The 62896-nt window shown below is 48.3% G+C and overlaps 1 protein-coding gene across 3 annotated transcripts; it reads left to right on the forward strand.

The window, feature by feature from the left end:
- Nucleotides 1-29437: 29437 nt before the first annotated feature.
- Nucleotides 29438-44146, forward strand: PITX2 (paired like homeodomain 2). 3 transcript variants are annotated; one of them, XM_062199120.1, is made up of 4 exons: nt 29438-29483; nt 29958-30095; nt 40839-41044; nt 43583-44146. In XM_062199120.1, exons 1-4 carry the CDS (start codon nt 29438-29440, stop codon nt 44144-44146), a joined length of 954 nt encoding a protein of 317 aa, XP_062055104.1. The 3 variants fall into 3 exon arrangements, with proteins under 3 accessions (XP_062055104.1, XP_062055105.1, XP_062055103.1); XM_062199121.1 differs by having other exon boundaries at nt 29997-30095; XM_062199119.1 differs by lacking the exons at nt 29438-29483; nt 29958-30095 and adding an exon at nt 39748-39955.
- Nucleotides 44147-62896: the final 18750 nt, after the last annotated feature.

Consider the following 62896-nt stretch of genomic DNA (forward strand, 5'->3'; position numbering starts at 1 on the left):
GACTCGTGTGTTTCCAAAGTGGTAGATAATAAAATGTATTTTTCAATGTCATCATTTGGAACCCAGATCTATAGTATGCAAAACATTAAAAAGGGAAAAAGAAAAATTAGCTCAAGTATCATTCCCACCACTACCAAAGATGGTAGGCCCAGATGTATGTAAAAGGTAGTATTCTTCTAATATTGGATCAGACACCAGTCATCTGATCAGCCATCACTGTCAGAAATTTAGATGACCTCTTGTAGCCTCCTTTCTATCACATCTATAATAAGGAGAGCAAAATCTCTTAGCAACACCTTTGGGTTGGCATAAAAACCATCTGAGGAAACAGATGTGAAAGCATTTTGCACAGTCCAAAGTAACACAGCAATGCAAATGCTAGGATTTCTATGGGCAGGAACATTTTCCTCTTTCCTCCAGGAGCATTTTGCTCACTCTGACTCACCACAGGACCAGCGTAATTGCCAGGTGTTGAGAGGATTTTGTTTTATGTTCATTGTTATATGGTTCGTGTTCCCATTTCATCTTTCAGGTCTTTATCTTGATTCTTCGATTTGTTTGCTGAATTTTCATTTTGCTTGCTCAGGAATAAAAATCTTCTGTTTATGATCCCTCACTGCACAGTTTTTCCTCACTCCACAGCATGGAATTGTTGCTGTATCCCTAAAGGCTTCTTCCAGGGGAGGCTGTGAGCTCCTAAGAGGAGTGACTGCAGGTGTTCCCTCATTGCTGATGGACTTAAAAAGTGAGACGTGGGAACAAGTTAGCTTAACTGGCGCATTGGAGCTGGCGGGGAGTGTGAATCTGCAGCCTTGCCCCTCACCTTCAAACACGGCAAAGCATTTGGAGTATCTCCTTAGGGACAAGTTCCTGTCCTCAAACAAGACTCCACCTACCGAGGGTGACGTTCTCTAGAACAGTAATAATAATCTCGGTATTTCTGAGTAAGAATTAAGACAAAAGTTTACAAGTGGATGGAAGTATCAGCTGTATTACTGATCCGGACTAGGTCCGCGGACTCCGCGGTGAGAACAAAGCTCTTCCTGTTCTTTTCCAATTCTTGGTCCCCCAGACTCCCAGCCCTCCTTGGGGGAAAGCCGGGGACCACGGAACAGACTCGTGTACGCAGGGCATTGTCCCCACTGCTCTGAGGGGAGAATGACAAAGAAGGGCAGCCAGGTCTCCTCGAGCTCACGACTTCTACTAGCCACCATGAAGGGAATTAGGATCATGGCTGCACTAGCCACGCAGGCCAACCAGGAGGCGGAGCAGGGAACCAACCAAAAGGTGTGGAGTGCTTGGAGATGGCTCCGCCCCGTGGAAACCAGGAAGCAGAAGCGGGCTTTTGCCCTAAGAAATAATAGACTTGACATGGATTGCCTTCTCGCTGTGTGTCTTTCAAAGCTTCACCTGGATTAACACAGTGATCCTCACAGGGAGCCTGTGAGGTCGGGGCCGTTAGTTTCTCTATTTTGCAGATGAGCAGACTGAAGCATAGAAAGGTTTAGAAACTGGCCGGCGCGTGGCTTAACAGGCGAATCCTCCGCCTTGCGGCGCCGGCACACGGGGTTCTAGTCCCGGTCGAGGCACCGGATTCTGTCCTGGTTGCTCCTCTTCCAGGCCAGCTCTCTGCTGTGGCCCGGGAGTGCAGTGGAGGATGGCCCAAGTGCTTGGGCCCTGCACCCCATGGGAGACCAGGAGAAGCACCTGGCTCCTGGCTTCGGATCAGCACGGTGCGCCGGATGCAGCGCTCCAGCTGCGGCGGCCATTGGAGGGTGAACAAACGGCAAAGGAAGACCTTTCTCTCTGTCTCTCTCTCTCTCTCACTGTCCACTCTGCCTGTCCAAAAAAAAAAAAATTCCCTAAATACTCATGTTTCATTTTTATTTGAAAGACAGCTTGGCGTGTGCACACATACACATGAGAGAGAAAAAAAAAAACAGAGACAGATAGACAAAGAGACAGACAGACAGATCCTCTATCAGCTGGTTCACTTCCCAAATACCCACAACAGCTGAGGCTGGGTCAAACCAAGGTCAGAAGTGCAGAACTCAAACTGGGTCTCCCACATGGGTGACAGGGACCCAGCTACTCGTGTCATCATCTGTTGTCTACCAGGATGTATATTAGCAGGAAGCTGGAATCAAAAGCAGAGCCAGAACTCAAACTGGGAACTCTGATATAGGATGCAAACATCCCAAGCAATATCTTAACCACTGCACCACATGCCCACCCCAAAAGAGATTTTCCTATACATCTTTTTTAGTTCCTGTTCCCAGTATGTTTAGGGCCATAAGAAAATAGCTACATGAAGTGCTTCTCCAGAGCTGGGCTAGGGGTCAGCATTGTGGCACAATGGGTTAAGTCACTGCTCACAATGCTGGCATCCCACATCAGAGGGCCGGTTTGAAACCCTGCTGCTCCGCTTCCAATCCAGCTCCCTGCTAATGTGCTTGGGAAAACAATGAGATGTCTCAAGTACTTGAGCCCCTGCCACCTATGTGGGAGACCAGGATGTAGTACTAGGCTCTGGCTTTTGGCTGTCCAGGTCCTGGCTATTACAATCAACTGGGGAGTAAATCAGTGGATAGATCTTCCTCTCTCTTTCCCCATCTCTTGTCTCTCTATCTCCCCTCCCTCCATATGTAACTCTGCCTTTCAAATAAACAAATCTTTAAAAAGAAGGGTGGGACTGGCATTGTGGCCTAGTGGGTTGAGCTGCTGTCTGTGCATCTCATGGGGATGCCAGTTTATGTCCAGGCTGCTCCATTTCCAATCCAACTCCCTATTAATGTATCCAGGAAAGCAGCAGAGAATGACCCAAGTGCTTGGGCCTTATGTGTGAGACATAGAAGAAGATTCTGACTCTTGGCTTCAACCCTACCAAATCCTAGCCATTGCAGTCATTGGGGGAGTGAACCAGCAGATGGAAGATGTGTGTGTGTGTGTGTGATCTCTCTGTAACTCTGCCCTTGAAGTAAATAAATAAATCTTTTAAAAAGAACTGGGCTGACCTCCTTGGGACCTGACAGAAAGGAGAGTAGGTATGTTCATCTCTTCAAGGCCAGCTGGAAAACTTTTCAGTGTTATTCATACAGGGTAACAATGAGTTACAATCAGCCTTTATCTCCTTGTAGTACATTAATTTGGAGGTGGGAGTTGGCACCCTGGGGAAGTGAGTGAGAGGCTAGGGAAGGTTATGGGGTTCTCAGGGTGTGTGGCTGGATGCAAAGGGCTCACAAGCTTTCCCAGAGCAGTGTGAGAGCACTGAGGACTATAAGGGGGTGAGCACGAAACAGGGCAAGTCTGCCCCTCCCTCACTCCTTCACTTCATTTGATGTGATATTCTCAAGTCTGTTTGTGGGATTTCCTTACACAAGCTCTGTCATTTGCCAAAAGGTCAGCATTTCCTGATGCTATCACAACAAAAACACTCCTGTGTCCCCATAGCCCTTCAACCACCCACTTCCAAGATGAGAAACCACCTCTGCCTCTGAGTCAGTAAAGTCAGAGACCAGAGCAAGAGCACTAATGCTGTACTCTCCTCCTCCATGTATGAGTTTCCTGTGGTGCTGGAAGAAATCATCACAGACTGGTGGCTTCAGACAGCCGGAATTCCTTCTCTCCCAGTCTGGGAGTCCAGACGCCAGAAATCAAGGCGTGGGCAGGAGCACACTCCCTGTGGAGGCTCCAGGAGGGAATCCTTCCTTGCCGCTCCAAGCTTTTGGTGGCTGGACACACTCCTAAGCTTCCTTGGCTTGTGGCCACATCACCCTGGTTCTGACTCTGTTTTCATACTGCCTTCTCCTCTGTTGGTTTCATGTCAACATGTGAACTTACCTACATGTATGAAGATCTTTTTTTCCAAATAAGCTAACACTCACAGCTTCCAGGGGGTAGGATGCTGACAGGTCTTTTGGGGTAGGGGAAAAGGAGTATTCACCCCACTACACCATGCCAGAAACTCAAGTGCTAAAAATGGGAAATTATAACAGAGTACCAGGACTGTATTTTATAGCCCCTGACCTCTGGCCTCGTTGAGAAAGATACTAAAGTGAGAAATTGTTTGGTGATCCCTTAAAGAGAAAGCCAGAAAAGAGCATCGGGTTCCAGCCGCAACCGTGTTGTCAACCAGGCATGTGATCTTGGATGATTCATTTATCCTACCAGGGCTTCAGCTTTCTTATCTATAAATGAGGGCTTGCTCAGATGTTCTTTGAGTACCCTTCCAGCTTCAACATCTTCTGGTTCTACAGAAAATTCCAAGCATATTTTAAAGCCCAGCACAAACAGTTAGAAAACAGACAAAAGTAGTGTTATCACAGCTAGTCTTTAGTCCAGTAAATGCTATTGATGTCTTCTTATGTCCAGGAAAAGAAGGTCCTAGTACATTGATAAATAAGCCACTGCATTAATTAAAACAATATTTCCCAGAATCTTTCAGTGATTCTAAAAATCAACAAGCATCAACAAATTGAACTGTTTTACAAAAAGTCTATTTCTATCACAAAAAAAAAAAAAAAAAAAAGATCAGAACAGAGGAGGGAAAGAAGGGGAAAAAAACCTGGCATAACTAATCTGAAGCAGAACTGCCTAGTTGCAGCTCATAACTGCCTGATACACACCCGATTTGTACTGTGCTAGGAAGGCACTGTGGAAGAAGGAAAAATGTGTGACTTCTGGATTCAGTTTGATCTGAGATCAGTCCGTACTCTATAATACCTTGAACAAATCCCTTAAGTTTCCAGAACCTGTATGCTTACGTGAAAAATGGGAAAAATATAAGAATGTGTATTCCATGGGGAAACAGTGAGGACCCAACTCAGGAAGGTATGGAAGGCATTTTACAGCAGCTGCCTGGCATGTGTGGTTTCCTTCTGTTTGCCCTGCCCAGGCGAAAGCAAACAGATCTGACCTTAAACAAAGTTGTAAAGTGTTTGAAGTTTACTTTTCACCTGCTTTCCTGTACTTTTCTTTTCCCTGTTAATGGCAACCCTTCCAGGCAAAGGACTTGTCATTTCCAAGTGCTTCTTGATTAAACTGAAATTATTCATAGCAAGATGTTACTTGAAGCAGCCATCCAATCACTCAGCTCTACTGGTAGGAAGTATGTCGAAGGAAATTTGGGTATGAGCAAAAAGACGACTGGGGATGAAACAGTGGAAGTGGAGAAGTCTCACGAAATGAAACGAGCTAAGGACTGAATGCAGAGCCAATGGACTCTCCTGTTTCTTACTGAAGCCAGACTGAAGGCTAGACTCTCTCTCAAATTTGCAACTAGAGGTGATTAAGTAAAATAATGACAGAGGAGTGCATATTCTTAAGAACTGAAAACTATTCCACTGCAACATTTGCCTTCCCCAAATTTACACATTGTGCCCACTTCTTCTACAATATCTAGATATAGAATGATTTTTTGGAGGGCAACAATTTGTGTTTTGTCCATATTTGGTGATTTTTTTATTCCAAAGTATTTTCCATAGTTGTTATCCAAGAAAACACCCTTATAACTCCTAACTACAAAGGTCCCCAAAAGTACATGTGCCAGATTTAGATTATTCTTTTTTTTTTTTCTTTTTTTTTTTGACAGGCAGAGTGGATAGTGAGAGAGAGAGACAGAGAGAAAGGTCTTCCTTTTTGCCTTTGGTTCACCCTCCAATGGCTGCTGCGGCCAGCACATCGCGCTGATCCGAAGCCAGGAGCCAGGTGCTTCTCCTGGTCTCCCATGCAGGTGCAGGGCCCAAGCACTTGGGCCATCCTCCACTGCCTTCCCGGGCCATAGCAGAGAGCTGGCCTGGAAGAGGGGCAACCGGGATAGAATCCGGCACCCCAACCGGGACTAGAACCCCGTGTGCCAGCGCCGCAAGGTGGAGGATTAGCCTGTTAAGCCACGGCGCCGGCCCAGATTTAGACTATTCATTGATACCTGTAGAGGCAGTTAAAAGTGAGTTTGGGCTCTAGGGTCTGACTTGAGCCCACATTTGCATCCCAACTTGTGGTTATTTTGCTCACTCTCCATTATATGACATCTTTGGAAAGTTATTGTCCCTCTTTATTTCTTAATTTTCTATAAATGTAGTCAACTTTCATGCAAAACAAAGATAATCATAGTACCTACATGGTAAAGTGGTTAGTATAGGACACTCATTAGAAATGAGCTATCATCTTCCTCCAAAACACAAATATATGAAAATAAACCTTACTAGTTTAGTCTTGGGAATGGGAGAAGCAATAAACTGAATGCATGAAATATTTAACTGAAAAATGTTTTCAAAATTGTTTTCATTTTATTTGAAAGCAGAGAGAGAGAGACAGAGATCTTTTATCCACTGTTTACTCCCAAATACAACAGCTAAAGCTAGGCCAAGCCAAAGACAGGAGCCAGGAACTTCATCCTGGGCTTTCATATGGGTAGCAGGGGCCAAGCACTTGAGTCATCACTGCTGTCTCTTAGGGTAAGAATTAGTAGGAAGCTGGAATTGTGGGGAGGGAGTCACAACTCAAACCCAGGCATGATGCAGGTGTCTCAAAGTCGGTTCCTAACCACTGCACCAAACACTTGCCCCTAAAAAATAATTTTAAAGAGAAGACCGGGAAAGAATTCCAATCCCTGGTAAGAAGCCTGCATGTTTGATTAACCAATTCTCATAGATAAGACTTATTTGTTGGGGCCAGCATGTGGTTTAGCAGGTTAAGCCACTACCCGCAATGCTGGCATCCCATATGAGTGCCAGTTCAAGTCTTGTCCACTCTACTTCTGATCCAACTTCCAGCTAATACACCTGGGAAAGCAACAGAGGATGGCCCAAGTGCTTGGGCCCCTGCCACCCGTGTGGGAGACTTGGAGGTAGTTTCAGTCTCCTGGCTTTGACCTGGCCCATTGGTCATTGTTGCCATTTGGGGACTGAACCAGATAGAAGATCTCTCTCTCTCTCTCTCTCTCTCTCTCTCTCTCTCTCTCTCTCTTTCCCTCTCTCTCTCTGTGAGTGTGTGTGTGTGTGTCTCCCTCTGAAACTGCGTTTCAGAACTGCATTTTTATTTGAAAGAGTTACAGAGAGAGGTAGAGACAGAGAGAGAGGTCTTCCATCCACTGGTTCACTCCCCAGATGGCCACAATGGCTGGAGCTGCCCTGATCTGAAAGCAGGAGCCAGGAGCTTCTTCTGGGTCTTCCCACGTGGGTGCAGGGGCCCAAGGACTTGGGCCATCTTCTACTGCTTTCCCAGGCCATAGCAGAGAGCTGGAGTGGAAGAAGAGCAGCTGGGACTAGAACCAGCGCCCCATATGGGACGCCAGCACTGCAGGCTGTGGCTTTAACCCACTGTGCTTTTAAAAAAAATAAGAAAAAACATATTGTGGACCTATATAAGGTAACTCTCACGGGTAATTTGACTTCAGTGAACCTTACACACACACACACATACTGCCCACAAGTCAGTCCCATTGCAATTCTTTTTTTTTTTTTTTTTTTTTTTTTGGACAGGCAGAGTGGATAGTGAGAGAGAGAGAGACAGAGAGAAAGGTCTTCCTTTTGCCGTTGGTTCACCCTCCAATGGCCGCCGCCGGTGCACTGTGCTGATCCGAAGGCAGGAGCCAGGTGCTTCTCCTGGTCTCCCATGCGGGTGCAGGGCCCAAGCACTTGGGCCATCCTCCACTGCACTCCCGGGCCACAGCAGAGAGCTGGCCTGGAAGAGGGGCAACCGGGACAGAATCTGGCGCCCCGACCGGGACTAGAACCCGGTGTGCCAGCACCGCTAGGCGGAGGATTAGCCTGTTGAGCCACGGCGCCAGCCCCCATTGTAATTTTTATCAAAATTGCCAGATTTTGATAAATTCTTATCAAAAAAGCCATTTATAGTTTTGTTTTCACCACATGAACAGTTTGTCAGTTTGATCCATTTATCCCTGCATTTAACAACTTGCAGTTATTGATATCAAGGTACTGTGATAGGAACACAAAGGCAACATCGAGCCACCCCTCCTAAAAGTTTAAATATATGGACAACATACATGCAAGCAAATGTAAAGTTTCCATCCTCCTAGATCTAAGTAGTCTACATAACCATTGAGAAGTTTAGCTAGCCCTATTTTCTATAGTTATAGTGGAAATAATTACATTCACTCCTTATTTCTCACAGTTCACTGGAGGGACTCCCACCGTGGCTGCGTGGTGAGCCACGCGGGACTGCTGAGGGCCCAGGAGAACGTGCCAACGGCACCGGCGCAGTCGCTGAAGAAGGCACTGAAGGTTACCACTTCCCAATCAGATGTCCATGCAGCTGCGGTGGTTTCTGGTGCAGGAAGGAGCAACTCTGTTGGTGTTCTACCTCTAGGCATGGTTGGTGGACGCGATCCCATAGCCAAGTAGGAAGCCCAGTCCTCTCAGGAAGCAACCTAGCAGAAGCAAGAGAGGAGTATGCACATCAGTCTGGCATCAGTGCATAGCGAATCACGGACCCCACCAGAGATGATGACTTGGAGAGTTCTGGAAGGCCGGTGCATCCGGTCCTCGCGTTCCGCAGCGTCCTGTTGCTGTAAGACAGCCTGAGTACTGCGAACAGACCTGCTGCTTCTAACACCACAGTTAAGAGAAGCAAGTATCCTTAAGTCAAGGCCTTCCTTTTGCCTGTGCCTCGGTGGATAATGGTTTATTCTGATAAATGCATCAGTTTAGGGAACTAGACTTCCTTGCGTTTTAATGTCTCAAAGATCTTGGCTCACTTAAAGCTAACTTATTTTGTGATAAACGGCTATTGATAGAATTAAAGAACTTGTAGAGTAAGATATTTAAAATTTTGACTCAACAGCAAATGGAAGTACACGGTTTATATTATGATGTCTGTTTTGACTTTGCATTAATACTAAAACAATTTTTAAGAAATAAAAATATAGTTAAGTAGTGGCATAGCAGGTAAAGCCGCCAGCGGAAGTACAGGCATCTGGCTGCTGGTTCAAGTCCTGGCAGCTCTACTTCGGATCCAGCTCTCTGCTATGGCCTGGGAAAGCAGTAGAAGATGGCCCAAGTCCTTGGGCCCCTGCACCCACGTGGGAAGACCCGGAGGAAGCTCCTGGCTCCTGGCTTCCTTGGGGCCATCTGGGGAGTGAATCAGCAGCTGGAAGATTCTCTCTCTCTCTCTCTCTCTCTCTCTCTCTGCCTCTGCCTCTGGCTCTCTGTAACTCTACCTTTCAAATAAATAAATAAATCTTTATAAAAAAAAAGTTGATTAGAAATTTTGTCTACTTTAAGTGGGTTCTTGGAGTAGTCAGTTTGATTTGTTTATTTCTCGGTTTACACAGGTATTACTTCCAACATATTATTCTTCTTTGATCCCAAGAATTACGGAAAACAGCACAAATAGCTCAAGCACTTAGGAGCCTCACCCAGGCTCCTTCTCATAAATGTACACTTGAAAGAAAATAGAACTGCTTTCTTTCAAAAGGCACTCCGACTTAGAATTCCACTAATTGTGCCATTTCCTTCTCTACCTGGTGCTTTGGTTTTGGTTTTGGTTTTGGAAAGATAAACTGCTTCACAGGCTGCAGCCTTGTCACCGAGGAGTATTCCCTTCATTATGACACAGTACCCGGTTTGGTTTTCTAGTTACTTTAATATAAATAAAGCATGAGTGCAAGTAGCAAAGGATATGGAAGATAATCCAGAATAGTCAGTGTTCCTATGCGGAATTGTAGTCATAGGGAAAAATCAAATTTTCCATAAATTCTGACTTTGTTTTCAATTTACAGAATTAATCAGACATCAGAGTATAAAGATGAGTGAAAAGAAAGGAGGAGGATAAGGAAAGGAAGGAGGGGGAGCGGGGAGGGGGAAGAAAGTGATGGAAGAGGAGGAGAGGGAGAGGAAGGGGGATTTTTACCTTCATGTGAAGCCACAACGATCTAGTGGTTGGAATGGACACATGATATATCATCTAAAAATATTTCTACCTATCATTTCATGCTACAAGACCATGTAGTCTTGGTAGTATTTTTTCAATTGGCCTGAGACAAGGAGGTTTTCATTAACTTCCACCAACATTATTCCAAAGAAGAGCCAGCTTCAGATAAAGTCATGCACTTTTTTAATTACGTGTAGCTATGCCAAGGTATTCTGGGGGAGGAAAAATAAAAAGCTCCCTCATAACCCTTTCTAAGAATCTTACCATGGGGACTTTACTCTTATTTAAATTAAGAACCAATCCCTTATTAAATATATTTTAACTAGCTATTACTATGATGGGAAAATCGCCTCTATGAATGAAGAGATTAGGGAAAGGAGAGGCAGGGAGAACCCGAATCGAATTGCTCAGTTCCTTCACAATTTATCAACACTTCAGAGAAGGCTTTGTAAAAACATAAATTGCTGTTTTCACATTTTAAGCATTATCCTATGCTGAATGAAGTGTGCTGTTGAATTCTGTGCCAGATCTTAAACGAGGACTACATGAACTCACAAGGGAATGAGACAATATTTTTTGCTAAATTGGGAGTTTTTAAAGAACTTATATGAATTCTCTAAATGAGTAAGAGGTTTTTCCCATTTTGATTATTATTTATACTATTCTTAATTTGTTTTTGTAGTCAAAGTTATATAAGCATCTAGGACCTACAGGAAATGTTGAAATGTAATGTATGTATACATGTGCATAAATATTTATACATGGCATCCTATTTAAAATCATAATGTTATAACAGTGTAAATAAACACTTATTTCTTTCTCTATATATACGATATAGGGTATAGAAAAATAATTTATTCATAATTACGTGATGATTTTAAACTGTCTTTTTTTGATGAAAAAGTACTAAAAATTAATTGAAACACAACAGTGTTGTGAAGCTTACTCTTACTTCTAAGTAAGATTGTAAGATCTGATTTAGTTGTCTAAATGTCTCCTGATTGGCTTATTTGTATTTTTCAGAGATATGAACTCAAATATACAGAAAAAAATTCTGGTAAGAAAAACCACCTCAAAAATCCATTCTTCACAGTAACAATGAAAATTTGTTAATGACTGCAAAAAACAAGGAGACGGTTTTCAGCTCAGTAGTTATGTGTTTTAGCCAAAACATAATACTAGGAAAGATTCTGTGGCCGTGATAACACAGTCCCCTGGGTCATCAGGTGCTTTGAAGGTCTAGATTTATTCTAATTTTATAGTTTTCAAATATCTGCTTTCAACCTAAGGTAAGGAATCAGACATGATGAATCATTCAAATCAATTGTATCCAGATTAGTAAAGCATTCTATTTTGAGTTCATGTTTTTTAATTTCACAAAGAAATGTTGATTTTTTATTTTCTCCCCACTCTTGAATTCTACTCTGTCTTTCACAAAGTGTAGGCTAGAGCCAAGTAGGCATAGGCCAATGACCCAAAAATAAATAGAATACGAAAGTAGATTCCTGTGGGGCAGCAAAGACTCCCGTCCATGGTAGCAGAGTGGCTTTGAGGCTACCATATTTTCCATGCAAGTTTCTCAACTCAAACTTCTGTCCTAGCAGACTCTTCACTACACATGAACCGTGCCATCGCCAAATTTGGCACCTCTGAGACATCTCCTCTTCTGAGTAACTCTCATAAATCTTTTGATCCAAGAGAAATCCAGGGCTGCTGGTTTCACAGTCAAGCAAGATCAGGGCTGTCTTGAAGGTGGTCCCTATCCTTGCCTTCTTCCAAACCCAAGGCGGGGTCCCCAACCCAGGCCTGGGCTGCCTCACTGAGTGAGAGCTTTGAAGTGAAAGGATCTCTGAAAGGATCTAGCAACAATGCACTTCCTCTATGTTTCCAAGCCTCACCAAAAAAAAAAAAAAAAAAAAAAAAAAAAAAAAGAGTGTTTAAAGGAAAGAGCTAAGCTAGCAATGTATAAACTAAATCATTGGATTCCCTACAATACAAAAGATGGTAACAAAAATGATTGGAGAGGGGGGAAGTTAACTTCACCTGTAATTAAAAGCAAAATTTCCACTTAAAAGAATGTATTTAAATTTAATCTGGGAAGCAAATTACTCAAACAGCAGCCTTCTAAAGTCACTCTACAAATCATCCTACTCTGTAGGAGTGATCTCTCTTCTTCCCCTAACTCTGAACCCGACTGTATCAGTTTAACCATTTTGCTTTGCTTTCCTGTGCTCATGTGCATGTAATTAACAGAGTTCATTAGTCTCAACTCAATGTCTGACCATTAAGGACCTAGAAATATTATTTTCATCATCCAGAACACAGTTCAACAAATAACCACAAAAAAATCCACTAGATTACCATCTTGTTGAGCTACAATCCTAAACTTTATTTCTTTTTTCTCAGTTTAGTTTAGTCATTTCATTTCCTTTCTTGATTTTTTTTTCTTCCTATTCAATGTTGTCGTGCACATTTGGAAAGAGTGAAATGAGGAAAACAAGTATGATACAAGTACCTTTTCTAAAATATAAGCAAGAAATAAGTATTTCAAGGTGGAAATATTATTTTCACTTTCACTGACTGTTGTAGACCCTACTTGGTTTTCGTAACTCAGAAACCAGAAGAATGACATTAATGACACAGGAAAAGAGGAATGAATTGGCAATGGCGCTAAAAGAAAAAGAACGGTGGGGAGGGCATTTGGCTAGCAGTTAGGACACCAGCTAGGACACTCCCATCCCACCTCCCAGAGCCTGGGTTTGCTACTTGGCTCTGTTTCTGATTCCAAAGTCCTAGCAATGCACACCCTGGGAGGCAGCAAGCTCCTGTACTTGAGTTGCTGCTACCCAAGTAGGAGACTTGAACTGCATTCCAGCTCTGGCAGCGGGGGACATTTGTGATGTAGCCTAGTAGATGGGAGCACTCTGTCTCTGTGTGCCTGTCCCTCTCCTCTCTGTCTCTCAAATAAGCTGTTGTTTTGTTTTGTTTTGTTTTGTTTTGTTTTGTTTTGTTTTCAATGGTGAAGGTACAGCTTTAACTGGTACCATTGGCAGCTACTCTCCTCTTGAGACAAGAAGATAATTCAAACTTGTCTTGAGCTTTGGGTGATCACTGGCGCCATAAATAAGAGTGTCAATTGTTAAATCAACAACAGGAGTCACTGTGCATTTACTCCCCATGTAGGACCTCTGTCCTTAATGAGTTGTACTATGAGAATTAATGGTAAAAATTGTATTCAAACTGTACTTTATACTTTGTGCGTCTGTGTGGGTGAAAACTGTTGAAATCTTTACTTAGTATAGTGTTGGTCTTCTGTATATAAAAATAATTAAAAATGAATCTTAATGAAGAATGGGATGGAAGAAGGAGTAGGAGGTGACATGGGAGTTGTGGGAGGAGAGGGAGGGCAGGTATGGGAGAAAGAATTGCTATAATCCTAAAGCTGTACCTATGAAATTTGTGTTCATTAAATAAAAGCGTTCTAAAAAAAAAAAAAAAACTGCTCTTGGTAAAGGCATCTCTGAGAAAAGAAGTTGTATCAGGGAAGAATCAGAAGAGAAAACCTCATAAAGGGTATATGTAAGAATCTTAATACTGTACTCTTTTAAAATAATAGATAAAAATAAAATAGCATTTATCATGTACAACATGTTTTAAGGAATGGTTACATCTAGCCAACTAACAAATGCATTACCTCACATAATTATCATTTTTGTGGTGAAACATCCACTTTCCTGGCTTTTTTCAAGAACACAATATATTGCCATTATCTGCAGTCACCATGCCAACCAATAGATTCCTTGAAATTTATTCCTCCTATCTAACTGGAATTCTATACTCTTTGACCAACATCTCCTCATCATCCCTCCTCCTTAACCACTTCAGCATCTGGTAATTGCCATTCTACTCTCCACCTTTTAAAAATTAACTAATTAATTTGAAAGTTAGAGGCCGGCGCCGCGGCTCACTAGGCTAACCCTCCGCCTTGCGGCGCCAGCACACTGGGTTCTAGTCCTGGTCGGGGCACCGACCCTGTCCCGGTTGCCCCTCTTCCAGGCCAGCTCTCTGCTGTGGCCAGGGAGTGCAGTGGAGGATGGCCCAAGTCCTTGGGCCCTGCACCCCATAGGAGACCAGAATAAGCACGTGGCTCCTGCCATCAGATCAGCGCGGTGCGCCGGCCACAGCGCGCCTACCGCGGCAGCCATTGGAGGGTGAAGCAACGGCAAAAAGGAAGACCTTTCTCTCTGTCTCTCTCTCACTGTCCACTCTGCCTGTCAAAAATAAAAAATAAAAAATTGAAAGTTAGAGGAACAGGGGATGGGTAGGCACACACTCACACCGAGAGAAGAGAGAAAGATCTTGCATCCTCAGGTTTATTCCTCGAATAGCTACCAGAGCTGTGGCTGGTCAAACCAAACTCAGGAACACAGAACTCTATCCAGGTCCCTTAGGTGGGTGACAGGAACCCAAGCATTTTGACCATCTTCCACTGCTTCCCCAGACACATTAGCAGGGAGCTGGATAGGCATCAAAGCAGCAAGCACTCAAACTGGCACTGATATAGAATGCCAGCTTTGCAAATGGTAGCTTAACCCACTGGCCCCTGAAATATATGAATTTTAAAGAAGAAAAAACATTGGGGCTGGCGCTGTGGTGCAGTGGGTTAACACCCTGGCTTGAAGTGCCGGCATCCCATATGGGCACTGGTTTGAGTCCCAGCTGCTCCACTTCCAATCCAGCTCTCTGCTATGGCCTGGGAAAGCAGTAGAAGATGGCCCAAGTCCTTGGGCCCCTGCACCCATGTGAGAGACCTGGAAGAAGCTCCTGGCTCCTGGCTTCGGATCGGCTCAGCTCCGGCTGTTGCGGCCAATTGGGGAGTGAACCACCAGATGGAAGACCTTTCTCTCTCTCTCTCTGCCTCTCCTCTCTCTGTGTAACTTGACTTTCAAATAAAATAAATAAATCTTATTAAAAAAAAAAAAGAAGAAGAAGAAACACGTATACTCTGATAAAAGACTGTACATAGAAAAAAAATCGCACTTGTTCCAGGATTACTCCAACATTTTCTCTCAGGAAACGTAAACATTTTTCAGTGAGTCACCAGTGTCATGAAGTCAAAGTTGGGAAAAAAACTAAATAAACCTGTAGAAAAAAGACACAGCTAGACAAAAAAGGCAGTTGTTATAACCTCAGAAGTGACATGAGCCCGATGATCAACATCCTCCCAAGAGACTGCACAAAGACAAAAAGCCCTAATCAGTGGGGGGCAGTTCTCTTATAACCTAAGGTGTGCTATTTGTTCAATTCCCAGATAAGAACAAAATCACGACATTGAAACAGTAGCAGCACTGTTCCCTATATGTGAGATCTGAAAAATCTGACAACCATCTCGGTCTGCTCAAGTTGCACTCATGGTTAAGGTGAAATTTATCAACATCAGTTAACTTATGTTGTATTAGAAAGCTAGCGAGGTGGTACAGTGATGGATTAAAAGATAAACTGCTCACAGACAGACAGAAGGGCAGATACAGTTGAAATCAAACATGTACTTTACTCAAGCACAAAGATAATAACCAGCCCCCAAGAAGTGGCATGTCAGCTAGGAAGGCGTGAACACAGATGTTCCTGACTTGGTTTTTCATTTACTTCTCCCAGCGTCATGCTTCGTAACTGGATGTAACTTTCCGAAAGTCCCTACAACACAGTTTTCCACCTGTTCCAGCAGACTTGTGATGTGTTTGTTAGCTTTTGTTTAAGATAAAAGACATATGAAATATTTAGAGGGCCCTGGAAGGGAGGCCCTCTATTAATGAATTGGAGCTATTTGACGTGACATCATCTTCTGTGGTAACTGGAGGTCAGGCAATAGACAGATCATCAGCGTGGCTGTGAAATTCTGAAGCATCAGAATGCTTTGCCCAGGGGCCTCTGGAGCTTGTCACTGAAAAGAGCAGCTGGCTCTCCTTCCAGAGGTGCAGTGAACACAGGGTGAGGGAGAGAGCAGCCTCTTACATTCTTCCCAGAACTCATTTTATATTGATGTAATTTCTCTTTCCCATTTAGAGAAATGCTAACTATGATGTCCACAAGGTACAAACAGATAATATGACTCTGAACCCTCAAATCTTACTTTCAACATGACCACAGCCTCTGGGACAGAGTCTTGATTTCTGTGACAGCACAGGGTGAGATCTCCTTTCAAATGAATTCATGGGGCCTATGATGTGGCATTGTAGGTTAGACCACCACCTGAACCATTCCATATGGGTGCTCTACTTTTGATCCAGGTCCCTTCTAATGTGCCTGGGAAAGCAGTGGAAGATGGCCCAAGTAGTTGGACTCCCACACCCACGTGGGAGACCTGGAGGAAGCTCCTGACCTTTGCAGCTATTTTGGGAGTGAACCAGAGGACGAGTGATCTCTCTCTCTTTCTCTCTCTCTCTCTCTCTCTCTCTCTCTCTCTGCCTTTGAAATAAGTGAATAAATCTTTATTTAAAAAGAAAAAGCTCTCGTTCCTTTGCTGTGATATGACCCCACTTCTCCACAAACCTTTTTCTAGATACAGCACAACAGAACAAGAGCATTTTGCCACAAAACAAGAAGGTGGATTAATTCTTCCATTCTTCTACTTGCCCTTCTCTCAGGTTAATATTCCACCACCAGTAAGGGCTACGTGGTCCAACCCTGCTCCCTAACATAGACTGTGTCCTCGCGGTCACTATCCTTTCTCTGCACTTGTCTCCCGAAACCTTCCACCCAAGATTTCTTCTTCAGCACAGGAAGTCATTTCACTTAAAGGTTTCACATGGCCTTACCCAGCAACACAAACACAAACTTGACAGAGGTAGGCAATCATAGGTAAAAATATCATTTCCCCTTTGAGCTTGGCAGGGTTTAACACAATAACCAGATTCCTAACAGGTTTTTCTAGATGTCACTCCCCACTCGACTTGCATGTTCCTGCAGTAGAGATGTCTTATTTACTCAGCCCTTACTTCCATCTCTCTTTGGTTCTAAAATAAAACTCCATACACCCAATTCCAAAATTTTATCTTTCCCTTTAATTTTTGGGAAAGAGTTCTTATCAATTATGTTCCTGAAATCTTTTGAGGGATCTTCAAAAAGTTCATGGAAAATGTGCATTATGGGAAAAACTATATATGACTTTCCAAATTTTTTTGTACCCCAATAAATTTACTTTTTCATTTGACCTTTCCATGAAACTAATGGAACACCCTTGTATGTTAGACTCAGGCCAACTTGACAATCTAAAAGTTAGTTTTCCTATGATTGAGAACTATCCTTGAACTTGCCTTTCTCTTTCTCCGAATGAACTGGCCATGACACATACTAGATATTGGCTTTTCTGTCTCTGTCACCTAATCATTTTTCCTTTCCTTCTCCATCTCCTAGTTCTCTCAATTATCCAAGCAATATATTTGCTTTTCCTACTGCATGTTCCTTTCATTTTTTTGACATTTCCACATTGAAATTCTGTATTTCTTTTCACCAGAGGACTTTTTAAATTTTCATTTATTTATTTATTTATTTGACATGCAGAGAGCAATGGACAGAGAGCTCCCTCCCATTGACTCACTTCTCAAATACCTGAAACACAATCCAGGTGTCCGACATGGGTGACAGGAACACAATTATTTGAGCCATCACCACTGCCTCCCAGGGTTTGCACCAGCAGGAAGCTAGAGTCAGGAACCAGAGCCTGGTACTGAACCCAGGCCCTCAGATATGAGATACTAGAACCGCAGCCTCCAGTCTAAACGCTTGCCTTTCCACAAGAGGATTCTGGCCTTTCATTTATGGTTTCCATTAGCTCAGAGTATGAGCCAATATTTGGGACTTTGGAGTTGGACAGTTTAAATCCTTACTGTACCACTTACTGACCACGTGACATGAGTAAATTTCCTACCCACAGGGCTCCAGTGGTTATAAGCTGGTTCTCCTTCTAGCTGGCTGATCTTGGACAAGTGATATAATCTAAACCTGTAAAATGACAGTACCTACCTTGTAGTGTTGGCATGAGGAATAAATGTGATGATCAATATAACTGTGTTTAGCACAATAGCTAAATAAGCTAAGCACCCTACAAATATTGGTTATTATCGTTATTACTAATTTGAATCACTAGATCCATTTTGTATATACAAGGTTTCCTGACTTCATTTTGTCCTCAACAATTATGATTAGTTCTAACGCTCGGGTTGTATCACAACCTCCTTAGCCAGAGGCTTTCTCTCATGGTCCCCACAAAGCTCCGATTAGAAATCCAGGAGAGCAGGAAACACTGCCACACGTTGCACAGTGGAAGCCTTTTAAACATGTCTGGATTAGAGCTCTTTTGGGTCTTTATTGTCCCCAGCTCTCCTTGGCTGACACAGCTTCCTAACAGATCTGCTTTCACTTAAATACATCAAAGCCTAAACACTGAGATTATGATAACTAAGAGCCCAACAGCTACAAAAGATGGTTGAAGCAGAGACCCGAGTGTCCATCAAAGAGGATGTCTTTCTAGAGAAGAATTGCTCCAGCTGCTGAAAACTCTTGCTAGAAACTCTAAGAAAATATAAAAAGCATCACATGGATAGGATGATAGTGAGAAAGTCCAAAGCCCTTCAAGTATAAGTTCTTACACACACATAAAAAAAGATCTTGGGGCCAGCACAGTGGCATACCAGGTAAAGCTGCTGCCTGCAATGCCGGCCTTCCATATGGGTGCTAGTTCACTTCCTGGCTGCTCCACTTCCCATCCAGCTCTCTGCTATGGCCTGGGAAAGCAGTAGAAGATGGCCCAAGTCCTTGGGGCCCTGCATCTGCATGAGAGACCCCGAAGAAGCTCCTGGCTCCTGGCTTCGGATCAGCCCAGCTCCAGATGTTGCAGCCAGTTTGGGAGTGCACCAGTGGATGGAAGACCTCTCTCTCTCTGCCTCTCCTTCTCTCTGTGTAATGCTGACTTTCAAGTAAATAAATAAATCTTAAAAAAAAAAAAAAAGACCTTAGCGTTTAGATTTTGGTGTTGAAGTGAGTGGTAATGGCGGTATCCTCTCTGGAATCCAGAAGGAGTGAAAGAATTCAAATGGCAATGCAAGCTATCCTTACAGCAATTAAAATGGGAATTCTGAGAGCATAAAACTGGGGGACTTGGTTTAAAATTAAGCTAAAGATTTTTGTTATTCGAACACCAATTTGGAGAGTTTGCTGCAGAACAGTCTATTCCAAAATCAGCATAGTAATTGAATTTATCTATAATGAATATGGACCCAAGCAATGATGTCAGGCCTGGTGAGGACTCGCAAGCCTTAGCCAACAGTCTAGCCAGCATAGTATATTCCTGAGCATACAAGAATGGTCCACCCAAAAGACATCCCATTTGGAGTGTCTCCATGGCTTCATTTTCTAAACTTGGTATCAAAGGTTTAAAAAAATATTCATTTTAGCTGCTTTTAATGAAAACTCAGAGTAGTCAATGTAAATTATATAAAGCAGTTTATCTCTTATTCATCCCCACAGTTATAAATAAAGTTAAAATAACAAAAGTTCTAGACTTCGGGGATCCTCTTCCCACAGATGAGTCCAAGGAATCAGTCCTCTCTAATATCAAATAGCCATGCTGACATATACTTTCCTATCTAATTCTTTTTTAAAAAAAGATTTATTTATTTATTTGAAGGTCTGAATTACAGAGAGAGAGAGAGAGAGAGAGAGGGAGAGGTCTTCCATCTGATGGTTCACTCCCCAATTGGCCACAACGGCTGGAGCTATGCCAATCCAAAGCAGGAACCAGGAGCTTCTTCCGGGTTTCCCACACGGGGTGAGGGGCCCAAGGACTTGGGCCATCTTCTACTGCTTTCCCAGGCCATAGCGGAGAGCTGGATCGGAAGAAGAGCAGCCAGGACTAGAACCGGTGTCCATATGGGATGCCGGCGCTTCAAGCCAGGGCATTAACCTGCCGCACCACAGCACGGGCCCCTTTCCTGTCTAATTCTGCACACACTAAAGCAAAAACTCCAAAATATAATCTGTGTTTAATGAATTGATCCTGAAATTATTCTTCTTTACTGTGGCTTTACCTGTTATCTAAGAATGCTGGGGGCCCAGGGTCATCCTGCTTAGAATGACTCTCTCATGGTTGAGCTCATTCTGGGATCCTGAATTGAGGGCTGTGATTCCGGATGCAACCTATATCCCAATCTATGGCATTAGTTCTCTTGATTTATGAGTTGGGAAAGCATGTGGGTGGAGATGTTTCGGACACACTTATGCACATGTTCAAGCTGCCCTGGAAAAGAAAGAGCGAGACAGAGTGGTATCCGCGTTGAAATCAGGCAGGCATTTCAGATTTCAAGAGATGAGCTGCCAAGGGAACATCTGTTAAATCCGCTGAGTTTGAGGGCAGTCTGTGCGGGTCTTCCTATCTCGCAGCGCGTGCACGCAGGGGAGAGGGTGGAGCCTCCCATCCTCAAATCTGAAAAGATTGAGAGATTTCGGAGGCCCAGCTGTGTCAAAGGTCAGAGGGATCAATACACAGGCCCTACCACGGAAACGAGGGGGAAAGGTTGAAATAGAAAACCCGCTACGGAGGCGAAGCCACTGAGAGGTAAGGGAGTTTCTGAATAATTAAAAAGTTCAGAAAAAGCAAACTCGGTTGCTATGGGGGAAGGCGGTGGGGATGGGGAATTAAAAAAAAAAAAATCAGTTGATGCGGTAATTAAGAATTTGGTGGGAGCCTAGGCAGGTCACCTCCTTCCTCAGATCAGAGCTCCATCAGAAATTCTTTCAAGTGTCCTTCTGCGTCGCCAAAGATGACAACAGCAAATCAATAAGTGCTTGAAAATGAAAGGGAATGCTGGCTAGCCCCCAGGCTACAGATTTCCCGCCGCCAGCCTTGTCTGAACTCAGAGCGTGCCTTCGCACCGCCTCTCTTCTGAAGCGCTACCTTTTATTCCTATTCTCAGGACGAAGGTAAATGCTCAGTTAGCATATCTATTAAAAGTCGGTTCCGCTTCCAGCTCTCGCTTTGCGCCGACTGAGCGCTGCCACAGCTCTCCAGCCAACCCGCGGGGCAGGAGAGGAGGGAACATGGCCTGGCGGCCCGCGGGACCACGCACCTCGCGGCTGACCCCGAGTCTCTCAGGGTTTAGCGTTTCTGGGTTAGAACTGTAAGATCCCTATCGGAGCAAAGAGCTTCAGCGACCGCGGCCGCCAGGGCGCTCCCCTTCATTTATTTACAAACAACACCCAAATCATTAACAATCTAGGGGGAAAGACTCCGTCCTGCGTTCCAGATCCTGGTCTATCCTTCCAATATACAATCCTCCCCTAATATGCCGTGATTTAACAATCTTTCCAGCGTCCGGCAGGATCGGACGTTTTAATTAGGTAATTCATTAGTGAGTCAATACAGACATTTATATATTCTTTAGCTCAAGTGGTTAAGCACTAATTTCGAGATGATTATAAAACACCGGAATAGGCAACGCATAGTAATTTTAATTTATATGCAAATCAAATGGTTCATCTTAAATGCCTTAAAAAAACAATTATTGTATTGTAGCATCGGAGACACAGATCAAACCCCCTGAATAGACAATTCGTAAAGAAGATCAGGATTGGGAAGAAAATTTAGAACAGCCATCAAATCAATAATGTTTGCAGCAGTTAAACATCGCCAGCCATTGGTATTTACATACTCGCTTGTTGTCAGATAAGGAGCTGGGCAAATTGCTTGCCAGGGTTGAGATCATAATCCAAAGTGAAGAAAGTAAATGGTAGCACAGAGCCCGTCACAGCAGCTCTAGAATAATACTGTACCTTTCCCCAATCCTGACTTGAGTGTGAGAGGGAGCTGCTGGAGGTCGCCCTATGTTTGTCCTTGGTTTTGTCCCACTCCGATCACAACTGTTTTGTCCTCTCCCGGCTTCTCAGATTGATTCTTGCTCTAACAGTTTTGTCACTTGCTTCGAAATACTCGAGGGAGGAGTACAAGTCAAAACCTCATCACCAATTCTCTGCTCCCAGTTAGCCAGGACAGCTCTTGCTACGCTTGGTTTTTCTGATCATGTTCAATTCTCTACCCCAGCACATTAAATAAATCAAATAATGGAAAAGTCAGAAGGAATGCCTGAAAGAACTGACCTAATGCACTGGTGTACTGGAAGGGTATTCTCTTGGAAAAGCAAAATTTTGGAGAGCGAGTTCAAGGAGGGAAAAAAAAAATTAAAGATATTCAAGAACAGTGGGATTTACCAGAGATTACCGGGAGGGAGCCTTACTGGAGTTGTTTATGTAAAAGTGTAACATCCTTGAAATTCACAGATAGGTAGGTCAGTGTCTCCACCCCACCCCACCCCAGCCCCCCTTCCCAGCCCAGGCGATCTGGCCCTTAAGGAGCTGGTACCTTTGATGCTACAATCTTGTTTACATCTGCAGCGCAGGGAATTGCTTGCTTTGCTTGGACGCTCCCTCCACCCCCTTCTAATTGGAAGTAGTAATCGGAATCTAAATACAATCGCCACGGCCCACTCTTCCATTACCGCCACGACGAGGGAAAAGCCTGAAATCCACGTCTTAAATCAGCTCGGTGGTGTGCAGCCCCCAGCACCCTGTCTCTGCGTTGCATGCCTAATGTTTTCCCTGGTGAATCTGGGCATTAATTAGTTGTTTAATAGGAGTATGACTAAAAATGTAAAAGAAGGATTAGGAGCGTGAAACGTATGTCCAGCTCCTTCCACACACTCGAGGAGGGAATGAGAATCATTCTGGATCTTCTATTTCTCCAGGAGCCATTTGCATTTCCCACCAGCTGCTCACTTCAGCTGCACTGGCGCTGGGCGAGGCGAGGACCCAAAAGCTCTGCGCGGTGTCTGCTGCAGCCGGGACTGGGGTTAACCAGGCCCGGGCGGGCCAGACTCCAGACAGAAGGGGGGCACGGGGAACGTGAGCTTCCCAGAGACCCTCCGTCTCAGTCCGGTCTGCAGACCTCGGAATCCTGCAAGGGGGCGGGAAGAAGGGGGGGGGAGGGGAGCTGCACGCGCACAGCCGCGCGCGTCTCTCGCCAGCGCAGCGACCGTCCCAGTCCCCAGGTCTCTCCGCGCGTCTCGGAGTCTTCCTGTCTTTGGTCCTCTCTCTTCCCACTTCTCCGTGAGATCCCGCATCCTCGCCACCGGCTGCAGACGAGGCTGCTGTGCTAGGAGCACTTCTTAATCTCTATCAAATGGAAAGGGGGGGAGGGGGCACATTAACCCATTATCCAGGGGGTGGGGAGGCAGCAAAAATCGTTGATGGCAGAGATGAAAATGTCTTTCTCGAACAATGTTTTCCGGGCTGCAATGACTGGAGCTTAGTAGTAGGACTGGTCGTCGAAATCCGATTTTTTTTTTTGGGGGGGGGGGGCTGGGGAGGATTTCAAAATCCAGAAATAAAAATTATCAGATACAGAGAGGAAATAAAAATTAAAAACAGCTCGTGGACGTTTCCCCCTCCTTTCTCTCCCCGTCATCACACTGCTTTGGGTTTCCACGTGGGGTGGGGGGGAACAGTAGTTTTGGAGTGTTCATGGATGTTCCAAGGAGGTGAGGAATGGCTTAAAATGTAGATCCCTCCACGGTTTTCTTCGTGGCTGAAGAGACTAACCCTTTCCATAAAATGAGTCCATCTGTCGACTGTTAGCTATTTCAAAGTGAAGGGATTTAGCACTCAAAACAAATTGAGCGAGTTTGTTTGCCTGTTTTTACTGCTAACTCAAATGAATTCAAAACACGGAGTAATTCAAGAAAAACACATAACATGTTTCAGACAACCCCCAAATACAGAAAGCCTAGCACCTGTGTGGTGACCCGCGGCTGATTTTGAACAGCAAGCTCCTTCAATGGTGCATACCCACGTAAGTCTCACAAGTTTTCCGGGCGAGTCACCCTATTTTCCTAAAATTGCGTGCATCGCTATACTGATTTAGGAACAGCGAGTCAACTTCCAGGGGGAATTGTATTCTCCACTGGGGACCCACGAAGAGGTCTCTTTAATGGTGGGCCCAACTGAATTTTTAGCCCTAACCGCAGCCCCCACCCCACCCCACCCCCAACCCGGGCTGTTCTCTGACACCTCCCCAAAACACACATTAACAGGACGTCCTTGGCGTTGAGGGAACTCTGTCCCATCTGCCTCGCAGAAACCTTCGCACCTGGTCCTCCAAAGCACATCGTATTTATAGTTCTTCCACCCAAAGGCGGGACACAGCCAAAATATCCTGCTCGCTACCAAAATACGCGGCTTGCTCCAGTCGCGAGCCCGCAAAACCAGAGTTCAGAAGTAGGGCATACTTGGCGCGTGAGAATGGCCCCGCTAACTTCACACACTCTTGGCTTTGAGGAGCAAATGTGGACTGGAGGGAGGCTTCGTCCCCTTCCCCCCCTCCCCCTCCATCCCTTGCAATTTAATACCCATCCTCGCCAGGAACCTTAACCTCGTCATTTTAAAAAATGAGATATCCGTGACCCAGGGTGAACTTGTTGAGTGTAGACACAGCAGAGGAAACTCTAGACGCTACGAGCGTCCGAGCCTTGTCCAGCGCAATCCTTTCGTGACCACTGCCTGGTCAGAGCTTGGCCGTGCCCACCTGCGAGGTGGACACCCGCAGAGCGCCTGGTCCCACCCGCCTTGACCTCGGGCGCGGTGTGCTGGCCGCGCTGGGCCGAGCATGCTGGCCTTCGCCAGCTGCCTGGTCTGGCTCTACCGCCCTGGGTCGTGGCCCGCCCGCCTCTCTGCCTCGCACTGCGCATCTTTCCAGATTTCTACTCACCCCGACTCCGTCCACCCCCACTGCCGCCCTCCTTCGGCCCCTCACTTCCCCTCCCTCCCAGGGCCTTCCCGGCTGTGACCTCTTGCCTCCCCCACGCAGGCCTGGGGAGAGGTCGCACACGCACTCTCACCCCCACACTCCTCTCGCCTCGCCCCAAACAACCACTTGTCCCTGTCCCCTCGTCCCACCCCGCCCTGATCTGCTCCCAGGAGTAAGATCCCGACTCGCGGCGGCCTGGGGCTCCCCACTCTGATTTCTTAGGGCTCCCGGTTTGGCGCGGATTCCTTTCCCTCCCCCTCCACCCCGTCCTCCCTTTCTGTCCTCCTTTCCACGGTGCTCCCGCGTGCTCCTGCGGCACAGGCGGCTCCTGTCTAAGCGCCCCGCTGGGGCTGCCTCTCCGACTCGCGACTCCGGGGCCGGCGGCCGTGCGCGGCCCTCCCCTGCCTCGCCTCTCGGCGCCCCTGCGCGCTCCCCCCGCGCTCGCCCTAGCGCTGTGCTCGCTCCTGGATCGCACGCCGCGCAGCCGGGCTCGGCCGCCCGCCCGCGCGCCACTGTGCAGTGGAGTTTGGTGGAATCTCTGCTGACGTCACGTCACTCCCCACACGGAGTCGGAGCCGAGGGAAAGAGAGCGGGATGAGAGGGAGGGAGGGGAGAGCGAGTGCGAGACCGAGCGAGAAAGCCGGAGAGGAGCAGAAAGAAACTGCCAGTGACGGCTAGACTTCGGAGGCCCCCCGCGCACCCCTGGACTCTCTTGGCACGCACTTGGCACCCTCGGGAGCCCCGCCGTCCTCCCGGGCCCGGCTGGTGGGCGCTGGCGGTGCAGCCCGAGCCTCGGCTTGCTGGAAGCCGCCTGGGAAGCGGTGGGACGCGGAGGCAGCAGCGCGCTCCCGGTAGCTGGTAAGTGGAGGCCATCTCTCTCCCGTAGGGATGTGAGATAATGCGAGTCTGGAAATTTGTTCCACTTCGGAGAATCTTCACCGTAGGTGATTTGTGGCTCTCGGGGCTGAGTTTCCCCCACCCCGAGGTAACGCAGTTGGCAAGCAGACCTTGCAAAGCCCTGGTCCTTTCGGGCCCCAGTCGCAGACACTGGCAGTCTACGCGGTGCTGAAGTCGAGTGAGAAGCCAGACCACCGCTGGCATTGAAAACGAGGTACCTTCCCGGAAATCTCGGTGCCAACACGGCAGGGACGAATCTTCAGGCTGAGGATTAGCATGCTCCAGATAAAGGGCCGGGGGCGAAGTTTCAGCTACTGGAAGATTAGCCCCTTTCCCATTATTACCCACTGGAAACAGAGATTCCATCTTAACTGGCAGTTAGCGACCTCTTAGGCCCGAGCGAATTACCTGGGAGTCAGGCCTGGATGCCAAGCTCACACAATTACTGCGGATTATAAATCCTTTAAATTGATCACCGGTCAACTCCAGTCTTGCACTTCAGGAGATACATTTTAAATGGATGCAGGGGAGAGAGCTGTTTTTCAACCGGCGACTAAGAGAGAATTGCAACTCTAAACCTGAGAAATCCGTTCCTCCGTTCACTTGAACGTAATCATCTTTCTCTCCTAAGCAATTTAGAAAGCAAACTATGGTAGGGTGGTTTGACTATCTTTACTCTTTTTGTGCGAAAATTATGTACTACTCAGGTAAACTGAATGCAGAAAAACTTTTACTATTACGAATTAAAATAACAGAAATCCACAGACGCGAAAATATTTTTCTGAAAAATTAATTTGCTCTAGAGGGATTTCCTTGCATGCCTTTTAGACCATTAATCAGAATTAAAGATGCTTTAGACACGGGACCTATCATTCTAGGGGGATAATCCAGCCAAAAATCCAAATACCAATCATGGTAAAGAAACAAAACACAAAAGCAAAACAAACTGTGGGATTCTGCTGATGCAACATAAAATAAGCATGGAAGGTTTCAGTAGTCAAACTTTCCCTAAAAATTCAATAGCTGCTTTTGTTTATGGAATGCATTGCTTTACCTCAGCGAAACTACACTCCAATGATTCAGGTGCTTTGTTCCTTAAGTTGAGCGTGTTTGTCCTCAAATGTTCCTGCAGCATCTCCAGTAACTGGTTTAAAAGAACACTTACACATGGTAAAATACAGACTGCATTAAGCTGTATTTTATTTTTCTTAAACGATTACCCACTACAAATTAATTTACTGGCTAATCGCACCAATTGACTTTATTTAAAACATATGTTCTCATGCTGTTTATTTTTAAACTTTCCATTAAGGATTTTGCTACGGGGCAGCAACGTACATGGCAGGAGGGAAATGGGAAAGGGTTTGGCATTATTAGAACGATATCTTTTCCTGCAATTTCAGTCTTGTGGCAATCTCCAGAAAACTATTTTGTAAGCAAATTGTTTCGTGTCTTCAGGCTTGCCTGCCTGCCTTGCCGGTGCGGTTCCTGGTACTCCATTAGCTGTGTAGTGCTTTTGAGTGTGGTCACAATCTAAAACTCAAGTTGGCCAAAATGAGATCGCCTGGCTTATACATTCCAGCCAGGACAGAAACTTCTGGGGTGAGAACAACCTCTCATCAAAAAAGTCCCACGTCTCAATTTGTGAGATTAGCCACCGAAGTCAGCCCCAAAACCTGGCAGCCAAATTTGTCATCACACAGGACTTGTCTTGGCAGGGCAAGTTTCAGGCTCCCCAGGCAGGAATTGAGGGTCCCTTTTTAAAAACTGAACTTCCCCACTTACTTAGACTGAATCTGTCTAGTAGGCCTGGTCATTCTAAGAAACACAAAATGCAGGTCTAGGGGCTCATTGAGACTGCAAAATAAATTCCGAAATCACAGGGGCATGTTGGCGTGAGCGAAGAAACACGCCTTGACCTTCTTTGCCAGTCCTTGGAGCACAGCCGTGTGAGTCTCTGAAATTTTGTTTTGTATGGCTTTGTTTGGTTTTTCAGTACTGAAGCCTGTAGGGACAGCATGCGGGGGAGAATGTGTAATAATTGACTGACTTTATACTCAGCGACCCTTTATCTTCTGTATATTTCTGTCTTTAAAAATTAAAATAAAATAAAATAAAATAAAAAACTAGTTTGCAGTTACCATCTGCAATGCCCTGGCTACTGGCTAATAATGCAGCCAGTTCAGACATACCAAAAAAAAAAAAAAAAAGATTATCGAAATGATGATGACATGCAAATTTCCTCTGAAATTATCATAAGTAAACATTTGAAGTCTGGACTAATAAAATCCCATCTGTGTTACTTCATATCGAGTTAGTAGAAAGCTGTGATAATGAATTTTGTAATATCTCACGAACAGACATCTCAATCAGGGACTAATCCTGTGATTTTACTGCAGAATCACTAAATCTGGAGTCGCCAAACTGCTACTTCTGGGCCCACGGGCCCGCAAGGATCGGCAGAGTCCCTGCCCGCGTCCCCGCGGGCGGTGGAGGGACCGCCTGGCAGTCCCCACCCTCGGACCTCCACGCCACCGCGCCCCTCCTCTAGACTTCGCGACCTTGGCCCGAGGCTGGGGGCCGGGCAGCTGAGGCTGAGAAGCCGGGGCAGTGCGTCTCAGGGCAGAGCCAGGCCCTCAGCGCCCTGCCCCGCCTCTGCCCCTGCACCACCCCGGCAACGCCTGCTCCCACCCCCAGTCCTGGGCGCGCGCGAAGTGGGCCCTCGGGTCGCCGCCGCACCCACCCTGGTTAGCGTAGAAAGGGCCGGATGCCGAGCTCCAAAGAGGTCTGTGGAGCCCAGGACTTTCTTTTCTTGTGTCTTTAAAGCAACCGCCGCTCTTCTCCCCACCCCCTACCCCCACCCCCGCCAGCGGATCGAGCCCCGCGCCACCCACCATTCCAGCTTCGCCTGTGGCGGGGAAGGGGGCGCGCGCTGAACACTGGGTTCGCTGCGTTGTGGTTGGAAATTTGAAAACGATTTACTCGCGCGGGAGGGAAGGGGGGGGGAGGACTGGGAGAGCAGTCCTCCACCCCCACCCTGAGGTCCATCTCGCTCCTTCGCGGGCAGGCAGGAAGCCCTCCGCGAACGCTCGCCTCGCTCTCCTAAGTCTCGCCTCGTCTAGTCCGGCTCCTCTGCGATCTTAAATCATACTTTAGCGTAAATAAATGGCCGGCCGGGTGAGTATCTCCAGGGGAAAAGTGTGGCTAAATATGGAAAAGTGAGAGACCCGAAGTCGGTACCCTCTGAAGCACCCTAGGCCAAGAGCCCCTCACTTGCAGAATTCCCGAAAACCGAGGAAAAGGGACGCCCAGGATTGGGGCACTTTGTCTCGGGGCGTGCTTTCACTGTTTTCCGAGCGCCAACTGACGGACCGACCCCCGTGCTGGATGGTGGCCTGTGCTCACATGTCCCCAGAGAAAAGAGTCCGCCCCGAACTGTGTATGGGCTGAAGTGGCCCTCGTGCTCCGACGCGCTCCCGCGTGGTGCCCTGTCTTCCCAGAATTCGCTGGTTCTCCGGGCCTCGAGCCCGTGGACCCACTGGCTGCAACTCTGGAGTCAGAGACCCCTTCCAGGTCCATATTCAGAGGTCCTGGGCCTCAGACCCAAGCGGAGGTGCTGCTGGGCAACCAGAGGCTGTCACTCCGCGAAACACGCCTGCAACCTCGTACCCAGTAGGCGCCTAATAGCTAGCGTAGACGTGGACCTCTCCAGAGGTCGCGCCTCAGAGCCCTGTGCGCCCGCCCGCCGCCGCCGCTCACAACTCTCCCTCTCTTCTGTTTTGCAGATAGCGGGGAATGGAGACCAACTGCCGCAAACTAGTGTCCGCGTGTGTGCAACTAGGTAAGAGCCCGCTTCTCCTGGCCGGGTCACCGGGCAGGTGACTGCGCCACGCAAGGGCGGCGAGGGGGCACCGACCCTTTGGCAAGGCCCGGGGATGATCGCCGAGGGGCCAACCCGGGCAGGAAAGCCATCAGGACCTGGACGCCGGCGGCCTCTCCGCGTCCGGGGGGCGGTGGACCAGGTGGCAGCGGCGTCCGGTGCGCCCAAGGCCCTGACGCCCTCCTCCCCGCTGCAGGCGCCGGCAGCCGGCGGGCGCGCAGACTCCGCAGCCCAGCGCGGGGCTGCCACAGGTTCCAGGGTATGGGAGTGCCGCTAGCCCTTTCCTCTAACTGGGTCTTTGCTCTTTGTCCCTCTTTCTTCTCCGTCCCGCCTCGTCCACCACCCCCCACCCCCAACCCTGTCCTCGGCTCCTTTCGGCCGCTCTCCCGGGCGTCCTTCTCCACCGCACGTGGGGCGGGCGCGGGCGCGGCCCAGGCGTGCAGCCCGCGGCCGTTGAATGCCTCTTCTCCAAAGACTCCGAAATCCAAAAGGTCGAGTTCACAGACTCTCCCGAGAGCCGCAAAGAGGCAGCCAGCAGCAAGCTCTTCCCGCGGCAGCATCCCGGCGCCAATGGTAAGGCCGGGAGGGACGCGCAGGCCGCGCGCTGGGCAGCCGCCCCCGAGACTCTGGGCCTCAGGGGAAGCGCACGCAGACGAGGCCGCCAGATTCCGCGCGCCTTCGGCTTGAACTTGGACGCCTGGCCTCTGGGTGGGACGGGAAGCAGCCGTCCCGGGGACAGTAATTCCTTTCCCCCAAATTATATTGCACTCCTGAGACCCAGCGCCTCTCCCTCTGGCTCGCTCCCTGTGGTCTGGTCTCCGGCGCACGCCCCAGCCTACCTCTTGCGCCTCCAGCCGGCGTACAAAAGTGGTCCAACAGCGACCTCTGTCGCTCACCGTGGCCCACTGCGCGCAGTACCACCAGGGTCCTCCCGGACCCCTGGGCTCTCAGCCCTACGCCCCACCCAGCCGTGCGGTGCGAAGTTGTGCAGGCGGGAGGCGAGCCCTGGAGAGTTGTTTTGGCGAAGGTGCGCCTCTGCGGGTTGAGGGTGCCGAGGGGGTGGGGGAGGGGGAGGGGCGGTGGTGCTGACGCTAGGGTGGAGTGGAGTGTGCTCCCCTGTTGACGCGAACCTGCTCCTGATGGGCTGCTGCCCGCCAGGTCTCGGGTTGTGCCGGCGTCGTCGTTTGATTGGCGGTTTTCACCTTGGACGAATCGGGGCCATTGCTGTAAAAAGCCTGCAGGCTTGTATAAAAAGTTAAAGCATCCCCAACCCACTGTGTGGGCCTCTGGTGGATTGACACTTGTGCTTTAGTGTGGTGTGTGTGTGTTGGGGGTGGGGTGGGTGTGTGTGTGTGTGCGCTCGTGTGCGCGCAAGAGATGGAGGTGGGGTGGGGCGAGGGAAGCCTTTCTTTGGGAATACGTGAAAAACTCCAACGCGCCGTTTCTCTTCGGGGTTTCCAGGTTCCCTCCTAAGTAGTGCCTAGCCTTAGGAGGTTGTTGACCTTTGATAGCTGAGGAGATAACGCCCCCCACAGCCTTCGGGCCCCTAACCCCCTCCTTCCGGATTAAAGTGCAGGGATACAGCTGTACCGGCTATCGGAGGGCGGCGGTTTGCTCCCCCATCCCCCGCCCAGTGCACAAACTGCGTTACTAAAAAGAAAACAAAGGCCCCGAATTCGGGCTTCGCCGTGAATCCGAGAGAAAAACGTCGTTTGTTGATCGAAAATGGCTAAAGCGACGTGGAGGCTCACCGCCCGCGGGTCGTCCTGCTGGGCCGGTTAAACGCTCACTTGTCTGGGATTAACCCCGTGGAGTTAACTGGGGGCAAAGCAGAGATAACGTCGGGTGATTTCTGTCATTAAGATTGCGTTAAATTCTTCTTCTGTTTGATAATCGGTCGTAAAAATAAATTATTAGACCGGAGAATGTTTGAGATATGGTTAAAAATCAAGAGTAGCGAAGACTCCCGGGGAGAACGCTTGGGGCGGGCTCGGCCCGAGCTCCGGGTGGCCGAGGGCAGCTCCCCCAGTTCGGCTTCGCCCGGGGCGGGCCCAGGCTGCTGCGGCACGCCGCGCTGGGAGCCGGGGAGAGGCGAGGGGCTGCCCCCTCCCTGCACCGGAGAGCGCGGGGCAGTCGGAGCACAGGAGGCCGCTCGGTGGGGGCACGGGGAGAAGCCCAGGGTAGATTGGAGGCAGCCTAGGTAGGCAGGAAGGAAGCGGCCGCGAGGAGTCCTGTCACGCTGGGCGTTCGCTTTGCATGAGTAGCCAAGACCGGACGGAAGAAGCGATTGTCTCCAGTACCTTCAGGCCCGCATTATTTTCGTGCGCGCGAGCTGCCCGGTCCCCCTGTGCTGACAACACCTCTTCCCTATCTTGTGAACCAGAGAGAAAAACGGGTGTCCAAGCCAGCTTAACGCCCCGGTTAAGAAGTGCTGAAAATCTTGGTCTTACTGGCTTTGGGAGAACTAGTCGCACGGGAGGGCAAAGCTGTAGCACACAGAGGGGAGCTGGCCAGAACACCCTTTGCTGACTACCGGTTAATTTAGGGACCCTGTAACCCTTTGACCGTGGCCTGCTTTTAAAGCAAAATGGTTTATCTGCTGTGGGTCCCCATCCCCCCCAAATTTTTCTTTGCTTGTAACAACGAAAATGCTTACAAGAGGTGCTGTGTTTGGAGAAATGACAGTGATGTTGTATTATCCATGGATACGATATAGTGAGGTCCTATTATTGACACTCTCCTACCCTTCCCCCTTGCCCCCAAACCGCCTTGTCCTTCTTAAAGGCCAAAAATCAGTAGAAGAGGACCTTGTCTGCTCCCCTACTCAGCTGAGTCCCCTTCCCCTTCTGACGCACCAGGCCGACCCTCCTCCCTACCACCACCCCTAGGCTGGCACAAACCCCTAAATGGGAGGGAGCTTGGGGCGACGATGGAGAGAGGGTTTTCAGAGGAATGGTGAGCGCAGAGAGAAGAAAAGTTAGCGAGGTGCTGAGCATCCAGAACAGAGGCCCAGCACTCTTCTTGCTCTAGGGGTCCAGCAAGGATTCTCGGTTTTTGTGGAATCTAAAAAAAAAAATGGCCTTGACCCTCCCCTATCAGTGACTCTAAAAGTTGGGGGCGGCGCCTCTGGGTTCAGGGCTGAAAGCAGACAGTGCAGTAGCCCCTCGGACCCCGGCGCCCGGCCCTGCGTCCAGGCAGGGGTCTCCGGTACTCGGGTATTCGGGTACTTGGCCCGGCCTCCCTGGAAATCACTTTAACAAAATGCGGAGTGACAGTGTTCGACTCCCATCTCAGGGGTGCGCTGGCTGGCCCTTGCCGGGAGCACCTTGTCACCTTCCGAGGACCCGGGTTAACTCCGGCCTCCTCGGCCTCCGCAGCCACCACTCTCCCCACAGTCATTCGATCAGCAAATGTTTGCCAAGCACATAGTACGTGGACTCCTAATGTACCCCCCACCAAAGCAAATAATGAAGCTACTTTAATGCTAACACAGATACCAGCGACATCAGCACCGTCTCTAGCAAAATGCAAAATGGTGGTGCGCCGGCACGGCTCTCCTGGCCCTGAGCCCTTGAGGGTGGCCAGAAAGAAGGTGATGGCTAAGAGAGCAGAGGGCTCTGACCTTGGCCAGGAGCAAAGGGCACGCGTTTGGCAAAAGGGCCAGGATGCTGGAGGGAAAAAACAGAGAAGGGAGTTGAGTGAAGAAAGTTGTCCATTTTCTGTTCTCCAACCCCACCCCACCCCTCGCTGCCATCACACCTGCAGTTTACCGGCTGAGGCTGCCTGTAGGCTTCGCATGTTCTCCCCAGCAGGCGAGATTGTACCCGTGGTCCAAAGGGGGTCAGTCCCTCGGAGCCTGCCCGCCAAGGCGGTCTCTATCGGTCCCGCTCCTCTCTACCAACACGCCGCTGCGTGCGCAAAGTTTCCTAGGGCTGCGCGGGCTGCTGTTTCACGCCGCCGGCTGTTAATACATGCAGCGGTGGTTAGAGCGACTCGGGGGAAAAGGAAATGTATAACGAAAGCTTATTCGTGAGCAGGAATATACTAATGGAACAATCTGATGTCTTCTTAATCCTATGTAAAAAGCTTTGTCGTCTTCCTAATATTGACTGAATGGGTAATTAATGGCTCTTCATCTAGGCGAATACCCAATAATCCAAGAGAGGCAAAAGACAACAAGCCCAAGGTAGAAGACAAAAGGCCCAACTGCAGTCGCATCCCCACCCCCAGGCTCTCCCACTGGGAAAGTTTTCTCCCGCAGCAGTGAAAGAAGTGGAAGAATGTGGCCAACCATTTCAGAGCTAGACTTAACCACAGCACCTGGCCACTCAGCTCCAGTCTCCATTTCTCCCTCCTTCTGCTCTGACATTCTCCCTAACACTTCTAGGATGCCTCCTCTCACCCCTCCACTGGGACCCTCACCAGCACCTTTCCCCCTAAGACCCACATCTTTCACTTGGGGAAGTGAATGAATAACAGGGAGCACATGAGATGCCCCCCAAGGCTCAGCCACAGATCCCTGATCCAAGAGGAGTCGCCTTTCCTTCACCATCCAATGCACAGAGTCCATGAGGACTTGGGCTGGTTGGGAGGGGAGACATTAACGGAAAGACCGAGAGTGTGGGTAAAAGAGTGACCACGAGCGATGGAGTCAACTTCTTTGTGAGGATTTGACACGAAGAGTGCCCAAGATTCTCCAAGCATGTTTTTAACTGGCTGACATTTTAATTTAAACCTTTAGAAGTAATATATTACCTGGGTTACTACAATGAGGTAGGTTCCCCTTTTTTTTTTTTTCTTTTTGTCAGCTGACAGCTTTTAAAATATTATTTCGCTAGGGAAATAAAAGCTTCATCTCAGATTATAGGTGGGTATTTTTGGATTTATGTGATTTATGGTCACCATGACAACTAATGCTGAATGTTAGCTACCAGCATGTCTGGAAGAGAGAAAACAGAAAGAAAGAGCAAGAGAAGTAGAAAAGGGAGATGTACATGAGCTGGAGAAAAGAAAAAGAGAAAGAGAGAGCAGCAATTTTATCCAATTGTTGGTTTTCTTTCTTTTTTTTTTTTTAAGTGACTTCAGTTATCCCGTTGCCACTTTCTTCCCTTTGAGCTTGATATCTATGTTTATCTGTGTGTGTGTGAATGGTGTGTGTGTGTCCCTCTTTCCATGTTTGCACTACACCGTTCTCTCTTACTTAGTTACATGAATAGTTGCTTTTCAGAGATTAAATGAACACTTCGATGAGCGCCTAGTAAATCTGCAGGGCCCACACACAAATGAGAGCAGGCATTAAGGACTTGCTGCTTTAGCGATTCTAGTCCTTCTCGGTTTCTCTTCCTATACTTCCCAGTGCCCTTGGGTGATCCCTCTCCCAACCAGTGACCCCAAACCTCCAGAGTTTGAGTGAGCAGAGCTTATGGGACAGAAACATGGGCACCATTTGCAAAGATCAGTGTATCTACAGACTTCCGATTTTGAAAAGATCCACCCCTTTTAACAAACCAGCACTTTTAAAAATTCCATTTGGGGAATGGGAAAAAATCAGCCACAGCAAAGTTTTGGTCTGGGACGGTTTTGTGGCTATTGGGACCATTTTCCAGCTTGGTTTGCCATGTAAAGAAAAGCCAGGCAATGGAAAGAGGGGAGGAAGGGCTACTGCTGGGCAGGGTGCAAGGTCTCCACCTGACCTCTGAGCTTTACACACACACACACACACACTCACGCTCATGTCCATCACGTGACTGGGAGCTGAGTCCAGGGCGGTCTTCGTCCTTGAGCTGGCCTGGGCCTAGGAGGACACCTGCCCCTCCATGGCCTGACAGCTCAGGGAGACCTCTAATTGAGCCATCTTCTGGATGAACTCAGAGTACAGATTCTTTCCAAAAGTGGGGATCGCTTGGTTGGGTCCCAGCCCAGAGCCAGGCCACCGCTACCGACAGTTTAACATTGCAACCTAACCCTGCGCTCCCCACGATGGCCAGAGGCACTTTGCAACTAACACTAAAGAGTGTGAAATTAAATAAGACTTTAAGGCTGGTCATAGGTGGCAAATATGAGCTAAAACCTGACCCCACGTCATGCACATTTCCTTCCTGGAGGGTCTTTCTTTGAAAGAACAACCTATTAAAGCCAATTGAGACTACACACGATGTCTCCTAGACTCAAAACCTCAACACTGGGCTTCCTTTCCTTGGCCCACATAGACCGAGGAGCACAGATCACGCTCATCTAGTTCCAGCTGCAGTGAAAGTTTCCCGGGTGCAGTCTCCGTGCTTTTTAGAACCAACCCAGAAGAATCCAGCCGGAGGTCACAGAAGCGCTGAACTCAAAAAATGCATACGCTTTCTTGACTTCCAACCTCTTTCCTCACCTCTGCCACCCCTACCTGTACTCAGATCTTGTGTAGATTAAATCTCCCAAATTGCCTGGCACCGTAACATAATTTTCATTTACAAGCGTGTCTTGCTCTCCCTAACCTAGGCTTCACATGGGTGTTCTACTGCCAACCTCCAGGGTCCTCATTTGGACCTGGGCAAGAAGGTAAAGTGATGATGAGATTAGGAAAAGGCGGAAACTCTGGCTGGAAAAAATGCAAAGAAAATCCTATTTTGAGATAGCTGTTTAGAGAGCTGGGGGGATAGGTAAAGAGATTGAGAATCCATATATTCGGCAGTATATAGTTTTTACTTTAACCAGCGTTCTCTAGCTGTTTTGTCTCTGTTTTTCTCTAGATTTCGATGGATCCATACAATTTAAGATTCCTTATTAGTTTGGGCTTCTAGGCTGCTGGCAGATTCGCAGCACTTCCAACATTTCCCATACTTTGGCATCACGAGGAGCTGTCACTTACTCTTGGCTTTTTCACCCACTTTGGAGGCTGGGTGTGTATCGTACATGTGTATTTGCCATGGGGAAAGCTCCATCAGTCAGGCAGAGCCGCCAGAATTTAAATCAAAATGAGAGATGGGCTTAGAAATCTACACGGCTCTGCCGTGTTTCTCAGCTTTCCAGAGCAAAGACTTTAAAAAAAAAAAAAAAAAAAAACACCCCAAGCTTCCATAAAAGCCTTGAAGTTCCAGGTTTCAGTCTTGAAGAAACAAGGAAGGTGGTATGGTCACTACAGATGGGAGTTTTTATCCTTTGATGTGATGGCGTCTCCTGAAATGAAGCTTTAAGGGGCACAGTATTGTGGGCACTTATAGCTATGGCTGAGGTTTAAAAGAAGAAACTGGAATATGATTAGTAAACACTTTGGGCAGAAAAGACCTGAATTCGTATTGACTTAGTTATAGGTCATCCATCGGCTGGCAGTGCAATGGGAGGAAATATTTACTTTGCACATATACTTTATGATCTTGGGGGAATTAGAGGAAATTCAATAAGAAAAACGGCTAGAAACATTTAAAACCCTTATTTAAAAGACTTAAGCAAATTAGAGTCTTATCAGATTAAAAACCACTACAAATCTAAGTGCATTGTCTTCCGTGAAATGCTGTGGGGTCTGGAAGAGAGATTCTCTGCCAGATCTCAGGGATAAAATGCGTCATTTAAGCGCCAGATAATGAGCAGAATGTAAATTAATTTAACCTTCTTTACCAATAGGCTGCTGGTGTAATATGTATAATTTAGTGATAAGATTTCAGGACCTAATATAGCTGGATGTATCAGCCTCGGCTAATGCAGACCTGTCACATAGGGACGTGCTCTGCTCTGAGCAGGTGTGTATGGGGGTGGGGGGGTGGGGAATGGAGTAAAGTGGAATAAAAGGTTAAACCCAGAAACGCCAATTTAAACTTTATGAGGAAGAAAGTTCTCCCGTCAGTTAATTTCTTCTTAAAGTGACTAGATGTTGGTGGGCAGCAAGTGAAAAACCATTCTCATTTGGTTCCTCAGACTGCTCTCAAGTGTGTCCAAACTGGGAAAGGAATTGTGAATAGGATTTTGGGGAGCAGGGCGAAGGGACCGGGGAAGGGGACACGTAGGTTGTAAACATATTTGGAATCTGCTTCACCCATGCAAACTAAGTAAGTTTCCCAATCTTGAGAACAAGGACAAGGATGGAGTTTTCTGAAGATACCTCGTACTGCTGTTGCAAATCATTGACTGTAATGTCAAACAAATAACACAGTCAGGGATGATAACACTAACTCCACAATACAGCGATCACCAATGCCGAAACCCAGGGGAGATTAGCCTGCGCTCTCCCCGCGGACCTCAGCTGGAGGACAAAAGGTCTTTCAAAAATTATTTCAAATACGTTTGGCTTTCTTTCATTTCTTTGGAAATTAAATTTCCGTGAGAATCGGGCTGTAGCGAGCCGACGTCCCCCAAGGTGATTTGTTGTTGTTGTTTCATGTAAATGAATAAGGCTTTGCTTTTCCTAGCTGAGTGCTCCACTAAGCTTTTCCCTGTAGCCCACACCCTACAGCTTCTGCCTGCTTGGACTTTTAACGATTCAAGACAGCCTTGAGCTCCCCAGGAAAAGAAAATGACTGTTAAAAATTATCCTTGAAATTGGTTATTTGGCAACATTCTTAATTGTATGGAAATTCATTAAAGCATATTTTATATATAATTAGCTCAAGGTTGTTGATTCTGCAGGCTTTATGGATTTGAATCTGATTGATAATAAAGTAAACAAGAGAGTCAAATTTAAAGCGTGGCTCTCCCGGGTTAGGACGAGCTTAATACAGTGTACAAGGAATTTGAAAGATCTAGGATATGTGTCTTAATCAACGTTAAGTAGAATGGATAAGCTTTCAGCATTTTGAAAACGCTGGGTTAGGGTTTCCATTCTATTGTGTGTTTTCTGTCTGGGGACTAATAAGCATTACAGAGGACGTGATCTGAAGCGACTTTTATTCTTGTATAAATCCAGACTGAACCACCAAACAGTTGTTCGTTTAAAGTCAAGGCAATTTTCTTTCGACGGGTCCATTTGCTTCTCGATTTCTAATTTATTAGCCTGCCTTTTTAGGGCTCTGTCTTCTTCGCAATTAAACTAAAACTTTTCCAGACCAGCGCAGCATTCACTTGACAGGCTGTTTGGAAAATTTAAATGGGAGAGGTGATTTTATTTTATTTTATTTTATTTTATTTTTAATTTTCAAGTTTTAAGTAGCAGCTCTCCTTTCTATATGGGGGAGAGGGAGGGAGCTCTCAATTGGAAATGGATGAAGGGAGACACAATGGGGATGGTGGTGGAGGCGGTGGCTTGTTGACTCCTGTACCTTTCAGCCCTCGATCTTTCCGCTCCCTTCTTCCTAGCCCGTTAATCCTAGCCTCATCTCTGCATCTCCCTGTCCGAACTAAAAGTCGGATCACCTTTGGTCGGGCGGGAGTAGAATTCCCGAGAGCTTGCCCGTGTAGACCCGGTGGGCTCCGCGAGCGATTAGTCCGGCCCCTCTCTGCTGATAGGCGCAGATGGGACAGTCCCCCCGGCGCGGCTCTGGGCCTGCTGATTGGTGCGAAGCCACGTCAGTCGCGCCCGGCGAAGGGTCTGGGAGGAGGTGGAGGCGGAGAGGGCTGGGGAGGGCCGCGGCCGAGTGACGTCTCGGCACCAGGAAGCCCGCCTCTGGTTTTAAGATGTTAGGCCCACAGGGAAGCGTGGAGCCGCAGATGTGGTCCGTCGCTCGCCCGGGTGCCTGGAGCTGAGCTGCGGCGGGGCAGGGCTCCAGCTCGACGCCGAGGGGGTGTGCGTGTGCGCCCTGCGCAGGGTGCGCTCCGAGGCCCGCGACGCCGCCGCCGCCGCCGCCGCCGGCGCGGGGAATCTAATATCAGCTACCTGTCCCTGTCACTCTTGACACTTCGCCGTCAGGGCTGCGCGCGGGGGGCGGGCAGAGCGCGACCGGCGTTAGCTTTCCTTATTGGAGGGGTACGTGGGGGAGGGAGGGTGGGGAGAAGGGGGTCTCGACCCGCTCGCCTTTCGCTTCGGAGCTTGGAAGCCGGCTCCCTAAGGACGCTGCGAGCGCCGCCCGCCCGCCCACATCCCCATGTCTCCGTTCGCCCGCTGACTTTCGGCCGCCGGACTTTTTCGCCGGAGCCTTCCGGAGGAGACGGGGGCGGCTTGGCTCAAGGACTCGGCGGGGGTTGCGTCCCCTGGCTCTGCCCGCGGCCGCCACCGCGCCTAAAGCGCGACCCGGAGCGGGGCAGCGGCGGCCACGGGGGCTCGGCGGGGCGGCAGCCCCAGGACTCGGCAGGGCTGCGCGCTGCCTCGCCCATGAGCTGCATGAAAGGCCCGCTGCACTTGGAGCACCGAGCAGCGGGGACCAAGCTGTCGGCCGCCTCCTCATCCTCCTCCTGTCACCATCCCCCGCCGACAGCCATGGCTTCGGTCCTGGCTCCTGGTCAGCCCCGCTCCCTGGACGCCTCCAAGCACAGGCTGGAGGTGCACACCATCTCAGACACCTCCAGCCCCGAGGCCGCAGGTAAGGCGCCGCGCCGCCCCGCGGACACTCCGGCTCAGCCGCCCGGCGCCGCCCGGCCCGTCTCGCCCCCGAGGATGTCGGCCCCTCCTGGGGTAGGCGTGGCGGGAGTGGTCGTTCCGCTCGTCCTCCGCAGAACTTCCGGGAGCTCGGGTTCTGCCGACCCCGCGTGCGTTCCGTCCGCCCGCGATCGGCCTGGCGCGAGGGGCGCAAGCGGCGCGAGCGGCGCGAGCAGTTCTGCCTCCTTCTCTGTTCCCACCCTCGCCTCCCTTCTGTTTCCTGGGTCACCACTGCCCAGCATCGCGATCGGAGCACGCTCAGAGGCCGCCCCGCTTCTGCCGCTGCTCTCCGCTCAGCTTTCAGCTCTGGGGAGCTCCGCTCGTTAGAAAAGTATTTGGAAAACTGCTTAGAAACGCCGTCCGCACAGTGGCATTTTTCTTTTCCCTCTTCTTCTTTTTTTTTTGTTTTAATCTAAGGAACTGGCGAGTTTGGGGGAATCCCAAACATCTACTTTTCCCAGCCTTCCCAAACCACAGCGAAATCTGAGCTTGCAACGAGGGGGGTCTGTAGCGCGTGTGCGTGTCCCGGGAGATTTGGTGTGTGCTCAGAGGTATATAAATACACTTGAAAGCGCAGGCCGTAAAAATGAACGTGCCGCCGCAGAGCGATAAACATGTAAATAAAACGTGCGGCGCTGGGGGAGGGGAGAGACGGGGCGCACACACCCACTCTTCCTTCTGCGCGCCCCGCAGGCGCCGCGCTCCGGGGCTGGGCTGGCGCGCGCGCGCGCTCGGCCCGCTCGGCCGGCGCCGGCGCTGGGGCCGGCTGGGGTTGGTGGGTTTCAGGTGGGCGTGCTGATGGGAACCTTGGTGTGTTTCATTTTCAGAGAAAGACAAGAGCCAGCAGGGGAAGAATGAGGACGTGGGCGCCGAGGACCCGTCCAAGAAGAAGCGGCAACGGCGGCAGAGAACTCACTTTACCAGCCAGCAGCTGCAGGAGCTGGAGGCCACTTTCCAGAGGAACCGCTACCCGGACATGTCCACGCGCGAGGAAATCGCCGTGTGGACCAACCTTACAGAAGCCCGAGTCCGGGTAGGAGGCACCACGGAGCCTGGGAGGGCTGGCGGGAGGGCGTTGTGGAGGTGCAGGCCGTGTAGACCAAGGAGGGCGTGTGGAAGGCAGCGCCGCCCAGGAGCAGCCTTGCCAAGGCAGAAGGCCTCGCGGCGGCCGGGATGACGAAGTGGCGGCTCCCCCTTCTGAGGCCGAGCTGGCAGCCTGGCGCAGGAGGCCGGAGCAGCCCCAGCTCGGCGCCCCGCGCTCCCGCGAGCTCCCAAACTGGGCCGCACCGGCATTCCTCCGCAGAGGGCATTGTGTTCTCGGCTTGCAGTCACCAGACGATCGCTAATAAAATCCCTCCCAGGCCGGGAGCCTCCGACAGGCTCCAACCTGTGCGTTTTTAACAAGGAAAACCCACCAGAGACGCCCTAGGGTTACCTCTCCCTGCAAACTTTAGCGCCCAACCTGGCGCAACTCAGGAAGTCCAGGGCTTTTTGATTCGCGCTCCTTCCATGCTTTTTGGGTCCCCCCCCCCCCCCCAGACATTTAGGTCTCTCCTATACTGTATTCGCTGGTTCTGTGATCTCTGGAAGCAAAGTTTCAGTACACAGCTATTCTGCTGGTTATGTCGAAAGGAAAAGGAGAAAAAAGACTTTTCGGTTTGGTTTATTTATCTTCTCAAGAGTTGAACTCTTTGGAGACTGATATGTGCACCCCTCCTCCTAACAATAATAAGTTTTATAAAAAGCGCTTACCTTAACTTTGTAGCAAATCTGTACTTTACGGATTGGCAAAAAAAAAAAAAAAGCTTAAATAAATGACCCCGTAGTAACATCCTAGTTTATGTTCGTCGGTGGAAAATTCCAAATTTGGATTCTGGAAGTTGAAAACAGAACCAGGCAGCATCCAGAGGTGTTGCTGTTTAAAAATAAAAGCTCTCTCGGTGGAAAAACGAAGCCCCCAGTTAGAGCAAGAGAAGCAAAAAGAAAAAAAGAAGAAGAAAAGAAAAAAAATAGACAACAATGATGAATAAAGAAGGAAATATGTTTCCAAAGCAGAAAGAACTGCCTCTGAGCGGCGTTTGTGCAGAGTTATGAGGCTATGCTGGTGGATAAAAGAGCCAGACTGAAGATGGAGATGGTTTTAGTTTAACCGCCCAGAGCCAGCGCGGGGGCCAGGGCCGTGTGGCTTTTCGCAAGGTCAGTCTTTCATTCGCTTCCTGAGCATCGGAGGCACGGGCCTTGCACGTACTCTTCTGCCGGGGCAAAGTTTAGACAGCCTAGGATGGAGATGGCAAGTGATTAAAATAAAGATACAATCCGTGGGCTTTCTGAAATCCTTCAGAAAAGCCCTTCCACCCCACCCGAATTTCTGCAGCCCTCCCCCCTCCACCCCACTCCCCACCCCCGCCCACCCCTCACCCCTTTCCTGCAGCCGGCACGCTGGGCTCTCGCTCCCTCCAGCTGCCTTCTTCCAGCGCGGCTGCTCGTCCAGCCAAGTGGGAGTGAGGCGTGCTTTTTATAGCAGTCGGGTGCAAAGAGGAAGGGGGATAAAAAGGAAATCGAGAATGAAAGGAAAAAAGGGGGGGAAAAAAAAGCGGATTAGGCGGCTGGGCCCGGCGGAGATGTGTAATGTGAAACATCACCGGTGTCAGCTCGGGAGATCTCGGGCCAGGCCCCGCTCCAATACACAAAAGCCGCCGTCTGGGGCGACCGGCGGGGCCGTTGTGGATTGAGAGCGGGGTTGCGGCGGGGCCACCGGACGCGGGTGGGGGCTTGGCTGGCCCGGGCGGCCGCTTACGGAGCCAAACCACGGGCCGGGCCCTTTCGGAACAACGCCAGGCGCGACGGCCTGGCCTGAGGTGGGCGGAGGGGGATGGGGAAGGTAGCAGTGGACAGATCAGCCCTGGGCTCCCGGGGCTCTACATTCCAAGCTCGTGGAGTTTAATGAGCTGACTAGGAGGTGGTCTTTTTGCTTTTTATTTGGTTGTTTTTCTAGGCGAGCCAGGGTGTCGAAGCCCGACCCCTGTCCAAGGAGCACACTCTGGGGCGGGGGGTGGGGCGCGTGGGGGGGGGCAACAGTGGCGGTCCAGAAGGGGAGGGAAGAGCCGTTGTGTGGTCGAGAGAGAGCGGTCTTCTGGTGGTCCTCCCAGCCCCTTGTTCTCGTCGCTGAGCCTGTGGCTTTGGAGTGGAAGCGAGTTTGTAAGGTAGCCGGCGAAAAAGAGCTGGGCGGAAAGCCGGCCGTCCCTCGTTTATTTTGCAAAGTGTTTTTGGACTCAAGCAGGGCCTGGGTGAGTGATCAAGCGGCCCGCAGGCCGCCGGGCGTCCGACTGGGGTTTGTGGCGCAGCTCAGAGCCCAGGCTCACAGGCCAGAGCCGGCCCAGCCTGGCGCGCCCTGCGGAGGTGCAGGGTTGGCGAGCGAGGGCTGGCCGGGGCAGCTGGGGGGAGTGTGTGTGTGGGGGGGGCGGCGCAGAGACGCAGGGCAGCGCCTCAGGGTCACGGGGGTGTGCGATCCAGGTTTGACTAATCGGCACTGTGGCATCTGTTTTGCTCCCTTGCCCCCCACCACCCCCAGGTTTGGTTCAAGAATCGCCGGGCCAAGTGGAGAAAGCGGGAGCGCAACCAGCAGGCCGAGCTGTGCAAGAATGGCTTTGGGCCGCAATTCAACGGGCTGATGCAGCCCTATGACGACATGTACCCGGGCTATTCCTACAACAACTGGGCCGCCAAGGGCCTCACGTCGGCCTCCCTGTCCACCAAGAGTTTCCCCTTCTTCAACTCTATGAATGTCAACCCCCTGTCGTCTCAGAGCATGTTCTCCCCGCCCAACTCCATCTCGTCCATGAGTATGTCGTCCAGCATGGTGCCCTCGGCCGTGACGGGAGTCCCGGGCTCCAGCCTCAATAGCCTGAACAACTTGAACAACCTGAGCAGCCCGTCGCTGAATTCCGCGGTGCCCACGCCCGCCTGTCCTTACGCGCCGCCGACTCCTCCGTACGTGTACAGGGACACGTGTAACTCGAGCCTGGCCAGCCTGAGACTGAAAGCTAAGCAGCACTCCAGCTTCGGCTACGCCAGCGTGCAGAACCCAGCGTCCAACCTGAGCGCCTGCCAGTACGCGGTGGATCGGCCCGTGTGAGCCGAGCCCGCAGCGCCGGGATGCTAGGACCGCGCCGCGAGCTGACGACTCAGCCCGTGAAAGACTGGGAATTACGCTAGAAGGTCGTGGGCACTAAAGAAAGGGAGCGCAAGAGAAGATATAATGAGAAAAGGAAACCACTGAATTAGAGAGAGAGGGGGAGAGAGCGCGCTCCTTTGATTTCAAAGGAATGTCCTCACTGTCTGCTATCTTTGACTACAAGTATTTCCAACAGTTGCAAGGACACACACACACACACACACACACGAACACACACAAACAAGTATCTGACTGGATATGACATTTTAACATAACTATAAGCTTGTTATTTTTTAAGTTTAGCATTGTTAACATTAAAATGACTGAAAGGATGTATATATATCGAAATGTCAAATTAATTTTATAAAAGCAGTTGTTAGTAATATCACAACAGTGTTTTTAAAGGTTAGGCTTTAAAATAAAGCATGTTATACCGAAGCGATTAGGATTTTTCGCTTGCGAGCAAGGGAATGTATATACTAAATGCCACACTGTATGTTTCTAACATATTATTATTATAAAAAATGTGTGAATATCAGTTTTAGAATAGTTTCTCTGGTGGATGCAATGATGTTTCTGAAACTGCTATGTACAACCTACCCTGTGTATAACATTTCGTACAATATTATTGTTTTACTTTTCAGCAAATATGAAAAAAATGTGTTTTATTTCATGGGAGTAAAATATACTGCATACAAATCGGTCTGGATTCTTTCTGCTCTCCTCTGTCACCTGGACAGGGCGTCTCAGCCACTGCCTCCTAAACAAACCAGTTCCCACTGCCTGTCCAGTTAAACAGACAAGGCAGCAGCACTTATTTAAATTTGATAGAAATAAATTATAGCCATTCATCAAAAAGCTAACCAAAAAGGGCACTGGTGGGGGGGGGGGATTCAAAGTCTGGTCTTGTCTTTCAGATTTTTATTTGGCTTAAACCCAGAGGATTCCTTTATTGCTAGCAAATAACATAAGAGAGAAAAAAGGAGAAAGATTGAGAAAATACTGCCGGCTTGGAATGACTCTCAAGTTTACTCCTTTAGGGGGGAAGCCTGTCCCTCTAGAAGTTGTTCTGGAGAAATACATGAGCAGGTATAAATGTACAGTTTATATACATTCCTCTCAAAAGGAGTCCATCTATCATAAATTTACAAGGAAACACCTCCAGTTCAAAATATTTAGGCCTCCGCGTTTATCTTTTGGACTTAAGTAGAGAGATCCTTCATGTTCTATTGCATTGCTATTTCCAAATCCTTTGGAGACATTAAAAGAAACAAAGACCATTTCTAATAACCACAGCCCTTCAGTTTCTCAAAGAGCCCAGGGGTTGAGAGGTTAGAGTGGAGCTTCCTGAGTCTTGTCCAGCAATATGTAGTTGAGGCAAAGGTCATGCTCCCCGTGTTTCGTTTTAAATAATATTGACCCATTAATTCTAAACCTGCTTGTTCGTGAAATTATACAGGATTATAGTTTGCAAACTGCAGGACAATGAAGCAAATCAAGATGAATTACAGCCCGGCCCTCCCTCCTGTCGTCTGACATCTAAACCGGGAAGGAGGTCCGCGTGAGAGTTTTTAAAAACTTCAACTTCCAGCTCACTCCTTTATAGGTGATTTTCAGCTTTTTTTTTTTTTTTTTTAAGTGAAATTTGATTTCGGAACAAATCGTAGCAAATACTCAGCACCGCAGCCCAGGGAGGATTGGGTGGGGGTGGGGGCTGAGGTCCTTTGTTATCCTTGTCATCCCCGCCCCCAGCCCCCCAGTGGGCCAGGACAAACACCGCCAGGAGCACTGGAGAGCGGAGGGCAGCCGCCACCAGTTTTCTGGAGCTGAGAAAACCCGTGTTTTTGCGCTGAGGTTGCTCTTATCTCACCGAAACGCTACCTAGAAGCCTTGGGAGAACTCAGACACTGAGTCTTTGTTCGGCGAGGAACTGCCACTTAAGGAGATGGAAGATAATGTCCCCGAGTTAAGATCAGTGCTCAGCGCACATTAACTTTCTTTCTCTCTTTTCAAAGCTCTGCTTCCAACTTGGCGGCGGGATCACGCGGCAGTGGGGGTCAGATAAAAGCCCTTTGGACGAGGGTCACCTCCGTCCTTGTTGTTCACTTGAGAGCAGTGGAGAGGAAAACGGTCCCCACGGGCGGACTTTGGCTTCTGGAGCCGAGGGGCCCGGCGGGCCCGGCCTCCCCGCGCCTCCGCCCGGTTGGGGGGCGGGGAGGGGGAGGGGAAGGGAAGGCCAGGGACTAGGAGAGGGGATTTGGGGATGGGGGCTGGAAGCGCCGCCGAAACTTGCCGGCAGGATTTGCGTCTCCTGCAGGTCGCGTCGAGAGTGACTTTCGAGTTCTGGGTGCTGGAGGTGGATCTCGGCCTAGTTGCTTTGCGCAGACAGAACTCGACGCGAGGAAACCCATCAATCTGCAGGGGGAAAAAAAAATGGAAGTCCAGGTTTGGGAAGGGTTGTCACTTCCCCGACTGGAGTGGCGCAGGCTGGGGGCGGGGACTTGGGACCGGAGAGAGGGACTTTTCTCCAGCACCTCGGCTCCTTTCCCTGGACTTCCGAGGGGCGAAGCGTAACCTCTCCCGCTGGTCCTCCACTGCCCTCCGCGCACGCACGCACGCCCGGCCGCCGGCCACTCTGCGCACCTCCGGTTCCGTTCCCTTGGAGCGAGAGGAGCCTGGTTCTCCCGTCGGTGCCGTCGGCCCCCTCGCCCCTCCCGCGCCCGGGAAGCCTGTGCCCCCCCATCCCCCTCCAGCTATGGCTCCAGGCACCAGCTCGGTTCCACTCAATCGATTTTTGCTGCATGTCAACACTTATTACCGGTGAGTGTGAGGGTATTTTTTTCTTCTTCTCTAGGTCTCTTAATGATTTCTGAACTAGTTGTGTATTAAAGTGCTTAAAGGAACCTTTAACGTAATCTATAGCATGAACATCAACCTCCCCCGCTTGGGTTCCAAAATGGCGAGTCCGAGGTCGGGCTCGGAGCAGTGCAGGCCTGGCTGGCCTCAGCACCCGCGCCGGCCACTTCCCTGGGCGCGCAGAGGCTGGCCCTGCACTCAACCCGCGGTCTGAGGCCTCTCCCTTCCCCCTGCCGACCCGTCGCCTCACCACCTGTTACGCGCATCTTTTCTCTCCCCTCCGTACCTCTGGCCCATCCCCTGGGTTTTCATTTCACTTTTTAAAAAGCTTTTAAAACTTTCCCAAGGCCTCCCACTTGTCATTCCCTTCGTGCTGCCTTCAGATTGGCGGAGATCTGGAGCAAGGTGTCTACAGCCCGCGTGGGCATCGATTTCCTCCCGCTTCCTAAATCGGAGTCTTACTGTGTACAACTTGATTAAAAAAAAAAAAAGAATTTAAAACAACGTATTGGGAAGCCTGAGCCGTGAAAGCCATTTGATGAGGGGGCAAACCCACTTCCCCTCCCTGGCCTGCTCTGGCTCTCACCCCACCCTCTTCCTAGGAGGTGCTGAAACCCAGGGATTCTTTTAGGCGTGTAATCCAAACAAATGAATAGGAAAATAAGAAACAGCGTCTTTGAAAAAAAAAAATCCTAATATTCCTAGAAAACCCCATAAATTAACCCAGGGAAGAGCGGCGAGCCTTTTTAAGGTGAGTCCATAAAAACCTAGCGCGATCTCTCAGGAGGACGACCCTGCCCCCCAGCCGCGTCGCGACTGTGACCAAAACAAAGATCTGTCCTGCAATCCACATTGTAATCCACGAGCGCCGGGGCCGCCGTCTCCGGGCCGCCGGGCCTGCAGCCGCCCGCAGCCGACGCGGGCTACGCTGGGAGGCCCCGGCTGGCGGTTTTAACTTTGTCCGAGAAGCGGGTAGGGGAGGAGTGGGGGGCAGGAGGTGTAATCAGATCAGAGGCTTTTATGAATATAGACTCCCTACTGATTTTGATTTATAAACCCCTCGGCGAACACTTAATCTAAGCACACGGAAGCAGGGAAGGTGGCTGACCGAGCGAGGACAGATTTCTGTAGCAGGTCTGGAAATAAACGGCAGATTTCTGGTAGCAGATTTCCCAGAAGGAATTTTGGAAAGTATCCTTCCCCCTCCCCCAACTTCCCAAACGATTGCGTTTTAACTGAACTTGAGAAATTGGTGATTTCTGATGCAACTTTTACAAATGGGTTAGGTAGGAACAGGATTGTAAACATATCCCCTTTCAGGTTTCAGCAGATGAAATTGGGACATTTTACTCCAATCTAAAAAGTTGATCCCCCATGCGCCCTTCTCTGCCTTCCTTTGCCTTTCTCCCAGGGGAGGGCTTCTCCTGGTTGTTGCCCTATCTGGAAAGACAGAAACCAGCATTTGTTGTGTTTGGGGGTACAAAACTTGATTTATGTAAGTAGAGTAGTTTATGCATTTTATGTACATGTTGACTTTAGATTTTGTTCCAAGAGTAGGGAAGTCTTGCAAGAAATACGGTATTTCATGGAAGATATACGAGTATTTAATTCTACTTAATTACCTTTTAAAAAATCTTTGCTACTCCTTTTGGAACTGCTGTTAACAGTGGAGTGGCAGTTGTGGAAAGCAGGAGATAACTTGAAGCTTAAGTTACACAGAAGAATGGTTCAAAGAACCACCTACACTCCCTGTAATTTTAAAAAACATCTTTAGAGCATTTCATGGCTATACAGTAAAGTGTTTCCTTTGGGGTTGGAGGGGGGTGAAAGAGATTGTATTTTTTGTTATTTTCTGCCTTCATAAGAACTAAAAAGGGAGGTTCATCCTGCTTGGGGCTCCCCGAGCAGGGTGTGCAATCAGTGCCCTGTGACGTTGATGGATCTTTTTACACCTAGTTCTCCTCCTATGGGAAAAAAATGCTTAAGGTCTTCCTCACCATCCAGCTCTCTTCTTCTCCTTCAACCTCTTCCTTTCTCGTTTTCTTTGTCCACAGCCAAGGATTTTTGCTGTTTTGTTTTTCTTCATTCTAGCAGCTTCGAAAATGGCTCACTGGTGGCTAGGACCTGATGTTCCAAGGCCAAGGCCTGAGGTGGTTTCTTTAGAGCCGGGAGCTTCCGCTGTGCGCCAGAAGCCCAGCCCCTCCGCCTGAGCCAACGACAGGCAGAAAAGGATCCTCGTCGCTCTGGTTAGACGAGACCTACAACTGTCCCTGCTGTGCCCAAGAAAGCTGCCGGGCAGCATCAGGAAGGGGACTTGGAACTTGGACTAGTAGCCCACGCAGGGCTCGGGCGCGCTCCCCTGCTCTGTGTCAACAGCCCGCGCAAACTCTGCTTTTCCGGGCAGGGATCACAGTGGGGTTGCTGCACCCAGTAGAACCTCAATGGCATCATTTTGTGTCCCACCTAGAGAGGGAGCTGCAGGGCTGCACCTGGCCAACTGCGTTTAGCTGACCGCTGGTCTCGGTGACAGCCCCCGCCCCGGGTGCGCGTGCGCTCCGGGGACAGGCAGAGGGACAGAGCGGCAGACACCGTTGTGGACCGTGGTGTCCCTGCAGGCCATCGCCCGAAGCTATGCAAAGGATTTTGCCTGCCAGAACCCCAGGTTACGACTACAGATCACTTTGTCAGAAAATAAAATAATACCAAACAAAACATTTAAGTAAAATAAAACCCTCCTTCTGCGGGCGCTGGGCCTCAAGCGGTGTTCGTTCACCGGACTCTCTGCTGACCTCAGCGCCTCGGGCCCTGCTTGAGATCCGTGAAATCGCGGAGGCCGTTCTTATCTGCAGAGGCGACTGGGCGGTGTCTGGTTTATCTGTTTCTCTGTCCAGCAAAACAAAATAAAACAACAGCCAAAAAAAATAATAATAGTAATAATAATAATTCCCTCTCCCGCGAATGCTAGGCGGCAGCGCACGGCTCTAGCTTCCTGGTTCCCCAGCCCCGAAGCCCCTTCCCGTCCGTAGCCGGCCGGCCCATCCACTGCGCAGCGCAGGGGAATGGACTTGTGGACAGCTCCAGGACCTCCACGAATCCCACCGGCAGACCAGCCCTTTAGAACGACCGAAAGGTGCAGCCGCTCCACCTGAACGTGTTCCCAAGGGCGGCTTCTCCTAGGGCCTTCCTGGCCGCCTGATCAGTGGCTCGGGGTGCAGCTGCGTCCTACCCCCTCCCATTGACCAGAGCGGCTGCTTTTTCCTATAGCGTTCATGTGTGAGTCCGGCAATGGGCGGGGGGACAGGGGCGGGCAGTGCTGAGATGGGCTGCCTCCGTTCACCCTGGCGCTGTTTACAGAGGAACCCAGAGAAGCGAGAAATCAGCTAGGGCCACCCGCGCGCCTCTAGGATCCTGGCACTGAGTGTTCGCACTCCTGCCGGGAGAGAAAACCAGAAACCGCTCTGCAACTGCCGAGGCGCCCCCACTTCCCGCGGCTTCCTCCGCCTGAAGCCCCAGGCTGTGTATCGAAGCCCCTTCGCTGAGGCTGAGCGCGATGGCCCTCGAAACCCGTCTGTGGACAAGCGCCCCCTCCCGACCGTGGGCCGGACGCCCCTGCCAGCGCCGCTCCAGGGCTGCGGCTGCCTTACGAGGGCCCGGGGTGGTAACCGAACCTCCAGAGACGCAAACGTAACCCTCTCCGAGTCCGCCAAAGGAGTCCGGCCCCGAGGAGCCTCCCACCGACGCCATCCCTTCTCACCCTGTCTCGGGGCTCTGCGCCTCCACTCCCACGCGGCCATATACCTTGAATGGGTCATCCCTGCCTGCCTCCTTGGAACTGCCTCTCCACGCCCGGGGGTTGAACATTAACCGGCCAGAGCTATAGAGTGGGCTAAAACGTTACATATAAAAATGAATCATCTATCCGATCCTGGGAGAGACGCCCTCTGACGAGCTCTGCCTTTAGGCCAGCCCCGTTCCCGGCCCCGCGTGCCCACTTTTCAGCCACTTCCCAGGGACAGAGGACCTGGGGGTTGGAGGGATGTGGGTTACCGAGCCAACCCTTCTTGCGGAACCTCAAGTTATGGGCTTCTCATACGAGCGAGTGTCCTTTCCTCTCGCGCTTGGAGCGGCTTTTCGCGTGCTACATCCCTAAACGCTGGGGGGCGGCTGCTCACAGGGTCGAGAAGAGCCGCAGCGCCCACGGCCCTGGCGATCGGGTGGGATCCGGAGGCCGGGCTGGGTGGGCAGCGGGTGGCAGCAGTAGCCGCGAACCTGGGTGCACGAGGCTCCTGGCCTCGCCCTGGCCCAGTGGTCGCGTGGAAACCCCCTGGCTTGGGTGGACTTCCCACCCCCCACCCCGCTCCCCACTCTTGCTCGGGCCCTACCTGTTTCTGCCGCTGACCTGTTTCTTTAAACACGGCTGATACTTCTGCAGAGACTTCTGTGCTAGAGGCCCACCTGCCCGGTCAAACGTACAGGACTGGTGAAAAGATAACAGAGCTGAGGGAAGGCCTGAAGTGTGTGTGTGTGGGGGGGGGGGGCACCTCCTGAGTGCTTGTGCCCTCACCTGGAAACCTCAGTGACTCACTCACTCGCTCAGCAAATTCCTGAGTAGGACGGGGGCTTCCGAGAGGGAGTCTTTCTCCTTCTCCCCCAGCTCGAGAAAGTGAGAGAAAGCAGCTTCGGGAATGACTCGCCAAAGGTGCAAAACAATGAGTGTATTTCTTAAGATTGGTTTGTTTCTTATGCAAAATAGGTTTTTTTTTTTTAAAATTAAAATGCAATACTAGCCCATAAAAATTTCATCTACAAAAATTTAAGTGAAAAAACTTTTTTTTTTTTACATAGATGATACCCTTCCAGGCAACCCAGAATCTTCCTCAGATCTGTCCATTAAAGCAGCAGAATTTCTGCCCAGGGTATTCACCCGAATCCTTGCACTTAGAGGTATGAGAAAGTGGCTGAGGTGCTGTGCACCTGTGATGTGGATGCTGCCTTATCCCATCACTCTCACCATCCCCATCTAGCTTTTCCTGCAGTGGGTCCACAGCCTGCAGAGTGAGATTCTGGCAGGGGGTGGAGGGTGGCGGTGAGACTCGCAGTGAAGCAGGACTTTGAGAGATTCGGCAGGCGTGGAGCATGCAGGGAGTACCATGTGCTTACGTTCCTGGGACATCACCAACAAGTTAGCTCCTGGAGATGGCCTTTGAGTTTCAGATGTGTTTCCTTAGTGCTCCTCACACCCTGCAGCCTCGCTGCTCTAACTGCAGTGTACACAGTGTTCTATGTCATTCCTGTGGAGCAGGACAGCCCAACTCTGCATTACCCCACTCCCCCAAGAAAAATAGAATTGACTCAAAGGTTCCACCAGCTGGCTCCTGAGAGATAATGAACACATCAAAGCCAATAAATAAAAAGAGGCATGAATCACACACTCAGCTGCCCTTCAGTGACTTAGAGACGCAGAGGAACATAGAGTGGGGGAAGGGCATTTACTCTAAAGGTGTGGGTGGTTGAGGGAAGAAGTATTATAAAGCCTATTGCAGCATTTACTCAAACTATCTTCTCCCCCTCACCAAATTACCATGTTATCTGACACCCTCAATCTATTTGTGTCCTGGGTAACAGACGGTTTGACCAAGAGGTCACAAACTAGAGGGCTTGGGTGACTGGAAACAAGTTTGACAAGGAAGGAATCTGGGTGGGGTGCCACCATGGAGGTGGAGAGAGGATGAGGCCACAATGGCTGGAGCAGCCCGGCAACCCCAAGTCTCTGCTAGACCCTGCATTTGCACAATGGGAGTTTAGGAACAGCTACCAGCATGGCTTCCCCAGTGAGACACTGAAGTCTCTCTCCACATCCCATTTTGCTACCTTCCCTTCATCTCCTGCCTGCTCCATTTCTTCCTTTTCCTCTTTCTCTTCTGCCACCTCAGCAGGCTCTCCCCAGAATTCTGGGAGCTCCTCCATTGTCCCTGGCTTGTCCCCACTGATGAATTAAGGCTTTGGGTAATGTTTGCTTTGTCGATTCCCTTTACTACATGAAAAGCTGCATGACTCAGTCTACCTGGACACCATTTGTGTTCATGAACCTGGGGTGCCTGCATGAGCAGTGAAGTGCCTGCAGGCCCATCAGGAAAGTGTGCTGTCTTCCAGAGCACAAGGGGGACTGCACACAGTCACAGAGCCCCACTGCCACCTGGATCTCCTGGGAGGAGGCACGTGCACACTCCTTTCACGCCAGGCAGCACAAACATTAGCATTGCAAACACCTGAGTGGGAGCCCGAAGTTCAGTCTACCATTCTCACTTTGGAAGCTCCTGCCTACCCCAAACTACTACCTTTACACTAGCATGCATTGTCCAAATTAGGTTCTCCCAGAAAGCGCAGAGCAGTCCTTTGTAGTGTTGATGTGCTGATAGGGGTCCCTCTCTGCATCTCGTTTTTTTTTTCCTTTGGGCTGTATCCTCTTGTTACTGGTTCAGCGGTGTTTTTATGGTGATTTTTCTTTCTTTTGTGATTGGAAAACACCTTCCTTGTCATCCTGCTACTCTTTTTAGGTGAGAACTTGGTTGTAAGGTATCCTTTCCCTCCCAGAAGAGCTGCCCAATTTCATTCTCCTCTGTCTTCTTCTTTTCCTGTGTGACTTCTTCCAAAATCTCACTTAGAGGTCATTTTAAATCTCACAACTCTCTTCCCTTTGATTTTGTAAATTTCATTTCTGGACACTTCTTGTTTCCATACTCCAAAACCAACTTTTGTCTATTTTACTCTTTTGGATATTACTATGCTGAGTATTTTATTAGGAGTCAAGATTGTTGGGGTCTTTTTTTAGCTTCTTGTGTGAGCCTGGCATAGGATCTGATAAATTGTAGATGTTCAATAAATACCTATTGATCAAATGGTACATTTGCTCATAAAATAAGTTCAAAGACAAGGAAATCTATTGAATTGGCATGAATTAAATCTCAAATTAATTCTAATTAATTTCTAATCCTTTTTGCAGCAGATCAGATATGTAAAAGAATTTCAGCTTAATCTTTTTCACCATCATTGCCATCATCATCAGTATGTCAGAGCACTTTTCAGGATGACGAATCATGATCAAGATTCCCAAGATTCTGGACTAACTTTAATTTTTCATATATTTATATTAAAATTAAGATGCTTTTGGAGCTGGCGTTGTGCAGTAGTGGGTTAAACTGCCTCCTATGATGCTGGCATCCTATATAAGTATCAATTTGAGTCCCAGCTGCTCCACTTCCCATCCAACTCCCTGCTGATGTGCCTGGGAAAGCAGTGGAAGTTAGCTCAAGTGCTTGGGCCCCTGCCACCCATGTGGGAGATCAGGATGAAGCCTCTGGTTCCTGATTTCAGTCTGGTCCAGCTCTAGCTGTTGTGTCCATTTGGGAAGTGAACCAGCAGATGGAAAATCTCTCTCTCTTCCTCTTTCTGTAACTCTGCCTTTCAAGTAAAAAAGAAAATAAAAATCTTTAAAAAATACATTTGCAAATCAATAAGTAAATGGTAGGGACTGGTATATCATTACTAGGAAGTGGATTTTGTAGCTACCATGGGACTCTTGGAGGCTGGACTCCCCTGGAGAATTCTTAGTCCTGTCATATCATGTCTTAGGTGGCACTACAACGAGGGTCAGATAGCTGGGGATTCAAAAACCCAAACGGAGAGGAAAATATGGAACTCACAGAAATATAATAGGCTAGACAAATTATCTTTGATTTCCTATAATTGTTATTTTCAAAAGTGTTCACACACTCAGAAAGCAATGGGTCATGGCTTCTCGCACAGCACTCTTAATGTATTATCATCTTTATTTTATGCATAACTTACTGTAGAAATATAGAGTGACTCAGCAGATAGTTCTGTGAGTCCTTCCTAGGAGCCAGGAAATGTGCACTGCTTCTTATATATTATCTCACTCAGTTCTCACAACAATCTTATCAAGCAGTTATTATTTCCTTCTTTGACAGATAAAACTGATGTCAGAAATAAGTCACCTAAGGTTCTCTGGTTAATGACTGTCAGGGTCAGGCCTGGACTAGAACTCCAATCAGGTCACAACCCAACAAGGCCACTGAGCAATCCTGCCTCACTGGAAGAATTCCCTAGCTCTTTCTATTGATCTGATCAGGACATGCCATTCATGGGGAGGGTGCTGTGATGCAGAGGGGTTCAGCCATTGTTCCGGACTTTGGCATCCCACATGAGAGTACCTGTTTTAAGTTCAGATGACTCTGTTTCCAATCCAGCTCCCTGGTTTTGTGCCTGTGAAGCAGCGCATGATGGTTCGCTCCCCAGATGGTCAGGCCGAAGCCATGCGCCAGGAGCTTCCTCGGGGTCTCCCATGTGGGTGCACTTGGGCTGTCTTCTGTTGCTTTCCCAGGCACATTAGCAGGGTAGTGGTTCAGAAGTGGAGCAGCGGGACTTGAACCAGCATCCATGTGGGATGTTGGCACTGCAGGCAGTGGATTTACCCACTATGCCATGGTGCCAACCCCAGAGAATCTATTTCTTAGTATATCGTATCACGAGGCACACAACGTCCAGTTGGTCAGCATTTGTTGATGTTGATTTCTCAATTGAGGTGATTTCTGCCTTATTATTGTAATGTTTAAAAAGCTGTATCAATAGCTTCTCTATCAATGTTATGCTTTTCACATTGTCCCTAGTTTTCATGAGTAGCTTTATGGTGAGAAACTGAAGCTACCTGTTGACAGCCGCAAGAGTGAGCTTGGAATTGAATTCTCCAGTTCTTCAAATAACAGCAGTCCTGGCAACCGACTGCCACCTCCTTGGGATCTCTAATCAAGAACTGTCCTGCTAAGCTATTCTTAGGTTCTTGACTCTCTACACTGGATAGAAAACTAATATTTATTGCTTTAGGATGCTGCTTTGGGGTGATCAGTTACATTGTAATAGACAACTAATATACTTTATACTTGCTTTCTGTATTTCAAGAGTTTGTTGCTTTTCCACTATTAGAGTCTCTCCCTTTTTTGCTCTTGGGGCTTTATTGATTCATCTGTTTTTGCTAGCATTTGAGCATTTTTGGGAAATGCAATTAAATATGTATTCAATTTACCATATTTAAAAAAATTTTTTAAAGATTTTACTTATTTATTTGAGATGTAGAGTTACAGACAGAGAGGGAGAAACAGAGAGGAAAGTCTTTTATTCACTGGTTCACTCTCCAAATGGCCACAACAGCCAGAGCTGAGCCGATCCAAAGCCAAGAGCCAGGAGCCAGGAGCCAGGAGCTTCTTCCAGATCTCCCACGCAGGTGCAGGGGCCCAAGCACTTAGGCCTCTTCCATTGCTTTCCCAGGCCATAGCAGAGATCTGGATCTGGAGAGGAGCAGCCAGCACTAGAACTGGAGCCCATATGGGATGCCAGCACTTCAGTCAGAGGATTAACCTACTGCGCCATAATGCTGGCCCCTTGATTCACCACATCTTATCAGAATTCCAAATAAGTGAATCTTAAGAAGAGATGTGATATAAGGAAGAGAGAGGACTTAATAGCACTTTGTAAGAAATTTCACGAGAAATATGAAATGAACAGTGACAGAAAAGACATTTTATAGAAAATAAACAAGTAAAAAGAGACATCTTTGCTCCATATTTAATCAAATTTTTTTTTATTTTAAAAGAGTTATTTATTTATTTATTTGAAAGGCAGAGTGACAGAGAGAGGGAGAGACGGAAAAAGAGATTTTCCGTTTGTTGGTGTTATGGTGTACCAGGTTAAGCCACCACCTGCAGTGCCAACATCCCATATGGGCACCCATTTGAGTTCTGGCTGCTCCACTTCCAATTCAGCTCTCTACTACTGTGTCTGCGAATACAGTGGAAGATGGCCCAGGTGCTTGGGCCCCTGCACCCATGTTGGAAACCCAGAAGAAGCTCCTCGCTCCTGGCTTCAGCCTGACCCTGCCCTGGCCATTGTGGCCATTTGGGAAGTGAACCAACAGATGGAAAACCTCTCGCTCTCTCTCCTTCCTTTCTCTGTAACTCTGCCTTTCAAAAAATAAAAAATAATAGTTATTTGTCTACCCAGAACTAATTCCCTTTCTCTGGAAATAGAAGCGTCCTCCTTTCGAGGAAACTGCTCTTCTCTTTACCCAAACAATAGCAAGCAAGTGACCTTGGCTAGCTCTGGGGTCCTTCCCCAGAAATTTCCAAACAGGAATTTAGAGAGTAGAGGCAGTCCTTTTCATGATGAAGAGATGAGTTGTTAGAAGCCAGGTGTGGGAGCTGGCACTGTGGCACAGTGGGTTAACACCCTGGCCTGAAGTGCCAGCATCCCATATGGGCGCCAGTTTGAGACCCGGCTGCTCCTCTTCTGATCCAGTTCTCTGCTTTGCCCTGGGAAGGCAGTAGGAGGTGCCCCAAGTCCTTGGGCCCCTGCACCCATGTGGGAGACCTGGAAGAAGCTCCTGGCTCCTGGCTTCGGATCGGTGCAGCTCCGGCCATTGTGGCCAATTGGGGAGTGAACCATCGGATGGAAGACATCTCTCTCTCTCTCTCTCTCTCTCTCTCTCTCTCTCTGCCTCTCCTCTCACTGTGTAACTCTGACTTTCAAATAAATAAATATCTTAAAAACAAAAAGAATGCAGGTTTGGGCCAGCATTGTGGCTCAGTGGGTTAAGCCACCACTTCTGACATCGACATCCCATATCCAAATGCTTGTTGAAGTCCCTGGTGCTCTGCTTCTGATCCAGGTTCCTGCTAATGTAGTGCTTGGTGTCCTGCCAACCATGTGGGGGACCAGGATAGAACTCCTGGTGCCTGGCTTAGGCCTGGGACGTTGTGACCCTCTGGTGAGTAAACTAGTGGGTGGAAGATTCTCTCTCTCTCTCTCTCCCCACTCCCTCTCTTTTTCTTTGTCATTCTGCCTGCCCAATACATAAATAATTTTTTTTTTTGGACAGGCAGAGTGGACAGTGAGAGAGAGAGACAGAGAGGAAGGTCTTCCTTTGCCATTGGTTCACCCTCCAGTGGCCGCAGGGGCCAACGCACTGCGCTGATCCGAAGGCAGGAGCCAGGTGCTTATCCTGGTCTTCCATGGGGTGCAGGGCCCAAGCAATTGAGCCATCCTCTGCTGCACTCCTGGGCCACAACAGAGAGCTGGCCTGGAAGAGGGGCAACCAGGACAGAGTCTGGCGCCCCGACTGGGACTAGAACCCGGTGTGCCGGCGCTGCAGGCAGAGGATTAGCCTATTGAGCTAATAGCAGGAGCTCTGGCCCATAAATAAATCTTTTTAAAAAAGAAGCCAGTTCTTCCTGGAGGAAGATCGCAGTCTCTGGTGAGACAGACACTGTTCAACAGAAGCCCTGTTACTATGATCCTTGAGACCCAGCTAAACTCATGCCTTTCCCGAGATTTTACAACTAGGACAGTAAATTCCCTGTTCTGCCTAAGACAGTTGAAAGTAGGTCTCTCCTACTTGCAGCCGAAAGACTTCGTGCTTCAGTATAATGTCCCTTCCCTATCCCCCAAAACAGTCTTCTCTCCTGGAGAGTGAAGCACTTTTGAAAAGAACTCGGCTTTATTTCTACTTATTTGGAAAGAAGAAAGACAAAGACAGACACATAAAAAGCTACCCTCTACCTGCTGGTTAACTCCTAAAGGCCTGCAATGACTGAGGCTGGGCCAGCGCCCGGAGCTCAGTACAGGCCTGCCATGCGGGTGGAAGCCATCCAACTACTTGAGCCATCGCTGCCTCTCAGGGTGTGCACTAGCAGGCAGCTGGAATCAGGAGCAGAGCCAGAACTCAGATCCAGAGGCACTCAGACATGGGATGCAGGCACTGCAGCCACTATTTCAAAACACCTGCCCCAGGAAAGTGTGCTTGGAGCCATGATTTGACATAGTATTTTGGGAGCTTCAAAGGCTCAGTTGTAGCAGAAAATTCTCATCTTCTGGTGGCCTTCTGCTATCTCTGCCTGGGAAGTGTCGAGGGGTGTGTAAGGACCGTAGTATACATACACAGAAGCGTGCACACGTCCTTGTTTAGCGTTTTGTGTCAAGACGGTAGTATTTATGAAGGCCTGTTATGTTCCAGGAATTTTCACAAACATCTGCTCTGCATTAGTCTGAGATACTAGATTTTCAGACTGTTCCTAATCATAGATATGATGATATATTTAAGATAAAAGATATTAGACATTAGTCTTCACAAAATAGGAAAAGCTGTGTAAAGGTTCTCTGTGTCTTTTCATACCTTCTTTGGGTTTAACTTATCACCATTTGGGTATTGCTTTACTTTCTTCTTCTTTTTTTTTATATAAAAGGTTATCCCAAGAAACTTGAAACAAGATTCCAGATTCAAATGCTATTTCAGTATTATTCCTTGAATGACTTGTTTCTAAAGACATTTTTGAGAAAGACGATGAAAAATGAACCCCAAATCTGACTCAAACTATAACTAACTAGCGTGACCTGCCTTGAAACTCTAGCTTTATTCATGTAAGTTTTTGTCCTCCCAAGAAGCAGACTGAAACAACTCAGCCCAAATCTACATAAACAGACATAAGTTTGGGAGAACTGTGGCGTTAAAGGCATTAATTCTAGCTTTGATTATTACTTTGCAACCTGAACAAATAGTGTTTGTCCAGAAATTTCTCATGTGTTTTCTTCTCGCTTGCTGCTCCTGGGGAAAAATAATTACAATAGCTAACAGTGCTTCCCTAAAGAAATATCCCCACTGCAAAGGTATTTTTTGCCTTCCCTGTGGGTGGTCCAGCACAAACATTCCCCAGTGGCTGAGACCCCAGAGCCTGCCTAGGCCTCCTGTATGTTCAGAGCTTTAACATCATTATATGTAATTTAAGATGCAAACTCTTAGAATTAATAATAGATAATTGTATTTTTCTGTTAGAAAATTGTAAGGAATTCCAAGCATATTCTGTAGACTATACCATAAGTCTATGTCAAAAATTAAATATATTCTTGCTCATTTGTTTAAAAATGTAGGATCTTGACTCTTGACTTAACTTTACCATTTTTAATCCTCTCTTCTATATCCTTCCAATGCTCTCTTCTTCTCAAATATACTCATATATTTGAAATGTAGTAGAGGATTCATAATATTTCAATAAAGTAAAAAAATCAGCTTTTTTTACTTAATTCATTTCTTAAAAAGTTATTGGGCACTATTGTGTGGTTCTGTCCTATGCACAACAGAAGATAGAAGATAATTCTTTATTAAGATAAGTGTTTTATTTAACATCTCATTTGATTATGACAACAAATTTATGAAATAGGCATTACTCCTACGTTACTGAAGAGGAAGGAACAAGTGGTACCAAGATGCTAATTAACTGGGTAAGATCATCTAGCTATGAATGGATAAAATTCAAATCTGGAATTGTTTGACCACAAAAGGTTTTACTCTTAAGCACATTATACTCTGTCCTACCTGAAGCCTCAGGGCAACATTTGACCCTTACCCAATTCCATGAGGAATGGACCACCTCTAAGTGAAGCAGATTTGCTTATGATTGTGCATGGAATGATCCAGCCTGCACTCTCATGAGGCTTAAAATATACAGGAAGTAAGGCCGCGCTGTGGCGTAGTGGGTAAAGCTGTTGCCTGCAGTGCTGGCATTCCATATGGGTGCCGTTTCAAGTCCTGGATGATCCACTTCCTATCCAGGTCTCTGCTATGGCCTGGGAAAGCAGTGGTGGATGGCCCAAGTCCTTGGACCCCTGCACCCATGTGGGAGACCCAGAGGAAGCTCCTGGCTCCTGGGTTCGGATCAGTGCAGTTCTAGCCGTTGAGGCCGTCTGGGGAGTGAACAACTGGATGGAAGACCTCTCTCTCTTCTCTCTGCCTCTGCCTAAATCTCTAAAAAAAATATACACAAGAAGGTGTGAATATGTAGGCAAAGAACTGAAACCTAAGTTAGAATGCAATGAATATCTGTGGAGTACTAAAAAGTTTCATGGGCTTTCAGAAAAGCAAGAATAATTCTGGCTGAAAGGCTCAAGACACCATGTTGGAGACTCCTTTTGACTTTATTTTCAGTGATTGGGTTTCAATGGCAGGGTTTTAATAAAAGTGGAGAGAGAATGTTTCAGGAAGATCGAAGATTTGATGGTCAGGTGTAAGTGAGTTTCATGAATCAAGAAAAACCTGGTATGAAGAAGTATTGGAAATATTTGGAAGGCTAAATTGCAGCTAGGATGTGCCAGACACTGAAAACTACATGAGGAAGTTTGGAGTTCATTGTGTAGGCAGATGATGGGATGGAGGTTTTTCAGCAGTGTATTAAATCAATAGATGCTGTGCTTAATTAAGTTAAGGCAGCAAGAATGAGTGGCCAGATGAACTGCAATAAGAAGTAAATTTAAGGGTTGAAATGGGGCTTAAGGAAAGAAGGAGAGGAGAAAATAGACCCAAGAAACACAACCAATGGCTTATTGGATTAGAGTGTTTAGGGAAAGTCAAATTTGCTTAAACTTCAAGTTTTTCAGTTTATGTGATTGACTGAATGATGAAAGCATTACCAGAATTTGGGGAAATGCTATTCAGTTGAAGAGAAACATATAAATTAGACAAACAAGGAAAGAAATAGTTCATTGCAAGGCAGACAAAGAGAAATATAGTTTTGGAATCCCAGCACTAAGAAGTCCAGATTTTCTGGGAGAAGAATTAATTAATACACATGTTTGTCCAAGACTGACTTTATTGAGAAATCAAATAGACAGCAACTTATTTTTTTCACCAAGAAATCTTTTATTTAAGGAATACAGACTTCATACATTTCATAAGTACAACTTCAGTAACATAGTGATTTTTCCCACCATATCCACACTCCCATCCCTCCTCCTCCCCCAGCTCCCATGTCCAGTCCCATTCTCTACTAAGATCCATTTTCAATTAACTTTATACACAGAAGACCAACGCTATACTAAGTAGAGTTCAACAATTTGCACAAAAACAAAACAAAACAAAAACTGTTCCTCAACAGTCGAGACAAGGGCTGTTCAAAGTCATTGCATCTCAAAGTTAATTTCACTTAATTAATTTTAAAGAAGCACCCAAGAATGATATATCTTTTTCAATCACTTAGACATAACTATAACTTATGAGACATAATAATATCCTCCACTTAATACATTAAAAGTAAGTAAATCCTTGATAATGGGTCTTATCATTAATTAGAGAAGCACCTAAGAAAACAAGCAATGGAGTTGGACACTAGGCATAACTAAAATTTATGAGACATAAAACTATCCTCCACTTAATACACTAGAATGAAATAAATATTTGAAAACAAGCTTTACTGTTAACTCTCATAATCCAACTCTTTGAAGACAGAGGTCCTGCATGGGAAGTTAGTGCACAGTGACTCCTGTTGTTAATTTAACAATTAACACTCTTATGTATGACATCAGTGATCACCTGAGGCTCTTGACATGAGCTGCCTAGGCTATGGAAGCCTTTTGAATCCACAAACTCCATCAGTATTTAGACAAGGCCATAAGCAAAGTGGAAGTTCTCTGCTCCCTTCAGAGAAAAGTACCTCCCTCTTTGATGACCACTTCTTTCCACTGGAGTCTCACCCACAGAAGTCCTTCATGTAGGACGTTTTTTGGCACAGTGTCATGGCTTTCCATGCCTGAAATGCTCTCGTGGGTTTTTCAGCCAGACCAGAATGCCTTAAGGGCTGATTCTGAGGTCAGAGTGCTACTGAAAGTGATTGCCATTCTATGAGTCTGCTGTGTGGTCTCACAGTAACTCATTCTAATTTGTAAAGTAGTAAAAAGCTTGCTCCAGACTTTTCATTTGTTTGCCAATTGTATCAGAAAATCCATTAGATACCCTGGTAT

Source organism: Lepus europaeus, chromosome 8 (assembly GCF_033115175.1).
Source record: "Lepus europaeus isolate LE1 chromosome 8, mLepTim1.pri, whole genome shotgun sequence".
Lineage (NCBI taxonomy): Eukaryota > Metazoa > Chordata > Mammalia > Lagomorpha > Leporidae > Lepus > Lepus europaeus.

Coding starts and splice junctions, on each gene's coding strand:
- PITX2 (XM_062199119.1), top strand. CDS start 39,748: ATGAGCTGCATGAAAGGCCCGCTGCACTTGGAGCACCGAGCAGCGGGG. Junction 39,956..40,838: donor CTCCAGCCCCGAGGCCGCAG/GTAAGGCGCCGC, acceptor TTTCATTTTCAG/AGAAAGACAAGAGCCAGCAG. Junction 41,045..43,582: donor TTACAGAAGCCCGAGTCCGG/GTAGGAGGCACC, acceptor CACCACCCCCAG/GTTTGGTTCAAGAATCGCCG.